This window comes from Artemia franciscana, chromosome 12, assembly GCF_032884065.1.
Source record: "Artemia franciscana chromosome 12, ASM3288406v1, whole genome shotgun sequence".
In the NCBI taxonomy this organism is placed as follows: Eukaryota; Metazoa; Arthropoda; class Branchiopoda; order Anostraca; family Artemiidae; genus Artemia; species Artemia franciscana.
In genome coordinates, this window is record NC_088874.1 from 8,261,567 (window position 1) to 8,326,107 (window position 64,541).

At 35.2% G+C, this 64,541-nt stretch overlaps 2 protein-coding genes across 2 annotated transcripts in view; one reads left to right on the forward strand and one right to left on the reverse strand.

Moving 5' to 3' along the window:
• LOC136033632 (uncharacterized) overlaps positions 1-1,094 on the forward strand; it is a 3,559-nt gene extending 2,465 nt beyond the window's left edge. Inside the window, exon 1 of the mRNA XM_065714438.1 lies at positions 1-1,094. This exon is cut by the window's left edge and continues 2,465 nt beyond it. The gene's annotated coding sequence lies outside the window, so the exon portion shown is untranslated.
• Positions 1,095-2,515: 1,421 nt separating this feature from the next.
• LOC136033633 (protein Wnt-7b-like) lies at positions 2,516-49,307 on the reverse strand. The gene is made up of 5 exons (XM_065714439.1): positions 49,163-49,307; positions 30,033-30,312; positions 26,096-26,258; positions 7,442-7,707; positions 2,516-3,434 (listed from the first exon to the last, which is right to left on the reverse strand). The coding sequence occupies exons 1-5, from the start codon at positions 49,207-49,209 to the stop codon at positions 2,955-2,957; spliced, it is 1,236 nt and encodes a 411-aa protein (XP_065570511.1). The 5' UTR covers positions 49,210-49,307; the 3' UTR covers positions 2,516-2,954.
• Positions 49,308-64,541: the final 15,234 nt, after the last annotated feature.

Sequence of the window (64,541 nt, forward strand, 5' to 3'; positions counted from 1 at the left end):
TTAGAACATTGTTTTTCTTTTTTGTATAGGAAAACAATAAAATCACAAGTTTCAATGTCCTTTGCGATCAGATTATATTTTCATGTTCATCAGATTGTCGTGATGAAATTACTCTATATTCTGTTGTTGATAACATTTTCTGTAGTGGCTCTCTGGCTAGATAACATATATACATGGAGAACCAATGCAATATTTTCCTTACGTGTTGGCTTTTTGGTCCGATTTTGCCTTTTCTAGCCAAAACAACTAATACTGGGTATTTTGAAGTCAGAAAAGACAAATTCCAGTTCAATCTTCGGTAAATTTATATTCCAAATATCTCCTAATTTTATGATTGATGATCAAAGTTAGTGCATAAAATGAAACTTAATTATAGAGATGAGTAACAATTTTAGATGACCAAACGTTTCGATCAAACAGCTCGTGGTAACGAACTGTAAGTTGGCAACTATGAGGCTCAATAGTAACTGAAACTTTAAAAAACGGTATTTTGATATAAATAGATATAATATATATAATTGATATAAATAGATATATCAAGGGAATAGGCTTATTATGCTGATTCCAAATATATAACATGTTTAAGTTTAGTGTTACCCATAAAAGGCTAAGAGCCTGAGAAAACTTGCCTGATTTTCGGAAAAGAGGGAAAATACCCCTTAGAAGTCAGACAACCTTAATGAAAATTTCACTAGCACCAATAGATTTAGCGCATCAGCGAACATTTTACATTTTTTGTCAGAAGAAAGATTACGGATGTGTGTTCATTTGTTTTTTTTTTTTGTTTTTTTTTCGTGGGATAATCATATCAAACCCATGGTCCTAGAATGTCGAGACAGGGCTCATTAAACGGAAATCAGAAGTTTTAGTGTCCTTTTTAAGCGACCAAAAAGATTAGAGGGCAACTAACCCCCCTCCCATGCCCCTTTCCCCTCAAAATCGTCCAATCAAAATTTTGAGATAGCCACTTTGTCCAGCATAATTAAAAAGTCCCAAAACTATGCCTTTGTAGATATCATGCCCCCCCCCCAATCCCAGGGGTTAGGTCTTTAAGTTAGGAAATTTGTCCATTATTTACGCATAGTATTTGTTATTGGGATGTATCCAGACATTTTTCTGGGGAAGGATTTTGTACTTGTGGTGGATTTCCATGTGGATAATTTCTGGGTGGAAGAAATTTTCCGGGGATGAGCTTTCCGGGAGAAATTTTACACTGGGGGGAATTTACTGGAGGGAACTTTACGGGGGGAGTGTTTTACGTGGGAGTATCTTTCCATGGAAGAGTCTCGTGAGTGGACTAAATTTCTTATGGAAGGTGAGCGAGATATACTGGTATTGTTTGAAAAAGGATCAGAAATTAAATAAAAATAAAATAAACAAGTTTCTTCAACTAAAAGTAAGGAGCAACATTAGAATTCAAAACGAATAGAAATTATTCTGTATATGAAGGGGCTAACCCTTCTTCAATATTTTTCTCTTAACGCTAAAGTTTTTAGCACTTAAAAAAAAAACTTTTTATTCTAATTAAACAACCAATAAAAAAATTGGGACAAACAGTCAAACCTTATCATTGGTTCGATACGATCAACCCTGAAAAAAAGCAAATAACACGCATCCTTTATCTTTTTTCTGACAAAAAATACAAAATTCTACATTTTTGCAGATAAGAGCTTGAAACCAGAGTTCTCTTATACGCTGATTCGCCAGTAAAAGACGTGTCAGTCATTTCAATAACCAATGCGATTACTTGCAATTTTCATTTTGGACTTTACTTTGAACCAAAAAGGAAAAAATAGATAACTTTCTTTTGGTTTGATAAAGATTGTTCTTTAATTTTATCATTTTCTGTGTATGAAGCATTTTCGTAAGCCAATGACATATGAAGGGGCTGTATGCTTCTTAAGCGCATGTCAGAAAAGGGAGCCAAAACACCCTATTGGTTTATGTTTGTTCCTGTGCAAAATTTTCAGCCACAATTAACAATCCAGCAAAATTCAGCCATGTACTTGTATTTCAGTAAAAGAACTTCATCTTTTTTACTTACGTTTTTCAAAGCAGTGCCTCTTTTTTGTGTTTAGACTTTAATATTTTAATATTTGATTTTTTTTTACGTTTTTTACGTTTTATCAATATTAAGTGTCATTTCTTTCTCCCAGTGTCTAATAATAATTTTTTTCTTAATATCTTTATTTCCAACCTTGGCAGCAAATTCAATCTATAAAATTTTGAATTTTCTAAATCAAAATTAAAATTAAAATAATCAGAAGAAATAAAACCTGACGCGACGGAGAAAGAATAGATACAGATTATAATTGACCTGAATCAGATTATTTCTTTTTTTTGGAAGAGAGTACTTTTCGTCACAAGGTTGTGTATAACGGCGCACAAATATCAAAGAGATCTATTTTTTCTGACATATCGAAGTCATAACAATATTTTCAAAAGTCTGGCACCCCTCCCTCAGAATCTCTAGATTTTCATTTTTTTTGTTTTCTTTTGGGGGGGTTATATAATTAAGGAAAACCTCTGCTGTTTTCTAATTTATGTTCACTTTTATAGACAAAAAGACTTAAAAAAAAATCCGATATATTCCAAAATTTACAATATGATTTACACACAAATGCTAGCCTAAAAGGGGAACAATATGACCAATAAAACATATGTACCCAAAAAGGGTAGCAGGACTAAATATTTAAGCTCCTTTTAATACATTATTATTTCAACGTCTCCTATTTAACGAAAAAAAAGGAAGAATAAAACTTTGACGAAGAGTTTTCTGTACACATATGCCACTATGTGGCAAAAAACGCAGTTGTTCTATAACATTGTAAAATATTATAAATAGTCCTAAGTTTGGCTTATAAAAATAGAGATCAACTAAACTACATAACAAGCTCCTTGAGGTAGTCCGTTCTACCTCTTTGAGGTAGTCCTTTCTACCTTCTTGAGGTAGTTCATTTACAGACCGTGACCCATTCCTCAATTGTACAGTTCTCACACTCAACCTCACAACACCATTTAAATCGGCAGCGGCATCTTTCTACCCTTCTCTGTCTGATTGTGTTATACCCTCTGCCACAACAAAGTGAGTCACAACTATCTAAACTTGTGCTTGTTCGATTACACTGCCGTCCTGTGATGCCTTGGAATCCAATATCTGATCTACCTTCACAAAAAGTTGGTGATCTCTCATAATAAAGAAGGTCTGTTTCCGAAGGTCTCTTTCGACGATTCCTAGGGAAAAGTCTTTTTCTTTTACCCCTCGCACCATTTCCTAGTACAGACTGATCTACTAAAATGGCATAGTTATATCTGTCTTTCAAGATATTTCCAACTCGACGAAAGTCGGGCGTAGCGCGCCAGCAGGTTTTCATTTCACAGCTGCCAGACATCCCATGACATTTGCACTTCATTTCAGTGTTATGGCTGACAACCTTAAAAAAAAACATAGTTAAAATTAGCCACATTCAAAGGAATTGGTTAAGATGCAATTTGGAGGTTTTGAAACCTCAACGTTTTTGAAATAGTGAAATTTTGTGTCTTCAAATTTTTTGCATTGTATTTTGTCCTAGCCCCACCTTCTTGTCAGAAAATGGCACCTACGATTTTGAATAGATCCCTCGTCAGTCTTTCAGTCGTTTTTTTCTCTTAAAGCCCTTGATGTCTATCATAAATTTATTGGCTTATAGATCAATACTGAAGCCATCCAAAGTTCTTGCATTTAAATTTCATATCCGTTTGATACTAAGGTGGAAAATCTAAGACCGACCCTTATTTTTACTTAGCATTTATTTGCTAAGACGAAGCTTCGCATCAGCACTATCCTAATTAAATATTTGTAGGTTTTCATTTCACTGTCCTTCTGTCTTGATGACCAATGATTTAACATTTACCAAGTTTGGAAGAAGATACAGCAGATACAATTTTGCTAAATACCTGGCAAAAGATTTTAGCACTTGGAGGATCTTAATTTAGGGCCTGTTGAGTGTAGATAATGTTACTTGCTTGAGTGTTTTAGACCTTAGATCCTCCCGTGCCTCTAGAGGAACTTAAGGTCTCCAAGAAGAGTCGCCAGTCTTCTCTCATCACTCTGGTCGCCCAGACATCTACCCATTCGGGTTGGATTAAGGCATTGAGATTTGTTAGGTCAGCCCGGTAGCTGCGTCATAGGGTGTTTTGGGGCGTCCTCTTCTTCTGGTATCACGTGGCTACCTTTGAAGGACGACCTTCGGTAGTCGAGTTTCGGACAGGCGGGTCACATGGTCGCTCTATGACTATCTACCTTCGTTCTACTGCTCTAGGAATGACGCTTGGACGGATAATAGATAGACATATCTATTAACAATTGAACTAGCATCTTTTTTATACAATCCTGATAAGGGAGGGGATGCCAGGTTTGCTTCTCACTCAACTGGACCACATCTCTTGGCTTTTTCTACAATTAGCCATGACTTGATGCCCACAACTATTCCATTTTAATTCAAAAATCCACTTCCTATAGTTGATCACTTTGGTATCAGTGGCTGAGATGTATTTTGTCGTGCAGTAGCGTTCTTTACTTTTTGGGACCAGTGGATATTTAGAATGTGCCTTGAACAGATTTTTTCGAGCGTGAGGAGATGAGACTTGCTTGAGTAGATAAGAGAAAAATTTGCTTAGATGATTTCCTTTGTTCGGCAAAAAGGGGGGGGGGATTGAAAACCTCCGGTATTAAATTTGTTACCGTGATGATTCTGATGATACTTTTTACGAAAATATAGAAAAGAGGTATAAAATACATTTCCAGAATCTAGGAGAGCAATTTTTTATTTTTATTTTTTTCAATAAAAATACCACGAAAAGGGCATTTTCAATTAAATTCTCCAAAAAATACATTTCTCTAAATTTAAGGGAGGGCTCAAAACATTTAGGGGGACAAATGTACTTAGATTGTTTACGCTCCAGAGTTTTACCCACATAGATATTGCTACTCTGTTCTCCTTGTCATAAAACTGAATAACTTGTAAAAAGATTTTTGGACGTCAGTAAGGCGGGGAGTAATTTTGTTTCCAGCATTTGACAAATAACACTTTTCTTGCATACATATGCTTTTTCAGACATTGTTCTCGTCTTCTAAAAATATTTTAAAGATAGCAGTGGTCAATAACAGATGAATTCAGGGGGTAGAAATTTACAAAAATGTAGGAGGGGTAAGGATTTTTCTTTGCAATAATGATACAAAAAAATTATTTCAAAATCTTGGGGGGGGGGGGGGTGTAATTTGCTTTTATGTATTTTTTGAATGAAAATAAAAAGGCACTCATCAAAATCTGGGATTCCCTCCCCCCCCCCCCCGCCATTGGGTACCCTGGAAGAATCCAAGACAAAACCAGTCACTATTAGGAGACATGAAATAAAAGAGTTTTTTGGGGGAGGGGGGCTATATAGTTATCCTGTCCATTAGATGTCACCCTGTTTTAGTGCGTGGGATTTATGTTTCACTTGTCAATGTGGGGCCCAGGGATCCATCTCTGCCGAAGAAAGATTGGGCAATAGGCTTGCTACTTTTCCCTGTAAAAAAGACTCAGCAATTGAAACGTTGAATGGGTGTTTTGTGCGTCAGCAATGGCCCTGCAGGATCTTTATCCTTCTTTTTCACCCTTCTTTTTTTTTAAATGTTCTGAAACCTTTCGCCTTTATCTCCTCTATAATTTCAGGTCGGGTCTTGATCCCTAAATGGCATAACTAGGACATTCGCTCATTGTTTGGACCAAGGTCTGTTAACATATGATAACTTCTTCTGGCGAAAGATCTGATGACATGAATTTAGGGACCTCTTCCCTCCAAATTCATAGTATTGTGAACAAACTCCCAAAGGTACAACTAAGAGATTTATCCCTTGCTTCCCAACCAATTTGGCTGAGATCTGACAACATTTTCAAGGGGATGTCGCGATGAAAGTAACACAGAGTCCCAGGCTACATATAAGCCTGGTCAGACCCTGATATCCAAAAGACTAGAAAACAAATATAGAACCACCCTAGCTTGGCAAGCTTGGTCGAGATTCGATAAAATCTTGTAGAAGTTGTTCGGATTTAACGGCTCCTAATGCGCCCCTTCCCTCCACTTTAAAGGTCAGTATCCCTAAATGCATAACTAGGACATTAGCTTCCGTTTTTCTTCAAGTTGGTTTGGATTTGACAAATGGTGCTGAAATGCTAAGGACAAGATTTTGGTTCTTCTCCTTCTGTCCCTCTCCCTCCACTACAGGGGCCAGATTACATCCAGATAGGCTAAATGCATAACTAAGAAATTAGCATCTACTTTCTACCAAGTTTGGCTGGGAACTGACAACCTTCTGCAATCATCCTTCTTACTGCAAATCCCCTCCCACTTCTACAAGATAGATCGCAACTTAGTTACACCCGGCTAATCCTGACCCTATGAACACATGAAATTCAAAAAGGTCTATGAAAGTCAAAAATTTTATCAACAAACAAGAATTTCTGTATTCAGAATTCCTAGCTCAATAAATTACTAGGATGCCGTAGTACTTCTTTGAAGATTTTCTTCTCAGTTGCATAATACCATGCTGGAAATTAATTGCCATCTCTTTCCATAACCAAGCAACAGGTCACTGATCACGAAAATGTAAAAAAAAACGAAGTTGTAATACAACTCCACAGCGCAATTATAGTTCTAAATGCACTCTTTGACATTTCCGACCCCCCACCCCATCTGACAATTTTTTTTAACATTGAGTGTAAGTTAGCTATCCACAAATAGGAAAATGCTCTTAGGCTAAAGAAGGAGTTCGTGTTATAATAAGGTAGCTAAGGTTATAACTGCAATAATAGGTTGCTTGGTCACAGAAATTAAGCAAGAGGTCTGATGTGGTGTCAGTGGCTGTTTTCTGCCAGCACTTGAATTTACCACCTTTTTACGAGGTTTCTGACGTTACTACCCCTTTCGTCCAGGCATGTTGGATGGTTTTAGCAAAACCTGACGCATAGACGGAAAGGAAATACTTGTTGACGATTGTTTAAATGATGTCACATTAATGAGTGTTGTGTATTTAAACCAACTAAATTGTTTAATTTTTTAATTAGATTTCCAAGATGATAGTTTTTCTAATTGTTCATAGTCAAATCATTCATATCTTAAGTGTTGTGTCCTGTTCTTTTCTGGTTTAAAAAGTCATTTTGCTTGCCTAGTTCACATGTTTTTATTTGATGATTGTGTGTATTTTCTTACTTTACATCTTGATCATTTATATCATTTTTGCTATTATAGTAGTTTTCCTTGGTTTTACGATAATAAATACATAAAAATCTGTCACATAATTGGTTACTTCAAGTTGATGGAATACATTTGGTACTCTCCGCCCCATCTATTGTCTACTAAAGAATTAACATTCTAAAACTGGTAATCAATTTACTTTTTGCATCAAAAAAAGACTCACCAGACGGCCTGCTTGATTATTGTGTAGATTAATTTTCGATTGCATATCTTTGGCTCTTTCTTTTATATCCAAAAACACCCGTGAGAATTTCACTCCGTATTCTACATTATGTGAGCATCCGCCCCACTTCCAGTCTTGTCCGACGTAGGCACTCTCTGGTCGATCACAACCGCACGATATCAAATCTCCTTGGCTGCAAGCTCGTGAAATTGCGTGAGCCACACCAGCAGCAGAAATGGCATATGCAAAAGCAGTTTCGCGAAAACCTGAAAAGAAGAATGTAATTCATTTTAATTAAAACAGGAACAAAACTAGTTTTGAAATCTTCTTGGTTGTATGCTCTTGAAACTGCGTGATTACCAGTGGCAGAAATGGCACGTGTAGAAGCAGTTTCGAAAAAGCCCCCCCCCCTCCCGAAAAAAATAAAAAGTTGTTTTAACAAGTTTAAGAAAAACAAGTTTGAAAAAAATTTATGTAAAGTTTGAAATCTTTCTCAAATCATGCCAGTAAATCTCCTTGCCCCTGTGTAACATTACTCCTTGAAAATTTATCCGGAAACTTTCCTTCCCACGGAAAATTCGCCGCGTGGAAAATCTTCCACCCCCTCCGCGCAAAAAAATACACTGGAAATTTCCGTACATTTCCCTATAACAACTACTATATGTGATCAATATGTCCGAATTGCGCAACTTACAGCCTGTTCCCTAGGGAATATGGCTATTTGTGTCATCACTAAAAGCAGTTATTGGACCTTTCAATTATGCTGAATTAAACAATTTTCTTTAAATTTTGATCAAATGTATCTGGGAAAAAATTGGTGTGAGAGGGGATCTAGCTGCCCTTCATGATTTTTGGTCACTGAAAAGGGGCACTAGACTATTTGATTTTCGTTCGAATGAGCTCTCTACCAGGCTTCTAGAACAATTGGTTCTATTCGATCACCCCTGGGAAAAAATAAACAAATAAACACACATCCGTGATCTTTCTTCTGCCAAAAATTACAAATGCATCATTTTGTATATACGAGCATGAAACCTCTACAAAAGTGCTCTACGGTATTCCGGATCTATTGGTGGGATTCGCGTTAATATCGCTTGACTTTTTAACGGTTTTATAAAATAACGGTTTTTTAACGGTTTTATCTGGTTAACGGTTTAACGGTTTTTATCCGCTTTTAAAAAATTCAGCAAATTTTCTCAGGGTCACATCTTTTGATGGGTAATACAAAACTTGATGAACTTTATTTGGAATCAGCATAAACAGCTGATTCTTTTGACGTATCTATTGTTATCAAAATTATGTTTTTAGAGTTTCGGCTACTATTGGGCCGAATCGCCCCTTGCTTATAGTTTGTAACCACGAACTGTTCGAAGAGGCCTTGAAAATTTTTTCTTAAGTAGGTACATACGAACAGGATTGCTACCTGTAGCACACAAGTGCTATTTCAGCACTATTATGGTCAGTTTTTGACTATAGCACCGAAAATCACTGTCTAGTACGCAAATTTGGGCAGTAGTAGGACTTTAGGAACTGACCATGATGGCAGCACTGCATACGAAGAATCAGAAACGTACGGAGGATTTTTTTTCAAGGGGGGATACAGGAATAAAAAGTTAATTTCATTTAATAATCTGACTAAGCAGTACCCAAAAATTTCAGAAAAATTATGCTTTTTGGGATTTGGTTGAGCCCTCCCTCGCTGTATACGTCCTAGCACAGGAGTCAATATTATGGGGAGGTGGAACAAGTTTTAAAATCCTTAACATAATCAAATTGCGCGGAAAATACAGAAGAAACAATTAAAATACTGATTTCGTTGGGAAGGGGCATAAGCCCAAACTCTCCCTCCGTACTTACCTGTTCTAGAGAGCCTTATATAGGTCTTTTTGTATAAAGAGGAAATAATTGGGCAAACCCACAAGTTTTAATGGTTTTATTTGGAACATTCAGTAACAATGATTTTGTTAATGTACAGATAATTTCACAATGTGATGGAAAGGTGGCTCTAAAAAGATTATTATTTCAATCTTATCAAGTTTGACCTTTTCAAAAATTTGAGTTTTATCTATAGGCGATATGCATGCTTTGCCTTATTTAACCATACAGAATAGCTAACCCTTTCTCACCTAATAAATCATACCTTTGATGGAGAAAGTATAATTTACTTTATTTACTCCAGTCAAAACAGTGATGAACTGATCATCGATCAACCAAAATGTAACTTATCATACCATACCCTAATCTGTGATTACCACCCCAGCAATCAGAAGCATGATAGTACACCCCAAAATCATATTTAAATTATATTGTGGATTTTTTCCTGTGTAAAATGTATTAAGCATGAGATCAGGCGCGTATGTAGGTGCAGGAGGCTTTTAGGACCCTGACACCACGAGTTTCTTATAATTGTTCCCGTGTTTTTTTTTTTCATGTTTCTGCGTAATTTACCCATCTTTTGTGTTTTGTTTTTGAGCATATGCCTCCTTTCCCCGTTTCTATTATAGAAATCAGCTCGTTTCCATGTGGATTTATGAGTTTGTACCTGGGATTAGGAACAAACTAGCAATGATGGAACCTCAAGCAATTACACTTAATTCAGATTATTCTGAGAAAAATGAATAAAAATATACAAGAAAATACACCTTTATTAAGTGAGGAGCTTTGGAGTGGTACAATGCATATGAATAAGCTTTAAAATGGAAAAATATACGTGGATGTGCAATTTTGTGACACTAAAATATTTCTTGAGAAGATATGGGTAGGAGGAGGCATAAAGGTGGTTGTATAGTAAGCAGCTGTGGTTGAAGAGTCGAGGACCACCATTCTACTCTACAATTCTTTAATAAAGACAGTATGAAATTTAAATTTGTAACAAGTCTGGGTTTGCTGATTGTGCTTTTTTTTTTATTTCAAATTGGTGATAAGATGTTGATGATGAAACCAATACAAAATAAGGCACAGACCAGCAAAGTCGGCAGATTTTAGGGTTAACGTAGGGCTACATCCAAGCAATGGAACAGGGAGATTCTATACAAGTAAATAGACAGCGAATACAACAAGCAAATAGATAAAGCTTCTCTGGTAAGGTTTTAGAAGGGTGGTCTTGGACATATATTACCAGTACTAAAGTAGCTTTGTTACAAAAAATTGAAAAAAGGGTCTGGTCAAGGGGGTTAGGGTATTTGAACCCCCCCCCCCGGAAATGTTTGTACCCCCTTAAAAACGTAAAAAACGAATATAAACAAATTTTTGATACGTTTTTTGCAGCCCTCCCCGGAAATGTTGGTACCCCCCTTAAAAACGAAAAAAAATGAATATAAACAAATTTTTGATACGTTTTTGGCAGCCCCCCCCCCAAAAAAAAGAAAAAATCCTGGATACGGTACTGGGTCTGGTATAGTAAATAGACCTACAACTTCTTAATAACAATTTATGATTACATCCAACTTTTGGCAGCTTAACAAGAAATGTATATGATGTCAGTTGCAACGCTCACAAGCTATCAATTTAACGAGTTATTTAAATTTTAGCAACAAAATTGCTGAGCGACTCTTAACTTTCTACGGTCGTGCTGAAATTCTTAAGGGTAAATGTTAGCCCCCTAAAATAACAATATATTTAGTCTTTGAATAGTTACTTTTATTTTATAAGCAAATTTGACCAATTTTATGTTCAGATTATGTTCAGAATCTTAACGAAAATCACACCATCAGATTCAGCGTATCAGAGAACCCTACTGTAGAAGTTTCAAGCTCCTATCTACAAAAATGTGGAATTTTGTATTTTTTGCCAGAAGGCAGATCACGGATGTGTGTTTATTTTTTTTTTTTAGGGGTAATCGTATCCACCCAGTTGTCCTAGAATGTTGCGAGAGGGCTCATTATAATGGAAATGAAAAGTTCTAGTGCCCTTTTTAAGTGACCAAAAAAATTGGAGGGTACCTAGGCCCCCTACCACGCAAATTATTTTCCCAAAGTCAACGGATCAAAATTCTGAGATAGTCATTTTATTCAGCGTGGTCAAAAAACCTTACAACTGTCTTTGGGGACGACTTACTCCCCCATAGTCCCCGTGGGAGGGGCTACAAGTTACAAATTTGACCAGGGCTTACATATAGTAATGGTTATTGGAAAGTGTACAGGCGTTTTCAGGAGGATTTTTTGGTTGGGGGAGGGGCTGAGATGAGGGGGATATGCTGGAGGAACTCCCCATCGAGGAATTTGACCAAGGATAACTAAAAAACTAGATTCCCGTAATTTTCCCAGTTTCATCAGCCGAAAAAGTAGAATTGAGAATCATCAATCATAAATCAATCCTAAATTATCGCATATATAGGCTACAAGCCTGCGCGCGGCAGAGGCCAAAACAATAGGTCTTCTGGTACTTGATATCACTCTTATATACGTATTGTGGTATTCCAATGTCTGTTTTAGAAGAAAATACACATCTACAGATTTTTGAACCCTAATTGTAGGAATTTATGTAATATCTTAATGAAATTGGTATTTCCAAAAAAATGAACGAAACGCATATCCCTGAAAGGATATGTTTTTCTGAGGTGTAAAATAAGGGTAAGAGTAAATCCAACGTCTAGACTCATTCCCTGTCCAATTATAATTAATTATTTAAATTACGACTTACTTGAAACAAATTTCATTGCTCCCAAAAACACATGTAGTTGAACCTTATGTTTAAAGTTATTGTGTCAATATTTATTGTTATCAAACTCGACTTACTAAGGTGGCGTTCACATAACTGTGAACGCCACCGTATTGGACATTGCTATAGCCATAAATTTTCCCTGGGGGAGGAGGACTTTACCATTTTTTGATTAGAACTTAATTTTAGATGAGCTTTGAAAGATATTTTGGGGGGGTAGGCCCCTTGCTACGCTTATTTTAACTATATTCAGGCAAGATGGTCACGTCAACTCCCATTGGAGCATGAATACTGGACATGAACGGAATGTGTTTATTCCAATGACCTAGTTGTAAAACATAGATCAAGTTGCCTAGAAAGGAAATAACAGCCTATCGGGAAGCTTGTTTTCTTTACAATGGTGGCGACTTAAGTTTAAAAGTCACGTTCAAGCATATGTCTAGCCCAATTTTTATGTCTAGGCAGGCTCCTGCCCGAACGACCATATCTTGGCGTCAAAGCCAAGCTCGTGAACATTGGTATGGGTGAGCCAGAGAGGGCAATAGAAACAAGAAGATACTTTAGTAAATGTAAAGAATAGGAGAATGATAAATATTCTGATTTGAATCTTGGTAAAAAACAAAGCTTCTGGTGGTATTTCTCCCTCCCACTTGGCAAATTTCATGATGGGTGCATGGTTCAGGTAGAAATCTATGTGAGCGCTACTTTATGCCAATTTCCATTGCTCAGTTAAAAAAAACAATCAGTCAAAATTGTCTTTAGGACAAATGCCCTTTAGGAAAAGCATTTTCGATAGGCTCATGAAGATGACCCTTTAATTTTATAATTGGCTTCAATTAGCGTGTCTCTAATTAGCATAATAAGAGATAGTATTGGAAACAAGTAGACTACATACCAGCTTAATAGACGCGTTTACCGGCAATGTGAATCAGGCTTAAAGGCATTGAATTAATATTAACATCATAATCGTTGAAAAGATGAGAAATTAAAGTGTAAAATTTATCACTTAATATCTCAGTTGGTGGTCGGCTTTAACAATAGCCAAAACACGAAAGTTTCGCTCTAATGTGTTAATTTTAGGGTTTTGGTGCTCGGTTTTTTACAAAATGACTTCATAAAGCTTGTGCTGTAAAGTTTGGGCGGTATTTTTGAGTAACTACTTTTACGAGGGCAATATTTTATTTAGTGTGTAAGTCCTTTGGTTTGGCTATTAAAAAACATGTTTCTCCTTTTAAGTCTTGTGTTCTAGTTAACTAAACGCTCCAAATTTTTCATGACTGTTACAAAAGGCTATAGCAGCTTAAGTGCAAAATCCATGGAGCAGACATACGTATGGGGGCGGTGGGGCCCCCCACAATCCCAGTATTTCTTGATTTATGGGCAATTCTTATTAAAACTGTAAGAAAATTATTATACTCCCCCCCCCAAAAAAAAAATACCATTGCCACCCTCCCCCGAAAAAGTCCAGTTACGTGCTTCATATGAAGTAAAGAAAGATAAAGCAGAAGGGCAGAATAAAACTTATAAACCAATTGAGGATTATTTCAGAGGGAAGGACTTTTCGAGGGAAAGGGGACAAATTTGAGAAAAGACCAAAAATAGGTGTAGTCAATGAAGTCGAATTTTGGAGGCCAGAGCTTCAGATCTGTGTCTACTGGATTGTACCCTCTTTGTCATAGTTGTTCTCAACTTTGTGTAAATGTTTTAACTGTGTTTAATTTTGTTATTGTTGCTGCTTTCGATTTTGCCATCTGTTCCACGCCGGTTTCTCAGGTCTACCTCTGCAAAGTAACCTAGGGGTTAATAATCTTCCCAGAATCTAGTCTAAGAGTCAGAAATAGATGGTTTGGTATTACAATCAAACAAATATGTTTGCTGTCGCAACAGGATTTCTGAATCTATAACACGGGACATTCACAAAAATAATTACTGTTGGGTTATTTATTTTGGTCAAGTATGTGAGACTTGAGTTGGATGAATATGATCGTGGAGAGAGGTTAAAGAAATGTTTAAAGTGAGCTGTATTGAAGATTTTACTACAAATCTGTATGATTGTGAAGGAGCAAAAATGGCCATTCAATGAAGTTGCCAGAACGGTGCCAGAGGGGCAGCCACAGCAAACACGAAGAAGAGGAAGCCAAAAAATATAATTTGCTGAATGCACCACCAGACCTGAAGCACATCAACATAATAGCCAAACCACAGTTAGGAGTCGTTTTCACAGCATTCCAAATGAAGGATTACTTGTGGCTGTTTTTTAGATCTCTGGTGGCAGAGTGGGAACTAAGGTCTATAGCAAGACAGGGGTACAGTTGAAAATATTGTACTTAAAAGCACCGTTTTAACGGGGAAGCTGATGGTGTTACCATGCAGTCACAAATTTATAATGGCTACACAAAATCCGCTAAAAGGTGTGTAACTGAAATAACTGCAACCATCTCTTTTCATGGGTAGCATAATTCCTTCATATCCTGCTATGCTTTTTTTTCATACCATGAAAATGTATTAATTTTTTGCCTCAAACAATAGCTTCGTTGTTTGTTTTAGGTAAGCAATTCTCAATGTAAGCAACATAAGCTTGGTTTGAAAGGGTTAAGAACGTAAAGAATTGCCCACCAAAAGATTTTCTCTTCTTTTTTTTTGTCTGTCAGGACTAGCAGGCTACTGCAATTTGTAGAGAGATCTTAGTAGCTCATTTAAAAGCTGCTCCTCATATATATGTGTTTTTAAAAAACATTCTCTTGATAGCTCTATCCTCAAGTGTCAAATTGCACCAAAAACGGCACTTTTGGAGAAAAGATGAACAAAAAAATAGTGTTATAACAATATATATATATATATATATATATATTGTCATATCTTCTGCAATAATAAACTTTAATAGCTGAATAAAATATTCAAGGCACAACTCCTTTCTCTCAAGTTTTGTGTTAACGGTAGCATTACAAGCGATGGGAGGCTTTTGTGGATCAACCCGTGCTTTTTAATTTAAACTACCCGTCATCCTTAAGTCCTAGACAAAGACTGGCATCTTAATCAAAATCTTTGTATTTCTGCTTATCAATGCTTATTACTTTAAGACCACACAGAAAATAGGTTTGAATTGAGCCCAAAAGTGGACTGAACTTGAATACAGTTTTTGGGTACGAGTTTTTTTTCTAATAGTTATGTAATTTATGTGGATAGTTATGGTATGACTATGCTGCTAAGTCTTTCAGGCACTGAAAAAATTTTGCGAACGTTAAAAATTAAGCCTGGGCTGCATAGTTCTATCTGTTAATAATTAATTTTATTTTATTAAGTTTACATACTAAAAATAACGTATCGATTCTCGTGTGTCGTACAGTCATGCATCAATTGCATTAAAGGCCATATGGCTTGGCCATAAGAAATTCCACCCAGCCTTACCTTCCATTTTTTCCCGCTTGCTCTGGAAATTATTAAGTCTTAAAACATGAAAGGTAAATGATGGGGGAGCAGAATGAATAAAGATTACACTAAGACTTTTTTTTACTATCTGGCTAGATGCTGCAATCGTCATGGTTGAACTAGAACTGTTGCCCGGTCCCCAAATCTTCATTATTCCGCGAAAAGATCTTCTATGATGACAGTCAAAAACCCGTTCCTAAGTGGCTCTCAAAGAATCAGCTGAACAAGTTAGATCAGGAGAATCAAAGGTCCTTTAATCCAGAACTAATTCACATTTTATTTTTCTTTCATTGGATGAGGTTCGTGCTTCTATTTTTTGCTCCACTCAAGTTAAAATTTGGGTAATTTTCAGAAGGAGCCTATATAACCTTCACCAAAAATTTTTAATTATTTTCCAATAACTCCAATGCAATTCTTACAGAACTTTTTTCTATATGAACCCTCCCAAAATACGTCATTTGCGCTTGTGATAAATTCACGTATTATTTTTTAATATATGATAATAAATTAGCTGATATGTAAGCAATTGAGCTAAAATTTGCATTTTATTTACTATTGATCTGTTTGTTTTTTTTTGTTTTTTTTTTTTGTAACAATCTCTACGAAAAAAGATTGGCATGGTAAGTGTGCAGTCTTTAACCTCCGATTTCTCTTTTCTCTTGCCATGGGTAACTAAATCCATAGTAACGACCGTGTAGTTATTTACTTTTTTTTCTTCTGTGATGTTTTTCCCTTGTATCAGTGACCTGTAAGAATTTTGAAGGGCTTATGAATTTAATTTTGTGTAAAAATATCTCTTTTAATTTTTAATAAGCAAAATCTCAGCTCAAGCAAAATCTGCCTTCGAGAGGAGTTGTTATTCATAAATGCAGAAAGTTAAATAATAACATAAAAAAAAAACTGAAAGTAAAGGATACGCATATGTGCAGAAATTTTATAGCGGCCCAATAATAGCAATAATAAAATTTTAAGAGTTTTAATCAAAACCCAGGAATTTTGAGAATTTTTGGATATTTTTAGGGGTCCGGCCCAGGATCCCCCCAGAAGTTTTATGCTTTTTACGGGCCTATTACTTTTCACAAATATACCAATCAGGTTAAAGAGTTAGAGTTATTTTTCAAACAAAAACAGCTTAGATTCCACTGTCTGGGAAAAAAAATCCCTATTGTTTCTAAGTTGTTTTTTTTTTATATCGAAAGGCGGTGTAGTCTTTGTCACTATTTAAGAGCTATTTTTTCTCTCCAGAAATCACGTTTCCTTGTCTGTTTATATTTTCTGCTCACCATTAGTATCGACACCACTTTCTTACGTTTTTTTCTAAAAGTAATGTCGAGTTTTTGGCTACTATGGGCCGTGGTTTTTGTTCAATGCTTGGTTGCAGCTGTCGCTGCAATCGTGATACAATTAGGGAATAGCGTGTCTAGCTTCCAAAAACGCGTCACAAAAGCAACTCTAAAATCAAAGTCCCCCTTAAAAGCAACTCCCGCCCCCCTCATACAACATGTGACTGAAAACTTCTAGCGTAGTTTTAACTTTTTTTATTATTAAAAGTTTATGCAAGTAAAAACTGGTATATCGATTATTTTCCAGAATTAATTACAATCCTACATATATAAATTTTTCCTGAAATTAACCGTAATTATCAAGCCACAGAAGGCACGGCTTTTATTTCATATATGTGTCACTACACTGTTTATTAGACAGAAATATAGCGTTCCACTGGAGTGCTTCTGAAATATTCTACCTTAAAACAATTAAAGGTCTTAATTAGAGTTTTAAAAGAGTTTTTTGAAAGATTAAGAGATAAATTATGAATTTGTCATTTATCCAAAAGCTGCTTGAGGTGGGTTATCTTTTATAGGTGGTCTGTTGCTAGAAGCTCTTATTTGCGTGAAGAAATTTCATGTTGAATTTCGCGGTAAAAACTGAATTTGATTCTGGGTAGCGTCTTGGGTACTTCGTGGGTAGTCAAATATAATTACTGAAGCGTGACAAGTTATGATGTCATAAATGAAGGGTATCATGTCCCATTTTGGTCGGGCTTTAACCATAAGTTTACCACTAAAACATTTTTATGCGTTGTTTGTAGCACCTATGAATTACCCAAAATATTGTATATGAAAAAAGAAATAGTGTAGCTTATAGCTAAAAGTACCAAGGAGAGTGAAAGTGAATTACTACATATTACATACTACATACTTATATATAAAGTGACATACTACATACTTGCAAAAAAACAACATACTTGCATGATCTAACTTCAATAACTTTTCAGTAAAACGGATCCACGAAACATCTTCTTTGAAATGGGCAACTAGCTGATTTGGTACCCTTACCCCTTGAATTGCAAGAATCATGTTACCCTAGAAGCACATTTTTTAATGTTTACGGCCATTTTGCCTAGTCGAGTAGATTGGTGCGCTGGATTTAGGATCCTTTGTTCGAGAGGGCGAGGGTTCGAATCTTAGTGTACCCAATTATTTGGTTTGGGACGGGGGTCAGTGGCGCGACTCCGTAAGCTCAGCCAAAGTCAACCCAGCTCTAAATGGGTACATGGAGAAATCTGGGGAAGGTAAACAGGAAGGGTGCGCAAAAGCACATGATGGCTGGAAATCATCCCCCCATTGCACTTCCTGGCTGAAGGACCTTTATAAAGGTCAAACCTTTTGGGTTTGACCAAGGACCCAAAAAGGTCAAACCTTTTTGGGCGCAACCATGAAAACATCCATTTTAAGCATAAGGTGAAATATTTTTTGTATTCCTTTATGTTTTCGGGGGACTAGGATAAACCTAGACCACGTGGGTGTTGCTAGATTGAAACATCTTTATAGTTGCCTAATTCTAAACATAATTTTTCGTAAAGTTTAACCGAAAAAGTAGCGCAATGTATTAGTGAATCCAGAGCTGACGAAACCTTGTTCAATAAGGCGTTGACCTGGAACAGTTTCTCCTTTCCCGGGTAATGAATCTCCCGGACAATTCAAAAAAAATTCTGGTAACAACAACTTAGAAACCAATTTAGACTTTCTGTGTCGAAGAAGATAAAAATACAAGAAAATTCTTTTTTTCCAAAACTGGAAATTTACTTTGTAAAGGCTGTGCATTCCTTTTTGTCTAGAAGTATTTAAAAAATATAACAATATTAAAAATTAAATTTAAGTTCACAACAGCGAATCACCTCGTAAACAATCTTGTGACTCAAAAATCTCTTCAGAACCAATCTTTTTAGTGGATCCTTAATTCACAGATAAGAACCAATCAGAGAAGGTCTAAAATTTCAGTCTTTTTTCTGGCTTAAAATGTCCAACAGGGAAATAGTAATGTTCTCAAAAGACAATAGAGAGAAAAGATAAAGAAGATGATTTTCTTTCTTAAAATGGAGAACAAAATATGCGTAAAGAAGAAAAACATGAATAGTTCTCACCAGTGAAAAATAAAAACAACAGAAAACAATGCAAATAATTCGGCCGAGACTTCGTTCGAACGTTCTCAGTGAAGAAAAGAGAAAATGAAAACAAAGCGTAAAAAGCAACCAGTAAAATGAAAGACCCTTCCTATGTAACGGTGAAAAGATAACTGAATAAAAAGTCCGATATTGAATGACAATTCAAGGTGCTAAATTCGAGTTCATTTTATTTAATGTTGTTATAAAAAGTAGTCGCTTACCGAGCTGATGAATACATTTTATTAGGGTACGAAATATTGCAATAGAAAAGAGAGAAATCTGAATTAATCAGTTTACTATAAATGACTTCTCTGGTATCTCTATTAAGGGTTAATTTTTGGCAAATATATTCCTTAATTTCAACTGCCTCTCAAAAAATTTGCACAAGATCTTTAATAGGGGAAATAGTAGAGGTTGTTTTTCAAACAAAGTGATTTGGTATGGATTATCGTATGCATATCTTTTTTGTGTCTTGTCACATTTAGACGGTGTAGTCTCAGACATTATGTAATCTCTAATAGGTCTATAATAAATTGCAGGTCAAATTTTCGCTTAAAAGTTGGAGGTTGATGGGGTACAGTTCAGGCCTTCTAGTATTAAGCGTGACTTCTATTCGTGTTTTAACCACATTCTTCACTTTCGTATAAAAAAAAAGACTTAAGTCCGATCATACCAAAAATCTTCATGTCCGTGGCTTTATCTACAGATTACTTAAAAAATAACAATTATTAATGAAAGGCCTAAAAGAGACTCAAAGTGTCCATGAGCCACCATGAGCCCATCCATGAGCCACTGTTGTTTCTGCTCTTGATATATTATAGTAAACATTTAATACTAAATTCTAGGTTAACAAAAATCTGCAGTTTGTACTTACTATATAAGAGATGAGAAATATGGGATTTGGATAACCAGTCCCTCTTACACAGTTTATTTCGTTCTCAATGATTTCATCACAAGGGAGTACACTAAATATGTACCAAAAGTCTATTCAACTAACCCCCCCCCCTGTCCTCTTAGAAAATGTTCTCTGGTATTACAGTTTGAAAACCAGAGACGGTTTTGGAGGGACAGAGGGGGCACGCGTCCCAGGCTCAAAAATTTCAGGGGTGCAAAATTTAAATTAATTAATCAACGGTTATAATCATTTTGTATTTTTTTTAATAAATTAGAGGACACAATTAATAAATAAAAATAATTAATGCATGATTATTTAATTAGCGAAATAGAAATAAATACAAAATAATTAAATAATGGTAATGAAATGATAATATTTAAAATAATTAAAGAAGAAAAATTCATAATAGTTAAATAATAAATTGTAAAAAATAAAAAATAAAATTATTACTAAATTAACAAGTCGATAATCTTGTTGATAAAGGATTTTTTTAATTCGACCTGAAAATTTTGTGGAAAACAGAGGGGGGAGGGGCACTAATCAAATTTTTGCCCCGGGCGCAAGCGAGGCCAGAAACGCCACTGCTAAACACACTGTTTTAGATCAGTGCAGAAATTCCTTCCTCGAAAAATCCTTTCCTCCTAAAGCTGTATTCGCGCCCTGGAAGTGTCCAGGTAAGTGTCAAACAAACAGGGGGCAGAAATGTTTTATTTGCATTGACCAAGAGATCACCAGCAAGATCCATTTCTAATGATTGGACTCCCATAGACTTCCGCTACCCGTTATGGTTAATTATCACTATCAACCCAATTCACAAAGTCCACATTGATCAATTGAAGCCGAAGTGACATCTTTATAACGCGGGCCACCTAGTGCTTACCCAAGTACAGCTGTTCCGTGAAATAGCGTAGAAAATCAACTATGCACATGCGGAACAAAAGAACTATGTTTTGAAAAGTATCTTGCTTAAAGCAACTGAGAAAGGACGGTTTATAAATTCCGGATCTCACGCGAAATCGACCGTATTATCAAAAGAAAACATATCTCAGGAGATGAGTTTATCTATTCTGACAACGGATCTTCAAGATAGGACCATTTTGAAAAAGCTGCATGTGTCCAATTCACTTTGTAGCAATGACCATAATTGTTTTCTTTGCCATATTTTTCATGCATGTGAAATTTTAGACCAAGCAGTAGGGTCGTCTCCAGGATTTGTGTGTGTGTGGGGGGGGGGATTTACAAAACAATTAAAAACTCATCAAAATTTGCTTATATTCATTTTTGTTACGTTTTCATGAGTTAGACAAGCATTTCGGAAGGGGGACGCAAACCCCCTGCCCCCTGTATACGGCCTTGCCCAGCAGTGTGAAAACTTTCTTAGGAAAAATACAGGTTCAACAGTACTACAATATTCAGGCATGTACACACCCTGGGTGAGTTAAAAACCTCGTGCCTCCTCCCGAATCGTGAGATTTTTACGATATTTTCATATACCTGAGTTCCCTCAAATTTGCGTTTTACCAAATTTACGCTCCTTCTTCCCTTATTAATTTTGTCTGCTATTCTGTTTTAAAGAGGTACCAAAAGAGGCTACAAAGTTGTAAAGACTTTGCTAATAGTCGTAGGACCACTGATATTGATACACAAAAAAAGATCAATATTTCTTATACGAAAATATTGTTATTATTGTTATTTTTGTTTTACAAAAATTACAATTTTCTACAAATTCATCAACCAGCGTTACCGCTTGTTGCAGGCGTAGCCTATCAATTTACGGAATGTAGAAGGGGGCTAGTGTTTTTTTTTTAAATCTATTTACGGGCGACTCTGTTGTTTAAAAAAAAATCAATGAAATACCAAAACAGTATTTTCAAAACCTCTGAAGGAGGAGGGAACAAATTATATTAGAGGCAAATGCCCCTCCTCCCTCCGCAATTGCACCCCAGTCTGGTTAGGATTTTTACCAAATAATTTCAATGATTTCAGTTCTGGGCTGGGAACTTAAGGAAAAGTATATATTAAACACAACCCTCGAAAAGTACCCATATATTAATATCTAAGGATTTTTTTTTCAAGGCTTGGGGTGTTTCGTAACCGAAGCTTGGAATGTGGTTAATTTCTCTGTGGTAACCCTGCATAAACAAGGGAGATTTGAAAAGAGCAATTTTAGTGCCTTTTTTAGCCTGTATGTTCACAATACCACTCTGATTAGGTGATCAAATAAGACAACTTCTTGTACAATATAAATAATCTGATAAAAGAAACAATAGAAATATCTATTTTCATGGCCCGATTTTTACTTCTTGGGCCTTTTTTAGTTTCAAACTCAGCTGTGATGATTTTTTTTTAAGCCAGGGATGAATATGAAGCCAGGGATGAAAAGGTTAAGCCAGGGATGAATATCTTGAACTGCTTGACTGCTAAATTTTTGTTGCGTTTAGTCCCAGATATTCAAGTGATTATGTTTAATTAATTCCAATACATCCAATAATTTACATAGCCTAAGTAAAGCTGCTTTAGAACTCTTCTCTTTTAAGTATATATTCTATAGAATTCTGAAAAAATTTGTGCCTTTTTCTTAATTAGTAATTAACCGTATTGACAACTAATTTATTAGTAATGTGAAGTAAATGAACAATAATAATAGCTTTAAGAAGCATAAGAGTAAAGGTGAAAATATACAGATTTTAAAAACTTTGAAACAGTAGTTGTTTATCAATGTTACTTGATTTATTCCTTAGATTATCGAAGAGAGCCATTTCACTATAAATCTGGAGGGTGGGTAAGTAATTTTTCGTTTCTTTTAAATAAAGATAAATAAAACGGTATTCCTCAAAATCTAGAGGGGCGACAAAATTGTCCTTCTTTTATTTTCTTTTTTTAACGAACGCAACCAAAACAGCTTTTTTTTCAAAATCTAGGTGGTGAAAAAAGATCTAAAAAAAACTAGCACCCTGGTATTACCTAAGGCAGGGTTTAGTATCGTCATTTCACAAAAATGTGGGGAGGGAGTCAAATAAGCTTTTAAAAATCTATGGAGGGGTTAATTATTTTAATTTTTACGATCTTTTCAATTAACTACCAAAACAAAAATATCTTCGATAAAAATTAACAAAATAGTATTTTCCAATATTTAGAGGAGGTCAAAAAATCAAGGGGGGTGTCACTGGTAGTTTTTCGATCTTGCTAAAGAGTAGCCTACCAATTTAATTTTGTTTTAAGAGGTTGATAAGGCCTGTCAAAATTTTCTAAATGATAGTGAAGGGCATTTTGCCGGAAGAGGGCCGTATTTTTCTTTTGACGAAAAACGTTGCAATTTTTATATTTAGTTTCTATTTCAAGGTAGGTTGGGCAAATGCCCAATCATGGGCCTCTTTGCTTTCCGTACCAAAATTCGACCATCTCTTACCTCTAGAAACTACTTGAAAATCAAGTTTAATTATTTATATTATTAATTTAAATTCTTTTCCAACCATTGAGCTCCTTCTTTGACAAAAATACAACATAAATCACCACTAGGGCGTAAGGTCAGGGTGTTATGCAAGAGTGAAAGGTTATATGAAACACTGATATAAATCCTGTAGCTGCATTCGTCTCGCAGAAGGGCATTATCCATCACTTTGTTCAATTATATTTTGTTATTTTTTTGGTTTATTATTCCTATATTTGGCTTTGTCAGCCATTGGAAAAGAAAAATGAAAGCAATATTACTTGCTGTCATGTCTAACTAAGGCTTTATTCACTCAAGTTTCAAAGCGAGACCTAGCCATTAAATATTACATCTTTAGTCTAATGAGCTTGATGGGAACTATTAAAAACTTTCTTTATTTTTCTCTTTCTTATTTTTTATTTTATCTTTCATGCTTTCCTTTCACTAAAATTACCATACAGAGCAGATTGAGTTCTAACATACGTGGCAGAGAGAGGGGGTAGAAATAGACGAACGGTTTTCCCTTAAATACTTACGAATCTCGAGAGATTGATTTTAGCGTAGAGGGATGGAGATCTTAATGTTACGATACAATGTGGTTTCAAAAGAGGTTGTGGTTTCATGCAAAACAGTCATAAATTACCAGATTGTGGCATTGCTGCCATTCCAATCCCCATAGGATGATGTGCTATTTTCACTTTACTGAAAACTCAATAAATAATAAAAATAAGAATTTTGTTTACTAGATTATTACTTCTATGAATTTAAAGTAATGAATTTAAAAGGGAGAAAATATTGACAAAAATAAACTCATTTTTGGACTGTAAAACCTTCGAAAGGCTAAAGTTTTATTTCTGCTTTATTAAGAAATGAGTGAACGGAAGACACCTAAGAGGAAGACACCATTGATGAGAGACACATCTCTCCCTATCAAGTCAATGCTGCTGTATTGGCTATGATAACCAACAATAGAATATTTACGCATGATTCTTCAATTTTAAAACCCCATTCTTCAATTTTTTTTTTTTACTTCAGGTTACTTGAACGTTGAATCATCCATGTAGCTGAAGGTTCAATTCAGTGATGGGTCTGAATACACAGTAAAACTACGCAAGTCTAAATTGTATTAAACATTGATGATAAAAGCTTATTTAGGTACTTTTGTCTTATAGCCACCACACTCAAGACCTTGTATCGCGAGCATGAGACAATAACCGGTTTTCATGGTCTTTATACCAGACAATATTAGCTTCGGCTTGGTGGGAAACCAAATTGTAGCTGTATTTCAATTAATTTTTTATATTGAATTTTGGTTGGGTTAGGTTAGTTTAGGTTACGCATTTAATATAATGCGGTCTGCCTGGCCCCCTTCCATAATTTTTGGTTTTAGTTTTCATAATTTTGTTGATAAAGTATTATATTTTGATCATATTTTGTTTTATCTCATTAGCATAATCAAACTCCACTTCTTGACTGAGATTGAGCGTGGTGGCTATAAGACAAAAGTACTCTCATTTATTTTAAAACTATTAATGAATTTTTTCACCTCCAGATTGAACGCCAAAATTAAGCCAAAGATTATTCTAACGTTGTAAAAATTCAGTATGTACCTGCCCTTACAAGTAGGACTGTCTCTCCCCTTTGCACGTTTGTAAGGAACAAAAAGTTGAGTTATGAATATGGGACAAAAAAGTTAATATAAGCCTATCTGACATATAAAGTACATAATTTTGTAAATTTAGGTAATTCCTTATAGTCATTAGTGGTCACTTTTTGGTCATGTTGTTTTTGCCGAATAAACATAGATGAACAATTTTCAATTTCAATACTGGGAATATTTACTAGTGTTTAGCTATAATTTACCATGTTTAGTCGTAATTTAGAAATGATTTATATTTTTAGGCGAACAAATTTCGATGCAGTTGTAATAACTAACTATTAATCAAGTAGTGTCCGTTCTGAAGACAAAATATTGCAATGCACATAACAGTTTTTTCCATTTCGTGAGAGGGACGTCTTCATGACTTTCGCCACCTAAGAAAACCCTGTGAAGTTTGTCTGTCTTCGTAAAAAAACGAGGTCTCTGTTTTTACGAGCAGCAGCATCTGATTTTAAGCGATTTCAAAAGTGAAATTGCCTTAATTTTCTTCTTTTCTTTTTGTCAGTATTCCGAGACGGGTGACACGCCAAAGGTGCCATGCGTGCCGCTAGTTTCAGCATAGATTAATGACTAGATATGATGTTTACGCTGAGTTTGTCCTTGACGGAATCAGAAGATGAGTTTGAAAGAATAACCACCTCAGGGAATGGCTCCACATCGACGTGTAGTACCAAAAAAGCCGTTTACAGGTACTATTTTTAGGCATGAGGCCTTTTTAAAGGTAGAGATTGGTCCTTGGTGCTGCAATACCCTGCTTACCCAGTGACATTCTGGTTTTCCGTAGTTTTGAGACCCTTAGCGTGTAGACAGCCACATTTTGGGGCACGCCTTATAGAGAACTAAATTAATTCTAAGAAAGAAGCATCTTTCTATGAAAATTTAAGGCGGGATATGAGAGATAAGCTCCTAGATCACAACGGTCATCAATCTTTATGCACCCCCCTCTAGATTTTGGAGAATACTTGTCGTGTATCTTCATTCAAAAGTATCTTTTTTTTTCAAATTCAAAAAGCAACAAACTTGCCCCATAAAGATTGAAAATATATTCTGCCTCGCCCCCTATAGTTTCATGAATTGGAGCTCCTACAGCAGTACCTTCAATTCTGTTTGTCTAAATGGATTATTCTAAATCTTACCTCGCTGTAGTAAGACGCTTGCTTGAGGGTTTTTGTTCTTTTTGCTTAATGACGAACAATTCCATCGATGTTTTTGAAATTGAAATTGACATTCATAGACAGATTGCTGAAGACCTTGCATTGCCACGCTTGTTGTATCGGGGCTTTTTCGACATACTCGCATCTGTAATCAATAATGTTGGATAAAACATTTTAAAACATTTTCAAAATCGGTACTCGTCGGTTATTGGAAACATTCAAGAATTATGCTTAGGTTACATCTAAGAAAATCGGTTTCATAGCTACAAAAATAAGTGCCGGATGATACAATTCATTGTACTTAGACAGAATGAATTGGACTTTTATAATTTGGGCTATATATTTGCACATTACGGTTCTGGGTGGGGATTAGGTTACGTTACGTTAGGTTGGGCTAGGTTTCCTTAATTTTATTTCTTAAGTATTATCTTATAATCAGTTTTTTTTAATTTTTATTAGGATTAACCTAACTTCACTTTTGGGCGCGTTTCATATAGCCGACAAGTACCAAAAAATATCTACTTAGGGGCTACACTCCTCGTGCACTCTGACATATATAGGTGACGCAGTGTCGGCATAGAACTGAAGAAGAAGCAATAGCGAGCAGGATAATATGCAGACCTGTTGAGGGTCAGGCAGAACGATGTGGAAACCTAGTGTATAGAGTTCACAGCCCATTTATCAAGCACCCATGGAGGAACATTGCCCTTCCCCTGCACCAAAAGACCTTTAAGATACAAAATGTGGTGCAGTTCTAAAATTAAGAAATATAGTGATCTCTACGATTTTTTCTATGGTTTCCTAAAATTTTGATTCCAAAAGTAAGGACTTTGAAAATTGAGTTTCTGCGTATGTTGTCACTCTTCCTATCTACTGATCAGCTTGTATAAAGAAGATTAAACAATACTTATTTATTAAACCAGAAACACTCGAGAAGTGAAGTTTGGTTAATGCTAATGAAGGTTAGGTTAGATTACGCATTGTCCCCTCATCCTGGAAAAATGTAATTGCCTGTTCAACGGCCCTTGACAAATCCTAAATCTGAATTTGAACATCCATTGTGAGATACTATATTCTATCACTATGCATTGTAAATTAACCGGTTATTGTCCTACCTGATTTTCGTGATCCAAATTCTCGAGTGTTTCTTGTATAATACATAAATACCAATTAAACTATTACTAACAATTAATAAATTGTTTAATGCCTTTTCAGTGTTAGCCAGATGCGGATCCAGGCAGTGTTTTTGCGGGGGCTCCCCCCTCCAGAACGTCAAAATTTGCAGTAATTAAAGGGCTGGAGGAGCAAAAATATCAATGGTGGAGCCGAATCTTATCAGTGCCCCATCCTTAAACATTAATTTTGTATCTGCACCTGATATCAGCATCAGAGTCTTTGTCTAAAAGGCAGAACGTCTTGTCAATAATTAGTGGTGCAAGGAAGAGACGCTATTAAAAAGAGACGTAGATTCCTGCATACAAAAACTGAGAGCAATTGTCATATTCTGCTGTGTTTTATTTATCTTTTCGAAAGAGTAAGACGAGTTTCAAGGGAGTGGATGTCACGGAAGAAAAAGTTGGAAAAATGAGCAAAGCCTTCTTACTAAAATAAATCAAAGTATTCTTATAAAAGTTTTTCTGTGTAGATTTTGTATTTTACATCTTATTTGCTTTAAAAAAAAAGAATAGCTTCAGAAACACAGTCGATGGAAAAATAATAAATTAACGGTAGAAAAACAATGCCGAAAAATATTTGAACTGTATTCCTAGGTCGTATTTTCATTATCCGAGACCCTGAATAGCATTCGAGGTCATTGTGTTTAAAAATTAGGCCTACTTCATCATGAAATCGAAAAATAAAGTTTAATAATCAGCTAAAGAAACAAAAGTAAAATATTTGGCAACAGAGCTTCACATTATTTCACGTTGTGAATCTTTATAATTTAAAGAAAGGTTAAATGCTGGCAATCTCCTGTTTCGTTTTTGTCACCAGAATTAAGGGGTACGAATATTCAAAGCCCCAATTTGGAATCCGTCTTAATGTTAGTCTTGACTTGTCGTTAGCCATTGGAGATGAAAATGAAAAAGGGAGCCAAGATGGAATGGGAGAGCACTGATTCCTACAAGACCAAAAATGAGGGACGGTCTTCCTCCAAAAAAAACGAGAATATACCATTTTCTAAACATCAGCTCCATCATAGGATAAAAATACCGCCTTTTTTCATCCCTAAGAAAAAGTATAAGAAATTTTTGAATAAAAGGTAGCTTTTACAAAGTATTATTTTACAGATTTAATGTAAAAAGAAGGATAATTTCCTTGAGGCTTGAAGGAAATAAAAAGAATTATTCCGCCCTCCCCTGGACCCATCGTATGTCTATCCAAAACTACAATGTTTTTCTTTAGGTCGTTTTCAAACTACGATGTATTTAATACAACGTTTTCGTCAGTGTTGCACCGTCAAAATAAATAAGCAAAACAAAAAATGACGAAGTTATTCACTCGTTAATACTCAAACATTAACAACCGGTTGATTCCCAAAGATAACTACCCCTTCAAAGGAAAGTTGTACTATCTTCAGATATTTGGTGCCATATGTTCTTGGCAGAGTTTTGGATGATTTTTCACCATAGTATTTTTTTATTTATTTTCTTTTATTTAGTACCAAAAACCATTTAGCTGCATACAGTTGTCCTTTTAATTAAAATTGTCCGGTTTCACCAAATTTAAAGAGGTATATGGTTGTCTTACTTGCCATTGAACCAATTCAACCAATCAGATTCCGTTGTCACTGCCCTTGGTAATCTAAATATTGGGCTTCAAGAAGGTAGTTCACACAAAGAGCACAAGTATAACCCTGGTTTTAATCTTTAGTAAATTTTATACTTTTAGCTTTTACAAGTAATCATTTTTAATAAGTAACAGGTAATTGTGCGCTGGATTCGGGATCCTGTGTCTGAGAGGACGCGGGTTCGAATCCCGGTGTACCCAATTCTTCAGTTTGGGACGGGGGTCAGTGGCGTGATCCTGTAAGCTTAGCCAGAGTCGACCCAGCTCTAAATGGGTACCTGGAGAAATCTGGGGAAGGTAAACAGGAAGGGTGTGCGAAAGCGCAGGTTGGCTGGCCCCCAACCCCCCATTGCACTTCCTGGCTGAAGGGCCAAGAAACGGAGATCAGCACCGCCGGTACGGACTGTAAAGTCTAAATGCCGCATCCTTTACCTTTTAACAGGTAATTGTTTATTTAAATACCCGTAAATTATAGTTGTATTTTTTAGATTGTACTCCACTTTTCTCAGCCGTACAGTACTGTAGATCATAGCAAAAATAGGAAGTCGCAACAGTCACCCAAACATCTGCTAAATTTAATTGCATCAGATTCATTTGACCCTGTCAAGAATGTATAGTAAATACTAGTATTATTTCAACTTTATTTAACATCTGTGATAATGCTGGTAATTTAATTAAATACGCTTGAAAGTGGCAGTTTTGGAAATAAACAAAAAGTAAGTTAATCATCATTTAAGTTGTGAATTCAAACTCTAAGAAAAATATACAAGCAGAGAGCTTCAGTGCAGGATATGGTGTGTTTATAACATCTATTACATTTTGTAAAATAAATTGGCTACTTTTGAGGGTTTCCGAATCTTTAGATCCAAATTAGCATATCACTGTGCCCAAAACGGAAGGGAATGTCTTACAATATCATTATTCACGAGAACAGTTTTTTTTTCCAAAGGTGAATAAGAAAAATTATATAAATTACTTTAGGACCATATTTTGGCTTAATTTTTATACCTTCAAAAGATATAGCAAGAGAAATGTCATCAGTTCCGGATCCCAAGACAAAGTAATAAAACTGGTTGTAAAAAAACATTGTCCAGTCGAAAATAAAAATGAACAAAAAGGAAAAAAGACCTACTTGCTCTTTTGTCAGTCCTGAAATGTTGCTACATACAGATCGAGCTTTTGAAAAATCTCCTTGTTCGTCTATACTATTAGAAAGCTCTGGCGGGATTTTCTTTCCTATCATTTTCTTTTTTCCCTTATAGCCAAGTTTCCTTTTTCTTTTTATTGGCATTAGATTGTTTCCTTTTGTATCTAGTTGAATGGCCTTCGACTTCATTATCGAGATGTCAGAGTTTCTGCGTTGTGGAAATTTTGACTCTGCTTTAGCCTTGTTTTCTTCAATTGAATTACTCCTAAAAAATGATAATTCAAAAATCTTATGCAAAACATTTTATCTTAATTTAATTTGTAGCAAAAATCTGAGTATATCAGAACTAAAATTCCTTACGAGTCAACTACACTGCAGCTTTCTATACACGTGTAAGCGTTCATTAATTTTGCCAATGATAGACTAATAGCAGATTGAGCAGCTTTTATAATTCCTGCGGAAGAGATTGTTGCTAATTTCGATTGTTTCCCTTATATTGGACTACTTCTAGATTCTCATGCTGAAAGGTTTCTTGATTTTTATGCTTAGATAGTTGGTACACCAAATGTATTGTAGTTAATCATTAATGGGCATCTACTAGGTTTTACTCCGTAAGCGTCAACTAAACAAATGGTTTAAAAGTCTAACCATATTTTACTGGTTTCATACCCAATTGTCCAATCTCTACCTAATATATCAATGATTTGACGGTCACTTTGAAGACGCTTTATTTACAACTTAATTGTTTAAGGTTTCTTATCACCTCGAAACCCTCGTAAAATTATACGTAAACAGTAGCCTCTTACTTTTGGATTCTTGACCTGAAGTGTAAGGTATATTGATATTCAGGGGCCATAAATAAAGTATTAGCACCCAATATTTAATAAACCATAAGCATTGGATCCAAAAATATTTTCTTTAATATTTGTTTGCTTAAGTAGATACATCGTAATCTCCAGAGCGCTTACGACTCATAATCGGGATATTTAGGCTAACATTCAAATGTTAGACCTCAAATTGTTTATCCTCTTAAAAGAAGAACGGTGTTGAACCTTTGGCCTGTAGCAGAGCTGTGTCAAGGAGGAGGGTTGCCCTGATTGAACCACCCACTACAAAAGCAAAAACTACATGCGAACTAATTTCTATTGCGTTACGTAAGTTTTTGTAATCCGTAAGAACAAAAACACCCCCCTAGAACCCCCTCCCCCTGAAAAAATATCATGGATATGGCCTTGAATTATAGGAACGCTCTGTTTATAAGAACAAATAAGGAAGCCTCGATTAAGTGACACTGAAGCCTCGGTTAAGTGACGGGAAACGATTGTGAAATTTTAATGACTCTGGTGTGCTTTATAAGCAAAAAAAATGGGTTACCCATGGGGGCACCTTTATCCAGGCTACTGGCAAATATTTATGTCGAGAAATATTTATGTTGAAAATTGGGGTCGTTATATGGATGACGTAATTTCACTTTGGAATTATGGGGAAGCTGAACTGCGGGCTTCTTAGATCATCTTAACACTTATGACCGAAATTTGCAGTTCACCCTAGAAGTTGAAATTGAAAATAAACTACCGTTCTTAGATGTGTTAATTATTCGTAATGCTGATCAACTGGATTTTAATATCTATCGAAAGCCAACACAAAACAATAGATATCTTCGCTTTACTTCAAATCACCCCCCACAAGTAAAAAGAGCAGTTGTAACTTCCCTCATTGGTCGTGCCCTGAATATTTGCTCCGATTCGTATATAAATGCAGAAACAAACTTTATCAGAGATATTCTTTTTGGTACTGGATACCCCATTTTTTTGTCAATAAAATAATTAACCGTAGAACAAAAAGACATTCTTGTAAAATCGAAGAAGATATTTCACAATGTGAGGCTACTGATAAGCCCTCAAATATTGTCTATCTTCCGTATATCCCAAAAACCACCACAAAATTAAAAATACTTGCGCAAAAAATAATCTGTACGTAGTTTTTACTAATAATTTTAAAATCATTAATTTCTTAAATTCGGGTAAATACAAGACCCCAGTTACTCGCCAAAGAGGGTCTATCAAATACCCTGTGATTGTGGAAATTACTATGTCGGCAGGACCCATCAGAATCTAGAAAAACGGTTACAGCAGCATAAAAAAGACATAGACAATGCATTAATTTCAAATAGTTCCAACAACTCCTTTGATTCTGCTTTAAGTTGGTATATATTTAATAATCCGTCCCACACGATACTTTTTGAAAAATCTTCACTCATCAGTAATGATTTGGGGATAAAACAGGTGGTTCGAGAATCAATCGAAATTAATCTCAAAATAAACAATAATAATTCTTTGAACAAGGACTTAGGGGAATACTCACTAAATTCTTTATACTCAAATTTAAATGATCTAACAAAATATTTTACTAAACCGATTTATAATAGTACTAGCTGTTGGGGTGGCGCTTCGCGCCCCCCCCCCCCCGCGCGCGTAAGTCGTTACGCGCCATATTAGTTAAGCGCCATTGTAGTTGTGTCCCTGTGTCCCACCTGTGATATATATATATATATATATATATATATATATATATATATATATATATATATATATATATATATATATATATATATATATACATATATATATATATATATATATATATATATATATATATATATATATATATATATATATATATATATATATATATATATATATATATATATATATATTTTTACAAAGTTAAACTTACGAATATACAACATTCTTCGCTGTCCCATTGTCTGTGCCCATAAATAGATTGTCAGGTTTACCGACTCTTGAGCATACAACATACAATTGTCCATGGGAAAACCAATCCATATTCAGATCTAATACCTCATTATTGTAATGATTGCCCTTGAGCTTTGTTGATGGTGATTGCTAATCGAACATTCCCTGTGTCCCGGTCGTCATTTATATATCCCCCTGTGCCCCCCGGCGTCCCCGTTGTAGCTGTATCCCTGTGTCCCGGTCGTCATTTATATTCCCTGTGTCCCGGTCGTCATTTGTGTCCCGGTCTGTAATTTCTCTTTGAGTGTCCTGGTCGTCATTTATATTCCCTGTGTCCCGGTCGTCATTTGTGTCCCGGTGTCCCGGTCTGTAATGTCATCTTATAATGAGGTCATATACAAACCCTTATATACTTATAATGACGCCATATGCAAACCCACAAACAAACAAACTTGCATACATACAACTTATTTTTATATATACAGATATAGTTTCTTTTGTAGTTTTTCTTTTTTAGTTTTTCTTTTTTTAGTTTTGCAGCTTTTTTAGTCTTTTTAGAATTTTTTCTTTTTAGTTTTTTGCCTTTTTTATTTTTTTCCTTTTTTAAAGTTTTTTTCTTTTTAGGTTTTTTCATTTTTTAGCTTTTTTCGCGCCATATTAGTTACGCGCCATTGTAGTTGTGTCCCCCGGTCGGTCATTTATATATCCCCCCTGTGCCCCCCGGCGTCCCCGTTGTAGTTGTGTCCCTGTGTCCCGGTCGTCATTTATATTCCCTGTGTCCCGGTCGTTAATTGTGCCCCGGTGTCCCAGTCTTTAATTTCTCTTTGAGTGTCCTGGTTGTCATTTATATTCCCGGTATCCCGGTCGTCATTTGTGTCTCGGTGTCCCGGTCTGTAATTTCATCAGTCGGCAAACATGACGTCAGTCGACAAACAACTTCATGATGGAATAATGCTCAATCCTTATAATGACGTCAGTCGACAAACATGACGTCAGTCGACACACAAATATGACGTCAGTTGACAGACACACAGACAGACAACTTATTTTTATATATATAGATATTGAACCAGCTGCGACAAGGCCTTTGAGACAGGCTGCTAAAAAAGCAAGACTGGCTCTGAGAAATTGCACTTAATCACTTTGTTATCTTTAGTTTGAATGAATTTATATTCTCACTTTCATTTTTTTTTTGTCAGTCCTGGTTGAACTTCGTTGAAGTAAGGATGCTAGGGCTGCTTTTAAAAAAGTTTTTAGAAAAAATTATTTGGTTTTAATTCTCACAGTTTAATGTAAGTTTATTTATACATACATATTTTCTCTCTTGTTCTCGTATTGTGCTGAAGACGGCCCTTGGACATAGGGCCGAAATATTCACAGAACTGATTTCCATTGTCTTGAAAAGATTGTTTCTACTTTTTATTTGTTTGTTATGGAAAGGCAGTGTGGTCTTCGTCACTATTTTTGCTAAATAGAATTTTAGCAAAGGACAATTCTGCTGTAAAGAGAAAAATATTAATGAAATATTTATAAAAATATAATTTTTAGGCACCTTTTTAATATTATAAATAAATTTCGCTTCCACTAGAGCATGTGCTCCTTGTAATTTCTTCTTGTTGTATTTCTTTTTTTTATTTAGTCGTTTAAGGCGGTGCGCTACTTTGAGAAATCACCGTATCTCGTCCATTATAAACTTTGTTAGTTTGCTTGGTAACTATTTAAGATTAATTGGGTGGTCTTCCCATAGCTCGTACAGCTTGCATAAGAGATCCAACTAGACGAAATGGGAGAAAATTAAAGGTCGATATCTTTTTTCCCAGAAATCTTAGAAAAACTTCTTTACCAGTTTTGTGTTAGAGATATTCAGTTTTAACGAAACTTGCATCGTCAGAAAGCACAAATTCTGTTTTTTTCGAATAAACAGAACAATTTTCTATTTAAGGGTCAGGAAACGGCAGTCCCTAAAAATATTCCAGCATATCTACTTGGAAAAAAACTAAAAATTAGTTCAAACGAATAACCATTTGAGTAATTAGACCGCTTTGAGAGTTCCCTCGAGTGCCAATCCACTTTCATTGTCAAACTCACCGACAAAAGCGAAGTGCAATTTCACTTATTTTTCAGTACAATTTTGCTATCAAACTGCATATTCTCGACTGCTTTCAAGTATAACTATTCTCTTGAGCAAATTCGCTAATAAGCCCTTTGTCTTTGAGACGTTCAGCCGACGCTGACGTTTGCAAAATTATTTTTGAGGTATCGCATTGCCTTAAGTTGAAAATTTGTTTGGAGTACGAGAAAACTGTTAGTTATATTTTACGAGCAAATTTTTAAGAATTCAAAAAACACAATCAACGCTTCATCCCGTTCTATTACTTCGTAGTTTGATGTCTGAAATGATCTGAATTCTTCAAATATAATGACGTTTCAACCAATCAATGGCCGTGCGGCTGTTCTCTTTGAATCTAAATCACTGGTAAAATCAAGTTTTATTAGGTTTATAGGAAGGTGTGAAGATAGTGTAGAAAAATTTGTTAAATGGATATGCACATTTATCGGAATGGAGCAGAAAAATGTTTGAAGGCTCAGTATAAAATAGTCCATTAAAAAAAAAAATTCAAGATACTAATGCCCAGTATACGAGAGCGTAAACAGAGACCAAGATCTTCTATCTCGCAGAAATAAAATTGCAGAAATCAGTTGTATCAGTCAAACAGACATTGAAAGAAAAAAAGTCAAACTTGAAAAAAATAAAAGTCACTCCGGATGAATGAATGAAACCTAGAACATTGTAGGTTAAAATTAACTTTCAAGTTGAACTTGAAATGAACAGAAATGCCCACAATTAAGTGTGAGGTTACCATCCTCTTAAACGACTAGAGTGTCATCTGTAAAACTAGAAGTTTGGTGTGCCATAAGACTACAGTATCATTTATTGCGTAACGATACGTGATAAAAAATATTATAAAATTCAGTGTTGGCATTTCGAAAGTTGGTCCTTTTTTATCCTTAGTTCTATTGGTTACAGCGACCACACCAAAGAAGTTAAGTTAGGTTAATCATAATGAAATATTATGAAAATGTAGTAGTTTAGTAATAAAATTGATGGAAACTGCTACAGAAAACTATGGAAAGCAGGCCACCCAGAAAGCCTTATGATAAATACTTGACTTAGCCACCTCTAGATATTGTATATTTAATTAAAATACATCTGCATAGATACCGTTTAACTCGTTCAGGCTAATCTGATTATCTCCAAGTGAACACAGAAAACCGGTTTCATTAGAGATCAAGAACGAAGTGTGGCTGCTATAGATAGATAGACAGATAGACAGATAAGTTTGTTTTAAAGCCAAATATACAGGCATGAGCACAGTAGAATAACATAAACGAAAGGCACAACTAACATAAACTTTGATCAGCGATCATCATATAACACGTAAGTGCCGGAGAAATTTAGACTACATGCTGAGAAGATTATATAGAAAAAAAAAGAGAAATCGCCACTGCAACAAAAAAAACACAGAAACAAACCCGCACTATAAAACCAAATATAAAAATAATAAACTATAAAAAATAATTATCAATTAAGAAGACTGTTTTCCTACTTTAGTAATTTAAATAGATCAGTACTTGAACGAGGCTTTAACCTTACTCATCCATCCAATTACATAGGTCAAACAGCATAGCCATACACAATCAACCGCAAAGAATAATCCATGGACAGGCAGTCGTGTCGTAAGTAAGTATGAGTCGCCATATACCGAATATTAAAAACAATTAGTAAGACAAATAATTCAATGGCGACCACCCAACACAAGGATAAAAAATTTTGGTTTTTATGTAATTGTAAAAACCTTTTAAAAAATGTAACCTGTTTTAAAAATGAACTGAGTTTAAGGTGATCCCTAAATAAACGAATTAAACCACTTTAAAAAGAATCCGGGCTAGGGTTAAAGCCACATAGCAGAGTCGATTATAATGTTTGTGAACAAAATCAAATACTTCGCTTATGATCAGGACAAGGGTTTATTTCATGAACAACTACTGCATCACCATTTCAGCTTGTTTAGTTTGTTGCTCTTGTTTTTATTGGAGGAGGAGGTTTGTGGGAGGACAAATCATGAAGGTAAGGAGCAACACTAAAACTTAAAACAAAGGAAACCATTTCGTATATGAGGGAGTTCCTTCCTTAACCATTGGTCTTACCGCCGAAGTCTTAAAGTTCTTTAAAAAGATTTCTCACTCAAATTCAACAACCCTTGTGCTTGAGCAGTTTTTCTCAAAGAATTGTAACAAAAAGTCAAACTTTAGCGTAAGGAGCGAGGGGCGAGGAAGGGATTCTCATGTATAGAATAATTTCTGTATGTTTTAACATTTAATGTTGCTCCTTGCTTTCAGTTGAAAACAACTTTGGGCAAAGTAGTTTTCTGAAAATTATGGGCAAATGGGCCGAGTCACTCCTTACTTGCAGTTTTTTTTTTACCACGAACTGTTTGATATGTAAATCTCTTTTCTTAAACTCTACGCTTTCAACCAAGAAAAGTTTTTTTTTTTATTTATTTATGTTATATAGGAGTGACAGACCTATAGAGCGACAGTTTCTTTTCTTTTTTTGCTTCAAGATTCTACTTGATCGTTGCTCAAAGATCTTTGGTGTAAAGCGCAAGAGAAGTTGTTTTGGAGAGGCACTGGTGTCACCTTATACACCATTTGAAATGGAAAGACCTAAGTCTAAGTCCCTCGATTAAGATATTTCGACATCCATTATATGTTCAAAATTTGCACATTCATATTTTACTCATTTCTAGGCATGGGAAAGGAATATGGTTGCTGCTGGACCTTCTCCGATAAGGGGAGGAATCACAATCCCCATATCCTCACTTCCCAAAACTTCAGCTTAAATTTTTTTCGTGATTACATTTAGTTTAAAAATATCCCTAAATTTTTTGCTTGTTCGTCAAACCTTTCCCTCAGGCCTCTTTAAAATGTTTAATTCTCTGCTGGAACTTGTTCACAAGAAACTTGTGAATAATGTTCTATCCCTCTTAAAGTGTGTCAATTGGGAGGGGACAATTACCCCCCGCCCCGTGATTTCCCCCCTACTATATTCTAAAATATACCGTTTTTAATTGAAAATAAAGAAAAAGACGACAAAATTACCCCCACCATAGATTTAAAAAATTATATCCGCCCTCTGCATTTTCAGAAATTAAAGGCGCTACCCCCTACCTCCTCAGTTTTTATATAATTCTTATCTTATACTACTATTCAAATATGATTGCCCCTGAAATTACACCCCTCCTTCTAAAATTCATGCCAACGTGCCGACACTGTAACAGCCTTTCTTGCAACTAGCCTTGGGACTCGCAATTACGGACGAGCTCTAACAAACTAAGTGTGAGTCCAGTAAAAGTAAACTAAATCAGAAGGTGATCTCTGCTGGATGCTTACTATAATGCAGGCTCTTAAGACTCGAAGTGGTCTTTTGTTCTTGTTTAATTGTCAGGCAAGTCTAAATTTCGTGCCGGTCACCGTTGGATGTCTAATTTAAAGCAATAAATTGCTTAATCATGATCTCAATTACGTCATCAATCACCTAGGCTGGAATTTGCAATATGTCATCGGAAATTCATCATCATTTTCATCGCTATCTTTTGTTCATAAGATTACAACTTTTTTTGAGAACTTAATAATTAATGGGCCGTGACAGAGTTGAGTTTTCGGGTGGGCATGAATGTCATATCTTAATGATGACCGACCCCACGCGAGTTAAAGTTCGGAACTCTTTGAAAAGACTATATTCTGCTTAGTCGTGCCATCAAATAAGATTATCTTACTAATCATAGTTGAACCATGATGAAGATAGTCTTTAAGAACAAAAGAAATCATAAGTTTCAAGAGTATTTTGTATCAAAAAGAAATGATTGTTTAAACAGTATGAATTAGCCAGAAAAAAATTGGCCCTGTCTATAAGACAATATGGAATACAATTTCTCAAAGAAGCATTTATAACAGAGCTTCTATATTCGATTCTCTGGGGTCTCCCCAAAATTCATCCAAAAGAAGGCTAGGCTCTCGAGAATTTCCCCGGAAATTAAAGTTCGTAAATATATTGAATTTTAGCACGAAATACTAATCGTTAATTTACGTTAACATTAATTTTGAAGAAATATGAAGAACCTAATTTCCTTTATGGAAAATTCTTGGAGACCCTGAAAAATTCGTAGGTAGTGGAAGCACTGTTTTCCACGTTTTCTGTGTTCGAGGAACTGTGTTCGAGGAATCAAGAACACCAGCTGGTGCATGCCGGGATTGGCGGAATTGTGCCAAACGTGGTGGAACTCTGCGGCACACGTGGCATTCTGATATGTATACCAGGTGGAGGTACACATCTCATTGTGGTCTGGAGATAATTAGTGCGTTCTATCTTTACCCAAATGCCTTATAACTTCTTTTCAAAAATAAATCCCACAGTTTTTTGTGTTTGTGTTTTTATGGCACTTGGTATTAACCAAGTGACATATAGCAATCGCCAATTCTGTCGGTCTGTCTGTCTGTCTGTCGGTCTGTCTGTCGGTCCCGATTTTGCTACTTTAGGCACTTCCAGGTAAGCTAGGACGATGAAATTTAGCAAGCGTATCAGCGACCAGACCAGATTAAATTAGAAATAGTCGTTTTCCCGATTTGACCATCTGGGGGGGGAGTGGGGGCCCGGTTAATTCGCAAGAAAAAATGAAGTATTTTTAACTTATGAGCGGGTGATTGGATCTTAATGAAATTTGATGTTTGGAATGATATTGTGTCTCAGAGCTATTATTTTATATCCCGACAGGATCTGATGACATTGGGGGGAGTTGGAGGGGGGAAACCTAAAGTCCCGGTTTTGCTACTTTAGACACTTTCAGGTAAGCTAGGACGATGAAATTTGGCAAGCGTATCAGGGACCGGACCTGACTAAATTAGAAATAGTCGTTTTCTCGATTTGACCATCTGGGGGGGGGGCGGTTAATTCGGAAAAATAGAAAAAATGAAGTATTTTTAACTTAGGAGCGGGTGATTGGATCTTAATGAAATTTGATGTTGGAATGATATTGTGTCTCAGAGCTATTATTCTAAATCCCGACCGGGTCTGTTGACATTGGGGGGAGTTGGAGGGGGGAAACCTAAAATCTTGGAAAACACTTAGAGTGGAGGGATCGGGATGAAACTTGATGGGAAAAATAAGTGCAAGTCCCAGATACATGATTGACATAATCGGAACTGATTCGTTCTCTTTGGGGTAGTTGGGGGGGGGGTATTCTTAAAAATTAGAAAAATGAGGTATTTTCAACTTACGAACGGGTGATCGGATCTCAATGAAATTTGATGTTTAGAAGGATATCGTGCCTTAGAGCTCTTATTTTAAATCCCGACCGGATCTGGTGATGGGGGCGGGGAGTTGGCAGGGGGAAACCTAAAACTTGGAAAACACTTAGATTGGAGGGATCGGGATGAAACATGGTGGTTAAAATAAATACAAGCCCTAGATAGATGATTGACATAAACGGAACGGATCCGCTCTCCTTGGGGTAGTTAGGGGGGGGGGGAGTTCTGAAAAATAAAAAAAAATGAGGTATTTTTAACTAACGAACGGGTGATCGGATCTCAATGAAATTTGATATTTTGAAGGATATCGTGGCTCAGAGCTCTTATTTCAAACCCGACCGGATCTGGTGACATTGGGGGGGGAGTTGGGAGGAGGGAAACTAAAATTTGGAAAACACTTAGAGTGGAGGGATCGGGATGAAACTTGGTGGGGAAAAAAACACGAGTCCTAGATACTTGATTGACATAACCAGAACGGATCCGCTCTCTTTGGGGTAGTTGGGGGGGGGGGGTAATTCTGAAAAATTAGAAAAAAGGAGGTATTTTTAACTTACGAACGGGTGATTGGATCTCCATGAAATTTGATATTAGAAGGATATCGTGTCTCACAGCTCTTATTTTAAATCCTGACCGGATCTAGTGACATTGGGGGAAGTTTGGGGTGGGGAAACCTAAAATGATGGAAAACGCTTAGATTGGAGGGATTGGGACGAAACTTGGTTGGACAAATAAGCAGAAGTCTTGCATGCGTAATTTACATAATTGGAACGGATCCGATCAATTGTGGGGGGGGGGGGGTAATTCTGAAAAATAAGAAAAAATGATGTATTTTTAACTTACGAAGGAATGATCGGATCTTCATGAAACTTCATATTTAGAAGGATCTCGTAACTCAGATCTCTTATTTTAAATCTCAACCGGATCCAGCGTAATTGGAGGGGGGGGCGGTTAAGGGGAACCAGAAATATTAGAAAATACTTAAGAGGTGAGATCAGGATGAAACTGGATGGGAAGAATCAAAACCTGTCTAAGATACGTGACTGACATAACTGGACCAGATCTGCTCTCTTTGGTGGAGTTGGGGGGGGGGGGGGTAATTTTGAAAATTGAGGCATTTGTAACTTACGAAAGGGTGACCAGATCTTAATCAAATTTGATATTTAGAAGGATCTTGCGCTTTAAAGCTCTAATTTTAAATACCGATCAGATCCTGTGACATTCGGGGGAGTTGGAGGGGGAAACCGGAATTCTTGGAAAACGTGAAAATTGGGGTATTTTTATTTTACGAACAGGTGATCGGATCGTAATGAAATTTGATATTTAGAAGGAATTCATGTCTCAGAGCTCTTATTTCAAATCCCGACCAGATCTTTTGACATTGGGGGGAGTTGGAGGGGGAAATCTTGGAAAAACACTTGGAGTGTAGGAATCGGGATGAAGCTTGGTGGAAAAAACACATGTCCTTGATACGTGATTGACTGAACCATACTGGATTCGCTCTCTTTGGGGGAGTTGAGGGGAGGGGTTCAGTGATTTGGCGAGTTTGGTGCTTCTGGACGTGCTAAAACGATGAAAATTGGTAGGCGTGTCAGGGAGCTTCACAATTTGACTTGATAAAGTCGTTTTCCCAGATTCGACCATCTGGGGGGCAAAAGGGAGAGGAAAAATTAGGTATTTATAACTTACGAGTGGGTGATCGGATCTTAATGAATTTTGATATTTAGAAGGACTTTGTGACTCAGAGCTCTTATTTTAAATCTTGACCGGCATTAAGCCTCTTATTTTCCTTTTTAAATCAATCTATTGATTTATAGAATTTTGCTAGAGCTCATACCATATGATCTCTTGGTTCTTAGCTCTTCTTGCCTCGTCACAAGTGCCATATGAGCTCTTAGCTCTTTTTTTTCATTAAAATTATGTTTGTATTAACATGACAGCCAGATTAAAAAGCTTTCTTAATAAAAAACTGATTGTCAATAACAGCAGAAAAATCCAGAGCGGATATTTTAGTTTTTTCATATCTCCTGTTAAATTTGTAATATCGACCATATTGCCTTTCGAATTATCGTTACTAAATTATCACAAGTAATCATTGCTATTTTGCATTTCCAAAAAACAGCAGAAAAAGGAAATAACGACAAAAATAGTGAACTTTCCCGCATAGAGGCGCTGTCACTAAGGCCATACCCAGTGGGCTAGGGGGTTTGGACCCCCCTCCCCCTTCGAAATGTTTTCTGACTCGTAAAAACATAACAACATGTATATAAACAAGCTTTTTGTGCATTTTTGTTTTGTGTAGCCCCCCCCCATAAAAAAATAGTTGCGTAAAATATCCACCGAAAAAAAACTCCTGGATACGGCCCTGACTGTCACACCTAAGGGTCCTAACAGACATTTCACACTTCTGAGGTATCTGGCAAAAATCTGTCCTTAAGCAGCTCTCAATAGGGGGACCAGCAGAACAATACACATTCAATCACGCTTTGATCCCTCTTATATAAATTAACTTTTCTGATCCTCCCTTTGAAAACAGCTTGGCAATCTCTTTTGGCCAATATCTCAAACGTACAGTGTGCAAGCTTCAGGCGTGGCAGTGGCAACATAAGATTATTTCGAAAGCAAAACAATTCAAAATAGGGATGAAACCTTTTTATTGACAGTGAACAGATGTAAAATTTAACTGGATATTTCGAACACATATACAGTGTTCATCATCAGCAGTAAAACTGTTTTAATTTCGTCATGAAAAGGCAGTGTGGTCTTCGAAGTTATCTAAGATTATTTCATTAATAAAGAAAACAATAAACACAACACGTGTGACCTCAAAAGACTGCACACTCAGTACGAGTCTTGAGATGTTAAAAAACCATAATGACACTCGAAAAAAGAAAGTAAACACATCTCAGGGTACTTCTTCTATGAGTATTTGATGATCCTAGAAAAGTCGATGATGCTCTCTGTAAAGGGTGTATCCATGATTTTTATTCGAGAATGGATTTTTTTGGGTGGGGGTGGGGTGGCTTAAAAAACTGTACAAAACGCACTAAAAGCTTGTTTATATCGTCTTTTTACGAATAAGGCAAAAATTTGGGGAGGGAGAGTTCCAACCTGGCAACCTCCCTGGATACAGCCTTGGTCTCTGTTATTATTTGATAGTGTATTCCAAAACCTGGATGGAGGAGGAGCGTGTGTAGCTGTGTTGACCTCAGGTGGCTTGGTGTTGCAGTGAGTTGTTAGTAGTAATAGGCAACAGGCAATAAAAGAAAAAAGGCACTCAAAGAGGAAACAGGGTTGGTATTCACTCTTATGACAGAAAGTATATATATAAAAAATAGGATAAAACCGTATAGCACTTGCGAAAATTTGAAATTTTAATAAAAAAAGATAGTCTTTCAAACCACCCTCTCACTGAAAGCTCTTAGAGGTTTGACTATTCCCCATCTCCTAATAAATTGGTTGCACAAATCAATAAAAGAGGACTGGGTAGTACCTACTACAATTAATATATAAAAAAATATATTTTGATTTGCAAAAGCTGGAGGATTAATGATGGAGGTACAGCTAATCTGAAAAATCTGTGGAAGACTATTACTTGTGACAACTATTTCTAGGATCATTTGGGGAACATAAAGATTATCTTATGAAAGAATCAGGACTGTTGTTACAAACTCGAAGCAAAAATCTATATTCTAGGGGGAAGGAATTTGGAGGAATTCAAAACTAAAACAGACATTAAAGAATGGCGAAACGTAAGAAAGCACGATACTATAGAGAAAGTCGTATATATCTGGGATTTTCAAGTTTTCTATATTTGTATTGCGCATAAATATAAAGCAAAAATATGTATACCATTTCACCGTTATAACACCAGGATTTCGCCATTAGAAAATCAATTATCTTAAGCTTAGCTATGTTTATTGTTAGAATACAATGTTTCAAATTCATGTTGTATAGTTCTATTTTTTATTCATTTTGGGGTAAGTTTTCCATTAAGTTTTGACATTTATTTAAATTTTTTCTGTGAAAGTGGTACAACTAAAAATATTCTAATGCACTATCATTGGTGCTTATGCGACAGTTTAAAAAAAAGAACACCTTACAATTTTGAGAGAGACAGATCTAAAGGTCTTTCATGTCTACATTTCTACCAAACTTGTAGTACAAACTTGGCAACCAAGTTCACGAACCCAATTAGCAGAGTAGGAAGTGAGAAATTAATGTGGGATCATTGCAAAAAAATTGCAATGATTTTCAGAAATCGTTTATCATTCTATATTATTTTCATTCTGATTCTATATCATTTTCATTATATCATTCTGGGAGCAAATAATTCCATATATGAGATATTGCAAATATTCTCTATACCCTTCTCCATGCTCTATACCCTATACCCTTCTCCATATATCTATTCTCCATACCCTTCTCCTTCTCCTTAAAAAACCTTCTCCATGTTTTTTAGAATGTAAGAAACACTTGTGTTATTTTTACTTTTTATTTTTATTGATGCATTCGTTCTAGTTCTTTTTTAGGCATATTGTGTTGTATTTAATCCAAGGAAATCGTTGCTTCGTTTGATCTGTTAGAGGGTTTTGTTATTTTGTATATTTATTTTATTAATTTTGAAAGATATAAATAAAAATTTTTCTTTCCTGAAGTATGCTAAATGCCTGTCAACTCTTACTTGCATCATAGTCTAGTCACATTTGCAAACACTATTGATTCTCAAAAATCCTCAAAATCAAAAGCCAGCAGTTATTATTTAACTCAGCCATGTTATTATCCTCGCCTTCATTCGAGAGGTCAATCAATCTCTGACACCCTGTGAACATTGCAGAGCACCACTTACTCCTCCTCGCGTGACCTACATCGACCGAGCATCAGCCTCCTTTTGTAAGTATTGTAAGTTTGTGTTTTTCGCTATCCCCGGATATCATGAAAAGAGAAATCACCAATGCAATAGCACAAACACAAAAAAAAAAAAAAAAAAAAAAAAAAAAATGGATATCAGTTTCGTCTTAACCATATGGTAAAAAAATTAGTTTTATGTATATATATATATATATATATATATATATATATATATATATATATATATATATATATATATATATATATCATGAAAAGAGAAATCACCAATGCAACAGCACAAACACACACACACACAAAAAAAAAAGAAAAAAAAAAGAGAGACAGAAAAAGGAAAGGAAGACTGTTTTCCTAAATTAGTGATTAATATAGACCAGCACTTGAATGAGGCCTTAACCCTACTCATCCATACAATCACATAGGTCAAACAGCATAGCCATACACAATCAACCGCAAAGAATAATCCATGGACAGGCAGTCATGTCGTCAATAGGTATAAGTCGTCATTTACCATGCATATCTTGCCTATAATCAGTGAAATAAATACAGCTTATAGTTCGATTATAGCTTCTCTTAGTTTTTTAGCCTAATTTGTATTTATAATTAAAACTACCATCAGAGTTTGTCTTATTACACTGATTTTTGACTATTCTATTTACTGGAATTTTAGTGTTTAAAAATTTTTCAGTATAATATATCTTGCAATTGTTATTACATACCTATTTTTGCAGTTTTAGAATTTAGCATCATCCCCTTCTTGAAATGTTGAAAATAAATAGTTTCATTAAAGTCACTTGATGAAGATGAAAAAAGTTGTTCTACACCAGAGTAAAAATAACCGAGCTAATAAGAATACATCTGCATTATCAAGATATACGCTTAATACTTCTTTATTATCAATGACTATGTTACTCGACTTATGATTATAGTAATTTTGTCATCAATATAACTGCTAAGAAAGATGATTACCATGCAAAATTGTATGCAAATAAAGGGAAAACATTCTTTGGAATAGAATAGGCTCAAAAAGAATATAGCAGTTTAATAAATTAGCAGTAGTGTATCAAAGAAGGGGGGAGTAAGTAAGCTCATGGGCAAAATGACTTTGACTCCATCTTCTCTCGAAAAATCTCGAGCTCTGTTTCCGCAAAATTCTTTTCTTTTCATGTAATTTATCTGTTTTAAGCAATGCAATCTGCTTTGTCTACTTCGGGAGGGGGGGGGGAGTGCTACTAATTTTGGTTGGTGAAAGATGGACAAGCATTTTTCTTTCATCTTTGCAAACGAATTTGCTCCAAGATTTGCTTTCCTTTTTTAACTGTCGTCTGACAGATTTTTTTGGCTAGTTAACGACTTAACAACCTTGTTCTACAACCAGACTTATTTTAACAGAATTAATTTCACTTAAAATTTAGACACAGGTCTACCCAGTGAAAGCCTTATGGACTGATCTCTGCTTGGCAATGCGGGGCCCGAGGCTGTATCGCAACTGCTCCAGGGCCTGGCAATGCGTGGAGATTTTGGATTGGCGTCTCCAAACACCATTGAGATGAAGACTAAGACATTTAAGCTCCAATGACAATATGAGAAAAGGCCAACTACTTTTCAGTTTAATTATTATGATAAAAGAATCCACGATTAACGTATTTTTCGTAGCATCCAGGGCCCATAGAGTCTTGATCAATAACTCCTGAAGCTAAATGTAAGTTTCTACATAGAAAACTGTTATAAGGCAAGTAGGTTATTTATAGCGCAGATGTTTACTTTTTTAATCTTTGCTACGGTATCTATTTTAATGATATTCAGCCTGTCTCAATGGCCCCGTCTCAGCCAATCAGTGGCAGGATGACCAAATTGATCCTAGTGAATTTTTGGTGAAAAATTCACCAAAAATTTCACCTAAAATTTGTATCCAGAGGGGGGAGGGGTAGGTGGCTTGAGCTCCCCCTAGATGTTTGTACGACTCATAGAAATGTAAAAAATGAATATAAAGAAGTTTTGAATGTATTTTTAAACTGTTTTCGTAAAACCTCCCGAAAAATCCTTCTTAACCCCCCCCCCAAAAAAAAAATTCTGTATACGGCCATGGAATACAAATAAAAGCATGATTAAAGGTGGAAAAGACCATTGCCTGAAATTTACTCAGACAAATTTCAGGACCTGAATTTGTTAAATGTAGGTGGGCTATAAATAATAATTTTACATCGAAGAGTTTTAATTGAATTCTTCGATGTTAATAGTAAATTTCACTTTCAAAAGCACAGTATCACGACTATAGTTTGTTATATTTCTTCTTCAAAAGGTAAAAAATCTGATCCTACTCTGTCTTTGATTTCGTAAAAAAGCCAGATCTGACCTATAAAATTACTTTGAGCTGGTTTTGGGGATAATCCGTTTTGTAAATTTTATTTCTTTAAAGAATATGTCTATTTGTAGTATATTTGTTTAATTGTTTTAGTAACATTAGTAAATTTTTCATGTAGATCCTATACATACAATAAGGTTCAAGAATAAACTCTAAGATTCCACGTAACAATATTTTGTGGGTAGCACAGTACAGATATAATGTAAATTATAAATGATTTATCTTATCCTGTAGAGTTTAACTTTACGTGCTTTTCTCGAAGTAAATATTTTTATAATGTCTTCATATGGAAGCTTCGAAGTCCTATTATGTCTTATGGATTGGTCATCTTGTCAACCGCTGCTTGGCCATCTTGTTTCTAAGATAATTTTTAATTAACCTTAACTTTTTCAAGCTACTTTCATTAGAAGAAACTGTAAAATACATAGTTGAATGCATTTTCATGGCAAAAGATGCCGCGCTCAAGAGCTGGGAAATTAGGGTTTGAATTTTATTCGATCAGATCAAAAAGTTGCCTTACGAGCCAGGGCCCGCTGTGGACCATTACCAAGGGCAGGCACCCCCCTTTACCCCCTCAATCCATCCTTGGAATGAAATTATCTGTTTATAGGATATTATTTATTAATAACTCTTTATATATAATATTTAAAAAATTAAAAAAGTTATTACAAATTTTTTTAAAAACAGCGGTAGTTAAAAATAAATTATTTATAACTTATTAATTAGTAAGTTACTTATTCATTTATTACATACTTCTTTTATTTCCATCGAAGATACATTCTTCTATCAATTTACCCCTAGAAATCCTAAATTCATTTTCCATAAAGATATATCCAGAACTGAGTGAAGATGCATATCAATATAGACATTTGGGACAAAAGTGAAACTCACTTTAAGAAAGTAAAAAAAAATCATGGGTATCAAGGCCCATTTGCATAAAATGGAACCTTTAAGCCCATGACCTCTGAAAATCCTCGGATATTACTATTTGTTCATGTTTTCATGTAACTAACAAGTTTTGATATTACTCATCCCCCCTTCCCCACCTACCAGTCGTCCTAAATGAGCGGTTAGCACACTAAACTAAAAATCCATCATTTGTAAGGACAGGGGTTTGAGTCCTACTGTCGTTGGTTATTTGTTTTGGATTAGGGGGGTTATCTATAAGCTTGGCTAATCCCAGTCCTAAATGGGCACCTGCAGAAATCTGGCGAAGGAAATCAGAAAGGGAGTGCGAAAGCCCAGGATGTCTTGCCCCATTCCCCCATTGCAGTTCTTGGCTGAAGGGCCAAGAAACGGAGATCAGCACCGCTGGTAGGGATAAAGGTACATTTGATATGCCCTTATACTTTCGGGGATATCCACCCCCCTTAGGATTTTTTTCGCAAAAGCACACCAAAAGAGATTATTTAGCACATAAAATGAAAATATAATGATAAATGTGAGAATTCCCCCTCTCATTCCTGTACCTGGGATACTTTTTGAATATAAGGCATTTACAATTAAAATTCTTCTATTAATTATTTAACTCCTATTCCCATGTTTTTTTTTCTTCAAAACTTCCGGGGTTTCTTATCTCAAGGGGACTTTTTGTATAACCACACTAAAGAGGTTATATAACACATAAAGTTAATTCACCCTCCCATCCCCTAAATGTTTGACATTTACGATTAGAATCCTTGTCATAAGCTTAAAAAACCAGTTAGCCTATAACCAATTAATTACTGCTTAATTAATACATCTTGGTGCGGTTGACCTACCTGATAAAAGAAAAAGCCATAAATATAAAAATAATTTCAATCTTCATTATGTCACCAAACTATGTTACAACAGCTATATCCATTCCTTATAAAGATATCCTCAATCCACCCCTATCGATGAAATATACCGTATTTTAACACTTCTTCAGCTGCTGGAACGATGTTGCACTACCATTCCTCTGGCTCCGCCCTTAATGCTCCTTTCGAAGTATCGTAGGACCAATAGGAATCGCAAAATTTTCAGAAAAGATTTATCTCTGTGTGCATAAAGAGTTAATCAAAATTCGTGCTTTGATAAATACATTCTTTCTTTGACCTTAGAAAAGTTCATGATATTAAATGATTTGATTAAAAATTCTGTTGGTATTTAGCAGAGGCGAAAATTATTATTCTGATGTATTAGGTTGGTCGTCTACTCGTGAATAAATATCCGTCTTATGGAAGAATTTGTTTTTTAGATTCATACTTATTTAACTCAAAGGATTTTATAACATTTTTCATAAGATGAAATTCGGAAATTGACCTGATTTGCTTAACTTTTTTTTCACCATAAGTATTGACAATAGTTTTAAAGATTTTCTTGATAAGGACAATTCCGAAATCAGTGTATACCGTATTGTATTGTATCAGATTAACGACGCTTCTTGACTACTAAGGTCCCTGCGTCGGCCCTGCAGTGCATTGCTCTGGGTCCCGTATTACCAAGCTAAGGTCAAACCCTCAGTGTATACTGTATTTCTCCAAAGTTACTTTTTAAAGTAGCGTGCGTTGATTCTGATGAAAAAATAGGCTATGGCTAATATTACTTACATTGTTTGATGAAAATTTAAGTTGAAAAGACATTGAATTTTCTCTTATATTATTTTTTCTTAAATTAATCCAGTGGTAAAAAGACTGTGTATAGTATCGGGAAGCTCAAATAATCAACCATGTGTAATTTGTGCATAGGTAATGGCTACCACTGGGACCCTAACAATATCCCAAAACTTATGGAAAAAATTAAACTCTTTTGGAAAAGTTTTGGAAAAAGATCGAAGAAGTTACTAAGAAGAAGCATTATTAAATAATAATACTTATATTTAATAGCTATTTGAGAATAAATTTTGATCCGTGTATCTCAAAGATCAGGAGCGAAATATGAAGATCCTGGGGAAATCCCAAGGTGGGGCAACCTTGATGTGGGTAGTTAGCCTTCAAGTGTTCTCAACCGGCAACGTAGCTTCATATGATAAGGAGTAGCCAACGACCATGCCCTTATCCTGCCCGATGGTAGTGGTAAATTTTAGTTTGGTCTGCACCTTAGAGAACTTAAAACACCAAAGTTCTGCAGGTACGTTCAGTATCGTTTAGGCTGCTGACAAGGGCCATCTTTGGAGCCGATCCTAGGGGGGGGGACCAGATCAGCTCTTCAGGGTGCCGTAGTTGAGGGGCCCGGCTTTGGGATCACTCACTTCGATCAAATTTTCCAATTTGATTTGGCTTTTTAGCTCATATTTGAGTCAGAAGGGGGAGCTGGAATTGATTTTCCCCGGGCATCACCAACCTTAGGAACGGCTCTCGCCATCTACGGAAAGAAAATTACTATATATACATGCTATTATCATTGACAAAACATAACACTGAAAATAATAACATCTTTTGGTAAATACCGTATTTTGATGGATAATAAGATGTCAAATAGGGTTATGATATCATATTTGAGTGACTTCACTGCCTGATTCCCTGTGGTTCTAGCGAAGAGCGAGTAAAAAATAGGGTCATTGTTTTTTTATTCTGATTCGAATGTTACTTATATTTTACCCCCTTATATGTATAAACTTTTTGTTTTCAGGTTTCAGCACAAGTAGGAGGGGTGGCCCAACATGTCCATGACCATGATATATATATATATATATATATATATATATATATATATATATATATATATATATATATATATATATATATATATATATATATATATATATATATATATATATATCATGGTCATAATAAATTGCATAGAAATAAAATATAGATTTTACTTCTGAGAGATCATTAAAAACTGTGCTCGGTCCGGTTAGTTGTTTATTTTTGCCAAAAACCTTATTCTAAAAATTAATTTATGTACAGAGAAGTATAATATTTGAAGCATTATTACTATAATGTATATACATATATATATATATATATATATATATATATATATATATATATATATATATATATATATATATATATATATATATATATATATATATATATATATATATATATATATATATATATATATATATATATATATATATATATATATATATATATATAAACAGTCTTCCTTTTCTCCTTCTGTCTCTTTTTTTTTTTTTTTTTTTTTTTTTTTTTTTTTTTTTTTTTTTTTTTTGTTTGTGCTGTAGCATTGGTGATTTCTCTTTTCATGATATATATATGTATAATATGTATATAGTATAAGGGTAATATAAGTATAATGTAAATATCCTATAACTATAATAAATTGTATAGAAGTATAATATAAATTAGACTTCTGAGAGATCATTAAAAACTGTACTCGGTCCGATTAGTTTATATTTTTGCCACAAATCGACTTCTTAAATTGATTATACACATAAAGGATGTTTGAAGCACCGAAATTGGCCCAGTAGTTAAGCAGCTTTTTGTAGATCTTATTCAACTTCAATCAATTAGTCATCATAGCTGCAATTACTAAAGTGGAAAAAATAAGATAGGTCAATACAACTAGAATAGGGCTGTCAAGAAGCTTTCAACAGTGGAGCTGATAAAAAAGATAGAAGCCATCTATCCTACCCCGGGGCTTGTACTGCATCATTGAATCTAATAAGCAATAACTTATTAGATACTTGTCGCTTATGATATTCTTTTCCCACGGTATGTTATAAAAGTGAGTGTTTGATTGCCTCGATATATAGCGATAGAGTGTCGATTATCCCTCAAATTGACTAAACTTCGTCAGGGTGGTAATTTTGTTTTTAGAATACTCATATCTTAAGTATTACAGAGATAAAATAAAAATATGTAAATGACGTGGGAATTACCGAAGACACTAAGCAGTTAAGAATAAGTGTATTAAAACCGCCTTTTTAAATAGTGTACCTCATTTTCTTTTATTCTCCAAAGATAATCGCTATGTATCGATTGCGTCAATATGTGGTGGCAAAATGTCGATATCTCAAATTGACTAAACTTCGTGAGGGTAGTAATTTTGTTTTTAACATTACCATGTCTTTAGTAGTATACAGATAAATTAAAGATATGTAAATGACGTGGGAATTACCGAAGACACTAAGCAGTTAAGAATAAGTGTATCAAAACCGTATTTTTAAATACTGTACTTCATTTTTTTATTCTGCAAAGATAATCGCTATGTATCGATTGCTTCAATATATAGCGCCAAAATGTCGATATCTTAAATTGACTAAACTAGTCAGGCTGGTAATTTTGTTTTGAAGATAGACCTAGGCATGTCTTAGGCAGTTCAAAGATGGAACATAAATAATTTCTTAGACCACACTGCCGTTTCATTTACAAAATTTAATACATGAAAATATAGATACAAAACGGGTATAATACTTAAACTGGAGCAATGACTGGATTATTAGAGACTATGTCTGAAATATTTGAATGTTTATGATTTAAAGTTTGCTGGTTTTTTTTGAAAACTTTAAACTGGAGCAATGGAGCAAATCAGAGCAAAAAAACAGCAAACTTTAAATAATAAACATTCAAATATTTCAGACATAGTCTCTGATAATCTTTTCGTCATTTCTGTGCTGCTTATTCAGGCTATCTACTGTGATATTTGAAAATTATTAAGATGTGAGTTTTATTTGCCTTTTTCTTTGTTTTTATTTATTTTCATTTTCTTTATTCGTAGAGTTTAATTTAGACTCCTGGACGTACAGTCAGAATATTTGGAACCTTCATTATTTAAAATTTGTAGTTTTTTCTATGCTTTATTCCACAGCTTTGTTTAAATATTATGCCCGCTTTCCTCTTTATATTGTCATTTATTATAAAAAACAAATTCAAACGCTTGGATAAGACATTCGATTAAAGTACAGTAAATTCATTAAGCCGATACGTAGTTTCCCAAAAACAAAAAACTATTTAATTTCTTTAATTTTTCTGCCGGATATAGAAATTGTTTAATAAGTTTTTTTATAAATCAATAATTTATCAAATTAATAATTTGATAAATCCATTTATTAAATTTTATAGATCGAATAAAGATATGTAAGTGAAGTGGGAATTGCCGAAGACACGAAACTTTTCATAATAAGTGTCATAAAACCTTTTAAAATAACTGGCTCACTTGTTCTTATTCTGCAAAGTGCGCCGATGTGTACTGATTGCATCAACATATAATGATGAGCGCGACTATAGCTTAAATTGACTAAAATTTGCCAGAGTGGTAATTTTACTTCAAAGATGTTAATGTCTTTGGTAATTCAGAGATAGAATAAAGATAAGTGAATAACTTGGGAATTATCAAAGACACTAAGTAGTTAAGAATAAGCGTCAAAGACCCCCTTTTTAAATACTGGAGTCCACTTTTTTAATCTGCTGAAATGCATCATTATGCATGGTACGACGATGGCTAAAATTTGTCAGGGCAGTAATTCTGTTTTTAGTTTACTCTTGCCTTTCTAACGATAGAATAAAAGATATGTCAGTTATTATTATTCATCGATGTTTGTCAATATACCGAAAGTAAAACAGTTCAAAATAGGGATGAAACCTTTTTATTGACAGTGAATAGATATAAAATTATTTAACTGGATATTTCGAACACATATACAGTGTTCATCATCAGCAGTAAAACTCTGATCAAAGTAAAACTTTGAGTTTTACTGCTGATGATGAACACTGTATATGTGTTCGAAATATCCAGTTAAATAATTTTATATCTATTCACTGTCAATAAAAAGGTTTCATCCCTATTTTGAACTGTTTTACTTTCGTCATGGAAAGGCAGTGTGATCTTCGAAGTTATCTATGTCAATATACCGCGGTAGAGTTTGTTCGTTTCTTAAGTTTTTGTATTGATTTGCCATAAGTAACTTCACAGCTTTCAATGGTTGTGCGTGCACCAATGAATTGAGAAAAATAAATTAAGCTTTTACTTGCAGCATCAATCAAACACTTCGTAGTAAGGAACTCTAAGTTCCTTACTACGAGGTGTTACACCCGCTAATAGTAAACTCTTAAAAAGAAGTTTCGATAACAATATATACTTAAAACATCCGCTTTTCATGGTGCTTCCAAATATATGGACTTCATGAAGTTTAAGGCTATACACCAACAGTTACGAACCTACGAAATCTTGCCTTATTTTCAAACAGGGAAGAAAAACTCGCAAAGCGGTGAGTGATGTTGATGATAGTTACACCATCAAATCCAACATATCAGAGCTCCCTGTTGCCTGGATCTACATAAATGCAGAGGTTGGTGTTTTTAAATATTTTTTTTACCCTGAACATATTTTAATACTTCTTTTCTACATTTCCTACTTTCCGACTGTTATTCTTTAAAAAACTGCACAAGTCGAATTTGGTTTGTCGAAAAAATACCAGAATGTATTAAAACCATGTAAAAAAAACGAGATCCACTAAAACTTAGTGAACAAAAATAAAATATTGCTTTTAGTGAACAAAACCAAAATGTAATCACCAATGTTTGTTTATTTATTTGTGTGTTCTCTTTTTTGACTTTAGAGTGGTCATGTGTAAGAAATAATCATCGAGTACCAGGAGAAGGCTCATCAAACAGTTGGTGGTAACGAACTGTAGTAAGGAGTGACCCGGCTCAATAGTAACCGAAACTCTAAAAAACGGAATTTTGATACCAATAGTGACATCAAAAGAATTGCATTTTAATGCTGATTTTAAATATATAAGTTTCATCAAGTTTAGTCTTATCTATCAAAAGTTACGAGCCTGAAAAAATTTACCTTATTTTAGAAAATAGGGGGAAACATCCCCCAAAAGTCACGGAGTCTTAACGAAAATCATACCATCAGATTCAGCGCATCAGAGAACCCTACTGTAGAAGTTTCAAGCTCCTATATACAAAAATGTGGAATTTTGTATTTTTTCGCCAAAAGACAGATCACGGATGCATGTTTATTCGTTTGTTTGTTTGTTTTTTGTTTTTTTTTTTCCAGGGGTGATAGTATCGATCCAGTGGTCCTAGAATGTCGCAAGATGGCTCATTCCAACGGAAATTAAAAGTTCTAGTGCCCTTTTTAAGTTACCAAAAAACTGGAGGACACCTAGGCCCCCTCCCACGCTCATTTTCTCCCGAAGTCACCAGATCAAAATTCTTAGATAGCCATTTTATTCAGCATGGTCGAAAAACCTAATAACTATGTCTTTGAAGACGAATTTTTCCCCCGCAGTCCCTGTGGGAGGGGCTGCAAGTTACAAACTTTGACCAGTTTTACATATAGTAATGGTTATTGGGAAGTGTACAGACGTTTTTGGGGGATTTTTTTTTGGTTGGAGGAGGAGGGATTGAGGGAGGGTTTACATTGAGGGATCTTTATTTGGAGAAATTTTTCATAGGGGAAGAGAATTTCCATGAAGGGGATGCAGGATTTCCTATCATTACTTAGAAAAACAATAGAAAAATAAATATGAAAAATCCTGAATTCTAATCGGATTCTGGGATTCTGATCGGGCCGGATCGGGATTCTGAATTCTAATCACTATGCACCCCTCTTCTCCTCCTGTTCCTCTCGTTCCAGCTCAAATTTCTTAATGAAACTCTAACTAATAGCATTCTTGTTAAACTCCACTTTTTCCGAAGAGGTTAATCTGCAACACGGAATTATCAACGGTATTGTATTTTAATATTTATTTCCATAGCTTTTATAGTAGTGCAAGTACCAAATTGTTTATACATTCTAGCCTTTAATTTCTTATTTAATTTTTTAGTGTGAAATATGAGCACTAATTTGCAGACTGAAACTGATTAGAAGTAATTAACAAATAATATTGCATGTCTATCAAAAGCTTCGTGCATTTAAAATAATAGGGATTCTCACATTCTTTGAAAAATTAATGAACACTCGAAATTTTGAAACCTTCAATTATTTGACACTTCATTCGTCAAAGTCTAACCCTTAGTTCATTCCCTTAAAATTTCGCATCTATACCAGCGCATAAAAACGGCGTTAACCCTTACTGGATAAGCTTGAAACCCTTAGTCTTTATTTAATATTAGTCACGCTCTTACCTAACACAAAATTAACTGCTCTAAATACAGCTATAAAAACCGACAGACACTTCTGATAGGCCTATCGTGGGGGGGCACAACGCCTCAATCACGCAGGGGTCTAACGCAGGGTAATAGAGACCACCAAGGCGTTAATAAAAATATTTTAAAACAGCAAAACGGACGTTAATTGGTAAGTAGAGCTGATAGGGTGAGAAGAAATTAGAGTCGGTTTTGTTATTGCCTATTAATCCCTTAATGCCCCAAGGTTGTCCTTATTTGCCTGTTTAACTGGTGATTTTTAAAAAAGGGCAATAAGAAGAAAGATATTGCGTTTTGTGAATCATAGAGCTCTCTATTTTTTTCTTCTGCATTTTTAGTTTATTTTAGTTTGCATTTTAGTTTAGTACGCATTTTTTAGTTTTTTTTCTCTTATATGTGAGTTTCTCCGAGCAAATTTGCTATTGCGAGCACCTCTCAAAATGCCAATTAAAGTTTTTTTGATGGATATCCTCCTAAAGAGATTTCATTTTCAAAATCTACGGAAGGAGGGAGATCTAAGAGGCATCGACCCTTCCCCCTCTCCCCTAATGGACCTCAATGTCCATATTTGCACTATCGCTCCCTAATGTAAGCATAGAAGAACTTATTCATCAGGAGGGGCCATTTATCACTGTTTTTTCAAGGGAAGCCTCCTGTACTTTGATTCTTCTTAATTTGAATTTTTCTAAAATTTCCCTATGGGATGCTTGAATAAATCAGTTGATGGGGGAAAGATTTATGTTCATTTCGAACTAGGATATACTTTTTACGAACTGCATATCCCCCCCCCCCAATTTGAAACGTCAAACCATCCATTATATAGCTTAGTTTGTACGAGCCCAATGGTGATGTGGAATCACAAAGTGTTGAGAAGGCTAGAAGTATTTGTGAACCTTAGTTTACTCTACGTCAACTTGAATGAGACTTCTAGGCGTTTACCCACCATCCCGGCAATTGCACCCCTGGATAATCCCCTTGCAAAAAACATCCCCCCGGAAAACACCCCTCCCCCGGAATATACGCCTCGCGCAGAAAATACACCTGAAAAATACCCCCCATGGAAAAACCTCCCATCGGAAAATAACTCCCGGTAAATATCCCCTCCCTGAAAATACACAGCGTAATCTTGTTTGAGTGGCGTATAATACACAAGTACCCTGGAAACTCCACCCCCTGGAAACTTCCTTCTTTAAGTTAAATCCTCCCCATGCAAAATCCTCCCATCAGAAAAGTTGTCCTCCCCTCCTGACCCGAAAAACGCCCAATAAACATTACCATACGAAAAACTGCCCAATAAACATTGCCATACGTAAGCAATGGGCAAATTTTTTAACTTTAAGACCTATCCTCATGGGCTGTAAGGGGTCATTTTATCTCCAAAGACATAGTTATCGGGCCTTTTAACTATACTGAATAAAACAAACTATCTCAAAAATTCGATCGGACGATTTTGGGAAAAAAGCGGTGCGGGAGGAGGCCTAGTTACCTTCCAATTTTTTGGTCACTTAAAAAGGGCGCTAGAACTTTTCAGTTTCATCAGAATGAGCGCTCTCCCGTTCTAGGCCCAGTGGGTCGATGCGATCACACCTGGGAAAAAAAACAACAACAACAACAAATAAACACGCTTTATGTTCTTTCTTCTGGCAAAAAATTGCAAAATTCCACATTTTTGCAGATACGAGCTTAAAACCTTTGCAGTAGTGTTCTTTTATACGATGAATTTGATGGAGTGATTTTCATTAAAGTAATATGACTTCAGGGGGGTCTTTCCCCATTTTTCGAGAATCAGACAAGTTTTATCAGGCTCGTAACTTTTGATGGGTAAGATTAAACTTGAATGAAACTTATATATCGAGAATCAGAATAATAAGCCAATTCTTTTGATACATCTATTGGCATTGAAGTTCCGTTTTTTGGAGTTTTGGTTACTATTGAGCCGGGCTCCTTACTTCCAGTTCATTATCACGAACTGTTGGATTACCCAACAAAATCCAAAAAGATATCATCGAAATATTGATCGTTTTCTGCGTTATCAAAAGTATTGTATTCCATTCAACTTCACAGTTTCATGAAATGTAATCAAGCAAATAGAAAAAATATTTCAACTAAAGCAAGGAGCAAGTTTAAAATTTAAAACAAATATAAATTAATATGTGCATGAGGGGGACTGGCGGGGCTGGTGATGGCCTACCTCGCCTTTTTCACCTCTATGCTTGTTAAATATGGGAATGTAACATTTTAGCCATACTGAGAAACAATTTAATTAATTCCTAATCCCACCCTACCTCTTTCAGCATTTATTTGGAAACTCATGAAGAGTAAGCAGTTGTCCATTAAAATGTACTTTTTTAGTAAAAGACCGGAAAGAAATTCAAAGATCACCAATCGATGCAATGGTTCTAAGAGGTCCTATACAATGTTCCAAATTTCAGCAAAATGGTACCATTTAGTGCACGGGTCCAAGGTATACTCCAATGGGTATACTCCGAGGTATACAAGGAATACCCAAGGTATTCCAATGGGGCCAGTCAAAATAGTTTCAGACTTTTGTTGGGGGGAGGGCAATGATAAAACATATTTTTGATGGTTTGAATAAGAACTACCCAGCATTTTGAAAATATTAAGGCTTTCAGTGGGGGGAGGTCTGAGGCCCCCATAAGCATTGTCCTAATCTGCACTTGGCTAGAGTTTGGATAAGGGCTGTAAGATATAGGTTGTAAAATAAAGGGTTGCAAAGAGGGCTTGTCAAATACAACTCTTTGACTAGATGATTTATATTCATTTTCTAATCGTATAAACAATAACATATAATATTATTAAGATGTTGATGAAAATATAGTTGTTTTTGGACAAGATAGAAACAATTTTTCCGAGTCAATGGTGGGAGTTTAAAAAAGATGGCCATTGCCCCACTTATAGTTTTACTCCTTCTCTTGTGCCATTATAAAATTATTATTATAATGATTTTATATTCATAATTCTTACAGTAAACTTCTAATAATAGCTCTATAAATAATTCAATAAATGATAATTCTATAATAAACTTCGAAGTTGCTGCAACTTTGAAGTTGAGAGTTGTGTTGTTAATTCACTGTCATTACTTAGCGGCGTAAATTAATCTGGAATTATCCGGGAACAGGTAAACTTTAATGATCGGGTGATATTGCAACTAAACTCACTTTTTTTTTTCAATGATTGAGACTGATCTTGTTCAACGGATTTCATATAATTTATTTCTATAAGAAAAAAATTATATCTAAGAAAAAAATTAAAAAATTTTATCTATAAAATTTATATATAAAAAATTATATCTAAGAAAAATTATAAAAAATTATATCTAAGAAAAAAATTAAGCCGATAAAACAGTGGCGTAATTTTGTCAAAACTCTTGGGGGGAGGTAAATTTGGAGCCTATTTTCCCAAATCAAATAAAAATGACAGTAAGAAATGAAAAATGAGACATAAAGTATATGCCATGAGCCATGAGTATAATAAACCATAAGGGCAAATACATGTTAAAGAAAACTGACCTGTTTGTCTGGATACTTGAATTATGCAGGCTTATCTTAATTTTGATAAGATGTATTCCAGAAACTACATCAGCTGGGGGGCAAACTCAGCTCTGGAGGGGGTAATGCCCCCCTCTCCCATAGCAAATTATGTCCTTGCAGTAAAATAGTGTAAAATTTACCGACTCAAATTTGTTTACCAACAGGCTAAAAAAAAAATGTGGGAGGGGCATGCCCCTTCTATCATTATGCGTGACGCACCTGCGTCCAAGCTTTATCTTTAAGCTCTTTACAGCATTGATCTACAGCTGGCTCTGATTTTCTTATGTTTAAGGAATACCGATCAATTCACTTCAAAGGATCCCATGGAGGGATCTTGAAAACAAGCTGTCTCGTTGAAGAATAAGTAGCCATATCAAAGAGGTTAGATCTGTCAAGGACACCAAATCACAATAAAATAGGAGGGGGTAAGGATTTTTCTTCATTTTTTGTGAAGAAATCAATAAAAGTTAAGTTAAAATTCTAGAGGGCACAATCTTGTTTTTTTTTTCAATGAAGGTACCGAAATAAATAATTTCCAAGTTCTAGTATTGAGGAGTGATTGTACTGATAATCAGGAGTGAGATAATGATGATAATCAGGAGTGAGATAATCAGGATTGAGGAGTGAGGAGTGATAATCAGGTTGAGGGGATATGTAATACTATCTACGATATAGAGTGTTATTGATATGGATAATTATTGGGCTCAAAAGTAGTCATAATCGCACAGAATGAGCTGTTCAGAAGCCTAATTCATTAATTATATCTTGTGTTTTTTTTTCAATGAAGATGCCGATATAAATAATTTTCAAGTTCTAGGATGGAGGAGTGATTGTAGTCATAATCAGGTTGAGGGGATATGTAATACTATCTACAATGTAAGGTGTTATTGATACGGATAATTAATAGGCTCAAAAGTAGTCATAATTGCACTAAATGAGCTGTTCAAAAGCCTAATTCATTAATTCTATCTTTGAATTTGATACGTTTATTTTCAAGGTGGTGGATTAAAATTTGAAGTCCAAATCCATTAGGACAAATCAAAAATAAGGGTTAATAGTGATAAACAAGAAAACGTTTTTTGGCCAAAGAATACTAACTAGTTTTTTGGCCGATTATTTGAGATTGTTTGACTGATTATCCACAATGGAATTATTTGTAGTTCCATATCCATTAAGAAAAAGCCAAAAACAAGAACTACTACTTATAAACAGCAAATTTCCACCCTCTCATCACTGTCATAATCATCATTATAAAGTATTTGCAATCATTTCATTTCATGACCGTCTTATTGTCATCATTGTCTATTTTCCATCTAATGGGCTTTATCATGTTAAACCATTTTATCATAACATCATCAAAAGGACCTATACCCGTCAGAGCTCCTGAGTCGTTGAAACTTTGGGTCATTGGCAGAGCCGTCCCTATGGTTTGTAGTGCCTTGGGCAAAATTAAGTACGGCTCCCCTCCCAATTCAAATATAAGTAAAAAATGTAGCCCCCCCTCTCAGCTATGGCACCCGGGGTAGCTGACACGGCTCTGACCACTGGTACTCATCTCAGAGCAATAAGCTGAATAATCATCAATCTTGACATCATCTTGATTTTAAAAAAGTACAGGTTATTTCCTTGTTCGTTTTGTTTACAATGTAAACCTTTATAGACTTATTATGGCCTATGAGCCTCATTATGGCCAACTTGGAATTTTTGCCAGGAATCAGATATTTCTTTCGCAACACAGTAGTAGCAGGTATAGAATAAAACCTCACATATACTGCCAAAAACTGATACTAGATGTCATTATTTACGATCCAGTGAGCCTTTATTCAACTTTCTAAGATCATTAGTTTTATATGATAATGACATGGGAAAATCAGTCAATAAATATAAAAATAACGAATAGTTCCATTTATGAAGGGTCCAGGTATCCTAATATTTATTACAGTTGACGCTGTGACATTATCAATAGGTAAAGTAAAATTAAATACAGATAGCAAAGAAAGATGACCGAAGAGATTTTGCTTCAGAAAAAAAGATGAAACTTGCACTGTCATCTATATTATTTTTAGGAAGATGGCAACTTTCTTCCAGGAGATAAAAAAAAAAGAAAAGTCAAAGAACGATTGAAGTATTAAATTTGAATGCACGCACTTACGTTTTATTGGCTTTATGCCTTTTTGATGTCACAATCATTCCAATTTCTAAAGGAAAAAAAAATTGAGCCACTATTCAGACCTGATAATGTTGGCAGGGCAATCTTAAAAATATTTTTCCCCTTAGGGCAAAACAATTCAAGGATATTTTTTTTCTCTATGCCGGGTATGTTGAGTCAATATATTGAGCTTTTGATTTTGACCACCGTTCTAGAAGGCCTGAACCTAGCTTTGACATTGACTCCCCAAGTCTCCGCAATTAGAACTGGGGTTTCTAAAGTGCTAAGTTCCTAATTCCGAATTCGTTTAGGCTCAATGTTTAAAATGAATGCCCAAATGAATTCAAATAGAAAATAGTACATTGCAAATTACTTTTCCAATAAATCAGGACCCCAGTCACTGTGTATACCATTGGGTAACTTTTTTTTCTTCTGGTTTGATCAATTAAGAGACTCTGACTGTAAGAGTCTAAAGGAGTCCCAATCCAGGTTTGATCCTAACCAAGGCCGTATGCAGGGGGGAATATCGTTTTTAAATCCTCAAAATATATGTACGGCTCGTAAAAACGTAACAAAAATGAATATAAGCATATTTTTGAGCCGTTTTCAATTTTCTGTTTGTAAACCCCTTTTTCTGAACAAAAATCTTCGTTACGGCCCTGATACTGACTTTTTACTTTTTTGAAAACCTTACAATGGCTCCTTAAACGTTTGTCCTTAGGTTGCTAACTCCTGCTTTTTGGTACTAGTTTCTTTCAGCGAATTAAAAAAAAAACAATTTTTTTTAACGAAAAGTAAGGAGCGACATTAAAACTTAAAACGAACAGAAATTACTTCGTATATGAAAGAGGCTGCTTCCTCATCAACGCCCCGCTCTTTACGCTAAAGTTTTTTTTACTGTTTTAAGAAGTAGAGTTGAGAAGAGTCAAACTTTAGCGTAAAGAGTGGGGCGTTGATGAGGAAGCAGCCACTTTTATATACGAAGTAATTTCTGTTCGTTTTAAGTTTTAATGTTGCTCCTTACTCTTTGTAAAAAAAATTTGTTTTTTTATTATTTAATTTCTGAACGTTTTTTGAATCAATGCATGTTTTGATTTTGGCTCTCCGGAGGTAAATAATTAAAACGAAATTTGCATATCTATTTTTTTGGCTAAATGGCTTTCTCACAGTTTTGATCGAATGATACTGAGAAAAAAAGGAGCGGGTGAGGAGGCCTAGTTGCCCTCCGATTTTTTGGTTACTTAAAAAGGCAACTAGAACTTTTAATTTTTTACGAATGTTTTAATTAGTAAAAGATATACGTAACTTACAAATTAGCTTACGTAACGAACTTCTGTATTCTCATGTTTTTATTACGTATACGAAGAGGTTCACCCCCTCGCTTTTTACACCAAAGCTTAAATGTTGTCCCAATTTCTTAAGAATGACCCCTGGATCACGAAAGGCGTATAATAAATAGTAGAGATTACTAAAAATACTTTAGCGTAAAGAGCGAGGTATTACGAGGAGGTGAGCACATCATATGCGTAATAATTTCTGTTCCTTTTAAGTTTTAATGCTTCTCCTTACTTTCAGTTGAAAAACTTTTTCATATTTATTTTTTCATTGTTTTTTTTAATAATGCTGGAAAATCTGGCGCTCCCTTCATGAAAATTTTCTTCCCCATTACAAATTCCTCCATGGAAAGTTCCCCCAACATATCCCCCTCTTATCACCTCCCCCACAACCTAAAAATCCTCCTGAAAACGTCTGTACACTTCCAAATAACCATCCCTATATGTAAGCACTGGTCAAAGTTTGTAATTTGTGGCCCCTCCCACGGAGACTTTAGGGGAGTAAGTCGTCCCCAATGACATAGTTATAAGGTTTTTTGACTACGCTGAATAAAATGGCTGTCTCAGAATTTTGGTTTGATGACTTTGGGAAAATGATTAGCTTGAGAGGGGGCCTAGGTGCCCTCCAATTTTTTGGTCACTTAAAAAGGGCACTAGAATTTTTTATTTCCATTGGAATGAGCCCTCTTGTAAAATTCTAGGACCACTGGGTCGATACGATCACCCCTGGGGAAAAAAAATAAATAAACACGCATCCGTGATCTGCCTTCTGGCAAAAAATACAAAATTCCACATTTTTGTAGATAGGAGCTTAAAACTTCTACAATGGGGTTCTCTGATACGCTGAATCGCATGGTGTGATTTTCGTTAAGATTCTATGACTTTTAGGGGTTGTTTTTCCTTATTTTCTAAAATGAGGCAAATTTTCTCGGGCTCGTAACTTTTGATGAGTAAAACTAAACTTAATTAAAGTTATATATTTAAAATCAGCATTAAAAAGCAATTCTTTTGTTGTAGCTATTCATATCAAAATTCCATTTTTTAGAGTTTTGATTACTATTGAGCCGGGT

Coding starts and splice junctions, on each gene's coding strand:
- LOC136033633 (XM_065714439.1), bottom strand. CDS start 49,209: ATGAAGATTGAAATTATTTTTATATTTATGGCTTTTTCTTTTATCAG. Junction 30,313..49,162: donor ATGGCTTTTTCTTTTATCAG/GTAGGTCAACCG, acceptor ATCATTTTTTAG/GAGTAATTCAATTGAAGAAA. Junction 3,435..7,441: donor ATAATCAAGCAGGCCGTCTG/GTGAGTCTTTTT, acceptor TTTTTTTTTAAG/GTTGTCAGCCATAACACTGA.